The 72,089-nt window shown below is 42.0% G+C and overlaps 2 protein-coding genes and 1 pseudogene across 2 annotated transcripts; 2 read left to right on the forward strand and 1 right to left on the reverse strand.

The window, feature by feature from the left end:
* Nucleotides 1-21,728: 21,728 nt before the first annotated feature.
* LOC147861790 (patellin-3-like) lies at nucleotides 21,729-22,887 on the reverse strand (annotated as a pseudogene).
* Nucleotides 22,888-26,688: 3,801 nt separating this feature from the next.
* CRB (chloroplast RNA binding protein) lies at nucleotides 26,689-31,779 on the forward strand. The gene is made up of 11 exons (XM_087322328.1): nucleotides 26,689-26,837; nucleotides 27,920-28,086; nucleotides 28,297-28,458; nucleotides 28,546-28,632; nucleotides 28,708-28,798; nucleotides 29,139-29,193; nucleotides 30,104-30,164; nucleotides 30,254-30,475; nucleotides 30,779-30,895; nucleotides 30,998-31,087; nucleotides 31,266-31,779. The coding sequence occupies exons 2-11, from the start codon at nucleotides 27,943-27,945 to the stop codon at nucleotides 31,449-31,451; spliced, it is 1,215 nt and encodes a 404-aa protein (XP_087178454.1). The 5' UTR covers nucleotides 26,689-26,837; nucleotides 27,920-27,942; the 3' UTR covers nucleotides 31,452-31,779.
* A 7,653-nt stretch (nucleotides 31,780-39,432) lies between these two features.
* EIF2 (eukaryotic translation initiation factor 2) lies at nucleotides 39,433-43,157 on the forward strand. The gene is made up of 9 exons (XM_087322570.1): nucleotides 39,433-39,570; nucleotides 39,876-39,915; nucleotides 40,039-40,161; nucleotides 40,639-40,898; nucleotides 41,777-41,856; nucleotides 41,924-42,153; nucleotides 42,257-42,378; nucleotides 42,456-42,569; nucleotides 42,673-43,157. The coding sequence occupies exons 4-9, from the start codon at nucleotides 40,680-40,682 to the stop codon at nucleotides 42,760-42,762; spliced, it is 855 nt and encodes a 284-aa protein (XP_087178696.1). The 5' UTR covers nucleotides 39,433-39,570; nucleotides 39,876-39,915; nucleotides 40,039-40,161; nucleotides 40,639-40,679; the 3' UTR covers nucleotides 42,763-43,157.
* Nucleotides 43,158-72,089: the final 28,932 nt, after the last annotated feature.

Here is a 72,089-nt window from a genome sequence, read left to right on the forward strand (position 1 = left end):
GGCGGCAAAGGAGTCGAAAGATGAGGGGATCGGAGCTAGTAGAGGCGATGGCGGTAGCCATCGACCGGCTGGTAATCGCTCGTGAGGGGATGGGTACCCTCGATAGAGCCATTGAATCGATCGTCGGTACCATAGGCCGGTTCGGAGGGAAAGACGCCACAAGTTATTTGGAGGCTTACCGGGCCGAAACGATCATGAGGGATATCCCGGTGGATAGGTGGCTATCCGGATTCCCTCGGGTGGTGACGCCGAGCATACACACGGAGGTGCTCGAGGTGCTGGCCAGATGCCAGACTTGGGAGGAGTTTGAGCTGCAGCTCCTCGAGAAGTACGGGTTTGACGACTCGCTTCGGCTATCGAGGCGGGATTTCATGGCGTGGGTGGAAAGCCCCGGAAAAGGGAGGAACACGTCGGCGCTCCTCCAGGAATTCGAAAAATGGTTCGCGCAGCTGTCGACGCTGGACCGGACCGTGCTCGAAACGAGTCGAGTAGTATTGTTTGTCAAGTCGATGGACGCGCTCGACAGGGAAAAGGTGGGTCCCCTATTGGAAACGGAAAAAGGGCTCACGGTGTCAGGAACAATACTAAGACAGAGAAGGAATTAATACTAAAAGAAGTATTAGTACTAAGAGAGGTGAAGAACTCTCGAGAGAAGGAAAGAGTGAGTGAGAGGGAGGGAGAGAGAGATCGAGAGAGAGAGAGAGAGAGAGTGATGATAAGAAAAGATATATATTATGTGAAGAAAATGTATAGTAGCTAGGAGGCTTAAGACTAGCGTTGAACCGATTTGGTTCGAAATAATGCCCCCCCCTTTAAAACGACGAGTGTAACGAGTCGTTTTTGATTGAGGACCCGGTTTGTCTGGATATTGACGATGGAAGTCTTCAAGAAGAGCACGAGCATTGGTGACATTCTCTATCGGTTCCCAAGTACGCTCACTTGGACTATATCCTAGCCAGTCGACTAGATAGTAGAGCTTGTTGCGAACAAGCTTGGAATCAAGGATGGCGGCAACCTCGTACTCAGGTCCATCTTCAAGCTCGATCGGGGGTGGAGGTTGTGTAATACGTCCTGGGATGGTGCTTTCTTCATAGGGTTCAAGGAGAGAACTATGAAACACCGGATGTATCCGAAGTTGTGGAGGTAGATCAAGATGAAAAGAAACATCATTAATCTTTCCGATAATACAAAAAGGACCTAATCGCCGATAATCCAACTTCTCGCATGGGCGAGTAGTCTTGATGTGTCGTCGGAGTAGCCATACCCGATCTCCAATGTTAAAACTAGATGGGAGTCGATGACGATCCGCATAAACCTTGTGTGTTTGTCGAGCTTGTTGGAGATGAGTAGATAAATCCGCTTGTATCTTGCGTAACCTCTTCAAACGATCCTCTGCGCAAGGATTTGTGGACAACTCTGGGGTTTCAAGTACACACCACCGGGGGTGACATCCTGTATAAGCATAAAATGGCGTAACTTTCGTGGATGCGTGGATAGAGTTGTTATAGGCAAATTCGGCGAAAACACGTTCGCGTTCACAAGTGGAAGGATTGCGCATTCCACTTGTAGAATCTTCTTAAAACGAAGCAAATACACCCTCTCTACAAAAATTGGATGCACTAGTATCACATGTTCCTCAACTTGATGAGAATTTGCAAATATAAAAATACATGATAGATCTACGAGTGGAGATCATTAGAAATCATGCAAGTTTAGACATGTTGATAAGTTAATGTAGGCATAATAAAGTTCAACTATGGCTCAATATGTCACTACTGTGCGACAAGGGAAACACTAACTTAAAGACTTATATTAATTAGGTAAGTTTTACAAAAATATTAGGTGTACTTGTATCCATACTAATAAAATGAGATATAATTTATACTTTGACCCATACGTGCATGTATGTAATTGTGGAAAATGTAGGATAGTGCACATTAGGATAAGTGATTGGAATAACTAACTTATTAAAGTATTCAATACTTGTATTTAAAGTTGATCTAATCTATTCCTTAGTTTGTTCATATGGGATCAAACCATATGTTTATAATTGTGGACAATGTAAGGCAGTGAACTTTAGGATAATGTCGTGGAAATAACAAACCTATTAGGCTTTCATACCTGTATTTAAAATTGATCTACTCTATTGCTTAGGTGATTCACACAAGATCAAACTCCGAACGATAACGCAACTGGAACCATTATCAACACACTACACAATCTAAGCAGCAATGGAATAGAAACATAATAGTTTTAACAATAGAAGACAAAGATCCATAATAACAACATGGACAGTCATGGCAACAATTATAGGGCCATGTTCTGTTAAGGTTAGCTTGGACCAAAATCAGCCTCCATTTAAACTAGTTCATGTTTCTCCATAAGTTTGGTAGTCAGCTATGCACGCGGTGAAACCAATGTCATAAATCTACTAATCAAGTATATAAAAATAAAATTGAAACATATAGAAGATTATAAAGAATAGAATCCACTAGGTAAAACCCAAATTTTGTATTAATAAAGTGAAATCTTAACAAATCGTCAGTGTCATATTCTTCATAGAGTCTATTACATAGCAATCAATTCATCAACGTCATTTTCTTCATCATCTTGTGTAGAACTGTCTTCGGCTATACGTGCATTGGTTTCCCCTGTTAGCCGAGCCAACGAAATATCTTCTATAAGCTCATCATCAAGCTCTATTAGCTCCCCCGGTTTGCCGGCTAACGGAGGAATAGGCTCTCGCGAAGCAGGTTGAAACCTTTCTGTATTGGCGAGGTTCTTTGCACCGACCTCCTCACTCTGGTCTGGGCACTCCCACAAAGCCTTAATCCGCATATTAATAAATATAACTTGGTCCTCGTCCTTCTCCAATGCAACTGTATTTCTAAACAGCTTCAATGCACATGCTGACATAGTTCCAGTGATGTAAGTAACAAGAAGATTTAGTTGTCAAACGAAAAAAAAGGGATTGGTTATCTCAAGATCGTTACCCTAGTTCGAGGAATACCTGTGCCAGAAAAGAGATCTAATATCCAGTCTCCTTCGACAGAAAACATCTCGATCAAGCGCATCATAAGTCGTTGAGGTTTTTGGTATGGGTTGACAAGTCCCCGTTCTGTCGTGGTGACATGTCGCAATTTCCGTGTCACTGCTGGATATACCAACAGATTTGAACCTCCCACTTCATTAGAATGCTCTTTGATTCTCTGTTTCTTAATTTCATCGAAGTAGCCAACCGTTATGTATTCAATGGCATTAACGAACCGAAAAGTTGGCCCTCTATTTACATTGGTCTTGATCCTATAAAAAATAATTCATCGAGTTAAGAATAGATTCAACAACCTTAAGAAATGCAATATAGTGAAAGACACCTATAAATAATCCTTACCATGCAAGGTTCTCGATGCCATGGCAACGAGATCTCAAAGCTTGAGCTACCGAGTACCCTTGGTCCATACTATGAAAGACAACTATTCGCCACAAGGATGCGGTCGTTAGCTCAGTGAAATCCTTGACCATCTTCTCCAATTGTTTAAACCTAAACGGTTCATCGTCGTATGATGACCCAGCCATTCGAAATCCGTAAGGAATATCCGCAATCATTAGCGTATATTCCTTCTTTGGCACCTTCTGGATCAAGTCGATGACATCACCGCAAACCACATTGTAGTAAAGATCTCTCGTAATATCTTTTTTGTGGCTAAATTTTTTAAAGGAGCCATCTTCCTCCATTTCGTACGCCTTGACTAAGCGACGATCCTTTTCTTTTCTGGCTCGCTCGAGATGTGCAAGGAAGGATGTAGGGAAATCGTGTATATCCTTAACTTCTCCTTGTTTCTTGCCTCGACACGGTTTCTAATAGAAGCAATAGGACATCAGGTATTATTATACAAGCTCTACATATGATGAAAGGGTAATGAAAAAACATGAATACTAACCCAATCCTTGAATGCAATAAAATACTCTGATAACGCCTTATACGAAGACGTTAGAGGATAATCCTCGGTCACTTGTTCCCAAGTTATACATCCAAGTTGTTTCATCATAACTTCTTGGATCTTCATGTACACCTTATGACTGTAAAATTAGAAATCAAGATTAGAACTTTGAATTACACCAGATAGACTACAATTTCAGTATTTGAAAGACTTACTTATTGAACTCAGTGACCATTTCTTCAAGGCTTAAATCTTTCGCCACAACCCTTGACAAAACCGACACAAGAAGCTGCTCGTCCTTAATACCTTGCATCGCTCTCCATAGAGACAGCTTCATGTCGTCTGCCGCTTCTTCAATTGTCAAGTCAATTTTCTTGTCGGCTTGTGACTTTAACTCTAGTTGAGGGTCAACCCTACATTTCTTTTGTCGTTGACCCTTTACCTCCTTATTCTCCCACATTGAGAAGATTTGATCTTGTAGGTCCCATACTTCTCCATCTCTAAACGCCAATTGAAACCAAGACTCATACTTTCGAAGACCATCGGACCTAACATTATCATCTACCACAATGCCGACTTCATGCAGACATTGACGTCGAAGGCCTGGATGTAACTTCACACCAAACTTTTGTTTCACGTCTAAATACTCGTGGTGGAAGAACCGTATACGCTCAATGGACGACATTTTCTGCCTATAGTCATTATCATTATTATGGTCCCATGCCAACAGCTTAGCCTCTTCGGTTGTGAGCCCAACATAAATTTTGCACTCGGCATACTTGAAGAAGAAAGTTGTTGGATGTTCTCTCACAAGTTGCCGACGTGCCTCTACTGAATGCGATCCACCAATGACAAAATAATTATATTGATCATGCTTTCTAATATCAAAATCTTCAATGGTTTCACATTCTTCAGGATCTACCATAACAATAAAGGGCACCACAGTGGCATGAGAATTAATTTTCATTTTTTTCTTGAGATTTTGAACATGCATGCGGTGTGGCTCTCTAATCTCAAGTGGACATCGACCTGTTTTTTCATCAATAGGGGGCCGATGGATGTGTGTTATAGGCAAATTAAACACTTGCCCTTTCCTGACCAGTTTCCGTTGCATTAACTCTCTCCTTATCTTATTCTGCTCGGATGACAAAACACCCGAGGCCAGCTCAGCTCCTAGCGTCCCCTTATTATCCTCCTCTTCGTTTTCACTTGTTGAATCCGTATCCGACATTTTGGTTGTCTTCTTCTTTGGTGGTCTTGACTGGACTTTGGATACCCTTTTTGTGGCCTTGAATGGGGAGGGCACTTCATCTCTTAGAGTTACATGGCCTTGTATATAAGGCCTCAAGGTAACAATAAGGTTTTGTGAGCTATCAAGTGCTTTTTTGAACGCTTCTGGCCCACAAGATTCCTTTACTAAAAGGTCTTCTGAAAGGAACACTTTACGTACCCCCTTGGAGCACTCTATCATTACCAGTATGTTGGCCGAATTTGCATCTTCGTAGTCAAATCGTAGAATACGGCCATACATAAATGGGGTTTCCTTTCCAAGCTGCCCCTCACCCTTCTTCTTTGATGTATACAATACGACTTTTTTCTTTGAGTCGACATATTGCATACACCATTCCTTGTCCGTTAGCGGCGACAAGTTTCTTTTGCCTAACATCACTATGTGGCTGAGATTTTGTCTCTTCGTTAAAGAGAAGCTTTTTTCCTCTCTTCATGGTCTCAGGAGCTACCTTGGTCTGGGCTTCGATTGGAGAACCTTGTATGCGAAGCTTTATTTTCTTCACGGGTCGGTCCGACAGGTTCTCAAACGACCTATTTAAGAAAGTATATGCAAAAACATACATTAGGTAGTCACGTAGATTAAGGTTGTATATGAACATGAAGAACAGTTCCCACTAGCAGTCCTATATTCAAAAATCTATTATAGGCAGGGCTATTCAACCTAGAAAATATATATCGTAATAAGTAAACAGGGTTATATATTCTTTTAAATAGTAGGTATGACTTATATAGATTCCAAACCTATATTGAGGAGAATTTGCTATCGTAAAGGCAATTTGTGGATCATTTTCTACTATTTTAAGCTAAAGTAGGTCATAAAACACCTATAATTAGAGCATGTTTTTTTTTTAAAGTAAGGAAAGTCAACATAAAAAAGACTAATTTTGCCAGACAATTTGATATCTTTTCCACCCCATAATTATTTGTTACCCTAAAAACACAATTTTTCTCTCTCAGAGCCTTCTTTTATACGGCGTATCGAGTTCCTGTTTAAATCCTAAACTTTAAACGGGAACTCGTTACCCCGTTCGAGTTCCTCTGCTTTCTTTGCTTTTTAAACGGGAACTCGATACGGCGTATCGAGTTCGTGTTTAAAACCGTATCGAGTTCCTGTTTAAAATCCATACTTTAAACACGAACTCGATACGCCGTATCGAGTTCCTCTGCTTTCTTTGCTTTTTAAACAAGAACTCGATATGCCGTATCGAGTTCCCGTTTAATGTTTAGGTTTTAAAAAGGAACTCGATACGCCGTATCGAGTTCCCGTTTAAAAAGCAAAAACAAATTATGAACTCGATACGCCGTATCGAGTTCATGTATAAAGTTTGTATTGTATACATGAACTCGATACGGCGTATCGAGTTCTTGAGAAACGAAACATATTTACAAAAATGTCCACAGTGTCAGAGGCCTACCTGGAGTCCTCGCGCTCGATTCTCTTTGAAGACATGGTTGATCGTGTGGAAGTGGAGGCGGAGATCGCGCTTTCGTGCTTTTTGCTCTGTGTGCTTTGTGTGCTTTGTGTGCTTTGTGTGCTCTCTACGTTCTGTGTGCTCTGTACGCTCTGTACGCTCTTGTGAGTGAAATATGACGAGGTCTTCCTATTTATAGGGCTTGACCACATTGGTTAAAGTAACCATAGTCACCTTAACCAAGGTTGGTAACTTTGAGGATAGTTAGTTGGTAACCATAGTCACATTAACTAGAGTAACTTATGATTGTATTAATGATTACAAAGTCAAACTAACATATTGATCAATCTTTTATAGTCATAACAACCTACAATGACTTCAAAGGTTATGAAGGAGACAATGATAGAGGTTCATGAATGTACCAATGATTGATTACTAAAAGCAACAATTTTTATGACTCTCAAATGCTATGTATTAAAGATGCTGGCATGAATTAACCAATGATTGATAAGTCTAATATTTAAAATGGTGAGCATTAAAGAACCAATGAGTGAGACGTTCTATATCAAAATGGGTGCCATTAATTAGCCAATGATTTTAACATTAATCCAACATATTCATGGCTTGTTAATGATTAGTTTTATATTTTACTTGATTTAACTTCATATAGATCTAGTTTATATAATAATTGATATTTTAAGTACAATTACTTTATTAAAAATAATTTTTTGATGTATTGTATTAATAGAACATTACATAATATAGACATTCTATTGATTTGGCTTTTGTTTAGAGAGAAGTTTATGTTTAGAGAGGAGTATATGTTTAGAGAGGAGCTTATTAGTTTTTTTCCTTACCCTAAGCACATAACTTAGAGAGCCCTATCTAGATCTTAAGCCATGAGTGAAGATTCACCGTTCTCGATTGAAGAATATTGTTTGTCATCAGACCCATCGTTTTCTACTGAAGAATATTGTTTGTCATCAGACCCATCGTTTTCTACTGAAGAGTATTGTTTGTCAACAGAGTCACCATATTCGATTGAAGAATATTGTCTGTCGACCGACTCACCATATTCTATCGAAGAATATTGTCTGAGCTCATCTACAGGGAATGTAAATAATGACACATGTGAAGAGTTCTCTATTGAAGAATACGATATTAATAAAGATACCGAGAATCAAGGAAGTGCCCAGGAAACATTGAATAACATTGGCGATGGTCACAACAGAGAATTAGACTGTCACAAGGTTACACCAACCTCTATGCAGGAAGAGAAATCTGGGAGCCCTATGCATATTAGAAGAATCCCACGAAGAATTCGTCTGGCTAGATTTAGCTTGGTGACATCAGATAAACAGATTGGATTTGATGTCAAAAAAATATGTTGTGCCCGTGGTTGTATGTCTATGATTGGAAAATCAAAGTTGCGAGAATTAAGGCGATACTATTTTTCGATGACCGGTGATGAGCAAGACACTTACCTCGGGTCACATATGCAACTAGTATCTGACAAATGTATGGGGATCAAAGTATCATTCGAGTATTATATCTTCCATGCGCAACAGATATGTAGAGTTGCATTCAAAATTGTGTTATGTGTTAGTAACATGCGGCTACATAGAGTACAACAACGTCTACTTAGCGGGGATCAGATGCTCAATTGTAAAGAGGTTCCAAGTATGAAAGGTGCAATTGGAAGACATGCTATTGGCTGGATGAAAACTTACTTTCAGTTAAATTGTGAAGTAATGCCCACTACAGGTAGGATGCATCTTTCTGATAATTATACACGTCGGGAAGTTTATGATGTCTATCGATCTGATATGCTGGGCTCACGTAATAAGTCTATCACCTATAGCCAATTCACAAGATTATGGAGAGCTCGGTTTTCAAATGTTATTATTCCTCGTAAAGTATGTATGGGGTATTGCTCCATTTGTGCAAATCTTAAAAGTTTGGCTAAAGGTGCAAAGACATCAATGGAAAAGGATACGAGTAAGAAGTTACTACAAGAGCATCGTGAGGCACAATCCTTAGAACGAAGGAAGGCGATGCATCATAGAGAGAAGTGTTTGAAGAGGCCCGAACAATACATGTGCTTAATGATAGATGGCATGGACCAGAAGAAGACATGCTTGCCGCATATGCGGAGGCTCCCCAAAGATGTCAATGATGAGTGCCTTGTTCAAATGCACTTGGTGGGATGCTTGGCTTATAATAGGTCTGTTCGACCTCACGTCTTCATTACTTACCCCAATGTTCACAATGACCCTAACCTAACAGTTACAGTGATTCACCGAGTTTTGATGTCTTGGGGACAACCTTTCCCCCCTGTTCTATACATTCAATTGGACAATACTGCTAGAGAGAACAAAAATTCAACTGTATTTGGCTATCTAAGTATGTTGGTCAACCTAGAATTGTTTAGGAAAGTGAAAGTCAATTTCCTTTTGGTTGGCCACACACATGACCATATAGATCAGATGTTTAGCACATTCTCCAAACAGTTGTCTCGACATGATGCTTTCACTTTACCTAAACTATTTGATGTCATTTGTGATGCTTATACACCACGCCCAAAAGTGTTACACTTGAAGGAGGTATATGACTTTAAGAGATATATATTAGATGGGGGTGGTGGGAATGTTAAAGTGCTTGCTCAGTTAAACAATATAAGTTTCAATCACATTTTTATGATAAAGAAAAATGGAATAAGTGGTTCTACACTTTTGTATGCTAAACAATATTCATCTTCTACAACATGGGAACCTGAAGGTGGTTGCCAGTTATTACTTTGTATGCCGAGTACAATTGTCCATGGAGCTAAGCAAATGCCAATTGAGAAGAAAGGACAGTTGCAGAGCGACTTGGTATTAGAACAAAAACGGTCATGGCTCCAAGCCTTAGAAGAAAAAAGAAAGCATATTGAGGCCGCCAAGAAATATGCCGCACAACAAGACACGTCATGGTGGGATGTATTTTATAGTGATCAGAAAGAAATTATAGACAATTGTGTATCTGTTGATAATTGGAATTTGGAAACGCCATTCACATGGTCACTACAACATGATCGCGTAAATAGAAGTCCGGAGCAACTAGTAAATGCGATTAATGACAGCTTGGTCCATCCACAACAAAGAGACATTTATGTGGGACCAAGGATGACCAAAGCAGCCGAAGCTAGATGGCAAGGAAATTTGCAAGAGCTCACCGCGGGGATGTTGATTGCAACGCCGGCTGATGAGAACTCACATGGCCACCAATTTTGGGTTGGTAAAATTCTAGAAGTGCTAATGCATGAAATAGAAAACACGATCAAGTCTATAAATGTTCATTGGTACAACACTAGAAGTGCAAATGCTTTTACAGGTAAGTATACATTGGAGATGATTGAATGCCAAACAAGAAGGGGAGGTAGGAAGAGGAAGCGAAACATTCGTAACACCTCGACCCTTGATATCTCTGATGTGGATATCATCGTGTACGACTTCACACTTACAAAAGCCGGACGATTAAGGAAGTCAACAATAGATATAATAAAAGAAAAATTACTTGGTCTACAAGGTGGCTCGAGTCAAAGGCAAACGAGATCTGCTACATATAATCTAGAGTCAAACCATTTGGTTTATGACGAAGATAATGCATTGATTGGTACATCCGAGGATGATGAGGAGGAATCGTCATTGTATATTAGTTATAGTAGTGATTCTCCGTAAAGGAGTGATCATGAATGTATATTTGGCTATTAAGTGTAACTACATTCCGCTTGTAACAAATCGAGTAATATAAAATCATGTGTTTTGAATTCTTATGATTTCTAAAAAATCGTTTCTTATACAATAACATTGGTTGTAAAGTTTGTGATATAAATTGAGAATGTATCTTTTTGAAATTCGTCTTTTTTTAGTTACTTCTAAATCACGAAAATAGTGGATTTTTAACCTTTTTCATAGTATGTTTGAACATGTATGATACTGGTATCAATGTGTTTTGTAAAATCATTGAAAAACCCCTAAAATTTCCCTTATCCTTCCATTTATGCGCGATCCTTCCACTTGTGAACGCGAACGTGTTCGAAATGGAGAATATCTGCCCAGTCATCCTGATGATAGCTGAGAAAGCACCGCAGATACTGCTCCAGCGTTTGATTGGTTCGTTCGGCTTGGCCGTCGGTTTGTGGGTGGTAGCCGGAGGAGAGGTTACAAGTGACCTTGAGCATGTTAAAAAGGTGCTTCCAGAATTTTGACACGAACTGGGGTCCACGGTCGCTGATGATACTATCGGGAAGTCCATGATGCCGACATACTTCACGCGTGACAATTTCGGCAGTGTCTTCACTGGAGATCTCCTTAGTACATGGCAAGAAATGAGCCATCTTCGTATATCGATCGACCACCGTTAGAATCGCATTGAACCCCTTAGAGACTGGAAGATCTGTGATGAAGTCTAGAGCAATGGATTGCCACAGCTTGCTTGGAATTGGTAATGGTTCTAATAAACCATATGGATGATGCCTTGGCATTTTCGCTCTGCAACATGTATCACAAGTCCGAACAAAATCCTCGACAAATTGTCGCATACAGGGCCACCAGAATGATCGTTGTACTAAATGTAGTGTTTTAGTACTACCAAAATGCCCAACTGTATATGTGTCATGACAGTTTTGTACTACTTGAAGGCGGCAAGAACCATTAGGAACATACAAAAGTTCTTTAAAGAAGAGTAATCCATCATGGTATTTGAATTGCCGATAGTCCGTACCTGGTGGTTGCGACTGTGAACACGACGCTCGAGAGGGATCAATTTGTGCTAGTATAGCTTGGGTGAACGCATCTGTCTTCAAGTCTTCGCGTATGGTATCGATAACGCGGGAATCCATGGGCATGTCAAAGATCTTTGTTGCTTGTAGTCGTGCCGGTCCCAAGATGACTTGTTTTTGGTTATCGAAAGCTGGCTCGCCGAGACGGGGTGCTAGATACGAACGCCGCGATAATGCATCTGACTTCCCTTGGTGCTTCCCCGAACGATATGTAATTTTGAAGTCGAAACGCCTGAGGAAGTGGGCCCACCGAGCTTGACGTTGATTCAACACATGAGCATCCTGAAAGTAGGCAAGGTTCTTGTGGTCACTAAATACGGTGACCGGATGAGAGGATCCCTCCAGAAAATGCCTCCATTGCATAAAAGAATCCACTATTGCCAATAGCTCCTTATCATGAATTTCATAGTTGATTTCGGCGGCGTCAAACTTGCGTGAGTGAAAAGCCACAGGATGTAGCTTCTCATCAATCCCCTGTTGTGACAGAATGCTCCCCAATGCAAAATCCGATGCGTCAGCTTCGATAATAAATGGTTTTTCCGGATCGACATGAGCTAGAATTGGAGCCGATGTAAATGCCTTTTTAAGACTCTCGAAAGCCACGTCCATTTCTTCAGACCAAATGAACAGTTGTCCCTTCCTGGTAAGTTGTGTGAGAGGTAGAACGATCTTTGAGTAATCTTGTATGAACTTCTGGTAAAAATTGGCAAAGCCTAGGAAGCATTGCACATCCCGCACCGAACGTGGAGTCTGCCATTCTACCACCGTTTTGACCTTAGCTGGGTCCATGGAGATGCCTTCTGACGAAATGATGTAGCCGAGAAATTCCACTTGGTTGCACCCGAAACTACATTTTTCCAGCTTTGCATACAGACCATGTTCTCGAAGTCGTTTTAGTACTAATAGTACATGAGAATCATGTTCTTCTTGGGTCTTTGAATAAACCAGTAGATCATCCAAATAGATGATCAAACAATCATCCAATAGATCTCAGAATATATCATTAGCCATGTGTTGGAAGACTGTCAATGCATTAGTGAGGCCGAACGACATGACCGTATACTCGAAGTGCCCATATCTGGTGCGAAACGCGGTCTTCCATTCATCTCCTGGTCGGATCCGTACGAGGTTATATGCTCCCCGTAAGTCGATCTTCGTGAAGAACCTGGCACCATTGATCCGTTCTAAAAGACTTGAGATAAGGGGAAGAGCATACCTATTCCTGATTGTAACCTTATTCAGGCCACGGTAATCTACAACAAGACGAAGCGATCCATCCTTTTTCTTGACGAAGAAAATGGGCGCGCCGGCTGGAGATTTCGAATGCCGGATGAAACCATTTTCCAAATTCTCCTCTATATAGGCCCGAAGGACTTCCAACTCGGTTGGTGACAAATTGTAGATCGGTCCCCATGGCGGCTCTTTTCCCGGTTGTAAATCGATGGGGCAATCGTACGGTCGATGATGAGGAAGTGTGTTGGCTTGTACTTTATCGAACACATCGGCGTAATGACGATACTTCTCGGGAAGTTGAACGGTAGATCCTTCTTTAGTGATGCTGGAGGGGTTTACTGATATTGCAAAGAGGAACATTTCCTCCTTGTGCCCTTCTTTACGCAACTAACGTAGCGAAATGGTTGCCATCTTCTGAGTTGACCCTTGGGTTTGTCGACACCGGATTTCTCTTGTTCTCCAATCTATGTCTGGGTTATGTAACTCGAACCACGGTAATCCTAAAACTATGGGATGTTATGGGATACTAATAATATTAAATGATACTACACATGCTAAGTTATCTAGGACAATATTAATGGGCTCTAACTCTTCTATGATATTTCCGGAAGCAATAGGACGTCCATCAATGACTACTACAGAGGCTGGACACTGGAGTTTTCTTAGGGATATCTTATGAGCTTGAGCAAATTTCTTATCCATAAAGCAAGAGTTAGCTCCGGAATCTAGGAGTGCTAGGACATGTACTAGAGGGGTACTTTTAGTACTAACTATTACTTGGGTTACGAACACATCACTAACTTGCTTAGAGGGAATGGAACCACTAATGGGCTGCACAGATCTAGGGCTGTCCAACCAAACGGCTCCTATTTTGGCTGGACTTAGTCGTTTAACTCTTCTTCTAACTGACTAAGGACATCAAATCTGTTTGCTAGATCTGGGCTATTAGTACTATTAGGACTATCAGATATCCCTAGTGAAATAGGCTCGGGTTTAGTACAATTAGAACTAGCGACTATTTGGTTTACCTGTCTTCTTGGCCTATGGGGGCAATTTATTGCAATATGTCTTGGTCCACTGCAGTAAAGACATAGTCGATTTGTACGGCGTCGCTGCTTTTCTTCTTCGGATAATGGCCCTCGACGACGTGTAGTGTCAATCTCCATCGGAGTCGGAGTATTCGCTGGAGGCGCATTATATGACTCCCTCGGAAAAGGTCTTGCTACCACTGAGGCATAGGTGGGTTCTGATCTTGCCCTCGGCATCTGTAGTTGTCGTTCCAAACGTCGCTCAAAGAGGCAGTTGTCACATCTCACCGCGCAACTGATTGCTTCTGTTAAGGACTTTGGCTCTTCGGGGAAGGTCAAGAGTAAATCCTTGACGTCGTTGCGTAAACCATAACGGAATTGCTCCATCAACGCTTGATCATCCCAAGGGATATCGGCGGCGAGTAGGCGAAAATCTGCAGCATATGCGGAGGTTGGACGGTCACCTTGGCGTAATCGCCGAATTTTGTTGATTGCGGTCCTGATGCTGTCAGTATCTCTGAAACATGCTTTAAACTCACCTAGAAACTCTTCAAAATTGTTGAGTAACGAGGATTCCTTTTCTAATAGTGGAGCGAACCATGCCAACGCTGAGCCACTTAACAAAGTGCCTACTAAACCCACTCGTGATGCATCGGTGGGATACCGGGAAGGATGCATTTGAATAACTAATCGTACTTGGTTAAGGAACCCTCTAAACTGTGATCGCGTTCCATCGAACTTCGTGGGAAGGCCAATCTTGGGTTCTTTATGAATCCCTTGTGTTCCGGGCCCTTGTTGTTGCATCGCTACGATAGTTGCTTCGAGTTGTTGCACGCGTAACGCAAGTTCCCCATGTTGTTGTTGTGTTTGCTGCTTTTCTAAGGAGATTTGCTGAAGATCCCCCAGCAACCGTTGGTTTTCTTGTTCCAAAGCATGGAACTTCTCTTTCAAGCATTGAAATTCCGAGAAAACGGATTGATATTCTTCAGCGCTAACAGTGGCCATGGGATGAAAAAAAAGAGGAATAAGAGATTAGTAGGAAATGAGAGAGACAGAAGGTAGGGAAATCGGTTCAAACTGTCAGGAACAGTACTAAGACAGAGAAGGAATTAGTACTAAAAGAAGTATTAGTACTAAGAGAGGTGAAGAACTCTCGAGAGAAGGAAAGAGTGAGTGAGAGGGAGGGAGAGAGAGATTGAGAGAGAGAGAGAGAGAGTGATGATAAGAAAAGATATATATTATGTGAAGAAAATGATCAGTAGATAGGAGGCTTAAGACTGGCGTTGAACCGATTTGGTTCGAAATAATGCCTTGTGCCTCCTTTTATAGTGTTCTAAGGAATACTCCTGAAGTTTCTAGGACGTGCATCTGTTCGTGACGGCTTGCGAAAGCTGTCAGATGCACTCCACAATCCTACATTGGGACGGATTCACGAATTCGGATATGTCGGTTGATGCGAATACCAGTCGGTCTACATCTGGATATGTCATGACTTATGCAGGGGGAGTTGTTTCATGGCAGTCAAGGTTGTAGAAGACGGTTGCATTATCAACCACGGAGGCGGAGTACATGGCAGTTGTAGAAGCCAGCAAGGAGATAATTTGGATGAAGGACTTCATCAAAGAGCTAGGAATCCAACATGAGGAATACCGGCTCTACTACGACAGTCAAAAGTGCCATCCACCTTGCAAAGAACGTGGCCTACTATTCCCGGACGAAACATATCCAGCGGAGGTACCATTGGATCCGGGAGAGAGTAGAAGATCAAGAGTTCGTGCTGACGAAGATCCACACGGAGGAGAACGGGTCGGCCATGCTGACCAAGGTCCTGACAACCGACAAGTTGGACGCGTGCTGAAAGCGGATCAAGCTGACAAGATATCCCATGCCGGAGTAAAGGGGAAGATTGTTGGGAAATCGGTCTCTCTGGATGGGATTCGGTGATGAATAAAGAGGACCCGATGAGAACCGGAAGAGATCCAGAAACCGGAGGAGACCCGGTGAGAACCGGAACAGAAGACATATCTGTAAATATGTTCTGAGTAAGCCTATTGAGGCTATATTTCTAAATAGCCCTGAGTTCATATAAGTATAAATATGACTTAGGGCAATCACTTTGAAAAAACAAAAAGGTTGTTGTTATTGTCATATTGTTGTACAGAGAGCGACATAGAGAGAGAGAGAGTAGCTACGAGCACTCTCTGTTGTAACCGCCATCTGGCGAAGATCGCAAGCACGAGGTCATTGCCTCTGTGCCTCCACTTTGTATTTCTTCTCTTCATAGTGATAGTTTGGAATCTGTGGGCTCCCATGGTTTTTCCCTATTAGGGTTTTCCACGTAAACATCTTGTGTTCACTCGTTAGTTCCCATTTCTGTGTTCTCCATTCTCATTGAAGTGTTCAAGACTCGGTTGTGGCCGAGCGATATTCCGCGCTATTCCTAATAGTTGCCACCATCGTGTTGGGAGACAGGTCCCTCCGGATGGGAAGGGAGAAGAACAGTGCTGATGAACAAACTCGGCCGAGGCCGATAGGCCGAGGCCGAAACCGGATGAGGAGTACCCGGCTACAGAGAGCCGGATGGTGCAGACCCGGTGAGAACCGGATGAGGAGTACCCGGCTACGGAGAGCCGAATGGTGCAGACCCGGTGAGAACCGGATGAGGAGTACCCGGCTACGGAGAGCCGGATGGTGCAAACCCGGTGAGAACCGGATGAGGAGTACCCGGCTACGGAGAGCAGGATGGTGCAGACCCGGTGAGAACCGGATGAGAAGTACCTGGCTACGGAGAGCCGGATGGTGCAGACCCGGTGAGGAATGCTCACCGGATGAAGAGACATATTCATAAATATGTTTCTGAGAGTCCATCGAGGCTATATTTGTAAATAGCCGGAAAGTCATATTAGTATAAATATGACTTAGGGCAAACTTTTAGTTGGTTGTTGTCATTCTTGTTGGTGTAATAACAGAGAGGAAGAGAGAAAGAGGTCGTTGCCTCTGTTGTAACCGCCGCCTATGGCGAGGATCGTGAGCACGAGGTCGTTGCCTCCGTGAACTCATTGTTGTACATTCTAACATAGAGATAGTTTGCAGCCTGTGGGTTGTCGTGGTTTTTCCCTTAGTTTGGGTTTTCCACGTAAACATCCTGCGTACTCTTTTCTTCTTCGTGTCGTGCTTTATTTCCCGTTTTCTGTGTATGATTCTAAGCTCGGTTGTGGCCGAGCGTTGCGTATAGGGAGCGTGTAGTTCCCGTCAAGACATCGTGTGCATGATACTTCCTACTATCGATGCATAGGGTTCTTTCCATTAAGCTCTTTCTCCTTGTCCGTAGAAGGAGAGTCTTTGTCCGATACTCGGATCAACGTCGGAAGCAGTGTTGGTGTTGGCTTGGAATTTTCCATGTTGAAGCATCTCAGCACCTTTCGGATGTAGTCAGACTGGGAGAGTTGAAGAGTATTTGTCTTCCAATTTCACTCTATCCTCATGCTCAGTATATGTCAACCTTGTCCAAGTTCCTTCATCGCAAACTTGTCGTGAATGCTCCACTTTAGCTTTCCGATTTCCGTTTGATTACTCTCTGCAATCAGCATGTGGTCGACATAAAGGATATGATAGATCAAAAGCCGATCGAAGTCTGAAGGGTAATTTTTTCGGATGTGCCAACCCTTCACGAAGGCCCAACACACAACACAAGGTTGGCCTTACGGGTAGCTGAAACCTCTAGCACCGACTCGGCTTTGGATCGTCCGACTTCGATACCCGATGCGACTAGTCCAGTCATACCTCGACAATCCGAAAGATTGTCGCAACCTCCGGAGAGATACTCTCCTTGAATCTTCTTCACAAACGCTGGAGAACCGACGTCATACGAAGAAGCATTGACTTCAGTCGATTCAGCCACCTGGCATCTGGCCATGGAGTCGGAAATGAATTCCATTCACGCAAACAAAACTTGGGACTTGGTCGAATTAATGAAGAATCGACGCGCTCTCCCATGCAAGTGGGTCTATCGAGTTAAAGAGACTTCTGATTCGGCCACCCCAAAATTCAAGGCCAGACTAGTAGCTAAGGGTTTTCGACAAGAATATGGCGTCGATTTCAATGAAATCTTCTCACCAGTGGTGAAAATGACAACCCTTTGATTCATGCTCAGCGTAGTGGCATCCGAGAACTTGGAACCAATCCAATTAGATGTCAAAACGGTATTCCTCCACGGTGACCTAGAGGAGGAAATTTATATGGAGTAGCCGAAAGGCTTCGTGGTACCAAGCCATGAACATCTAGTCTGTCGACTCAGGAAGAGTCTATACGGCCTTAAATAGGCACCGTGACAGTGGTATAAGAAGTTTGACGACTTCATCCAGTCAGTCGGCTTCTCGAAGAGCGATGAGGACCACTGTCTCTTCACGAAAATAGCTCAAGATGGGTCACCCATTTTCCTCATCATCTACGTGGATGACATGCTACTCTCCGGTCGGCATGCCGGAGAGCTCATTGAACTCGTTTGGCAACTGCAGTTGAAGTTTGCCATGAAGGACCTCGGTCCGGCAAGACACATTCTCAGCATGAAGATTAGTCGAAATCAAAATCGAAGACAATTGTTTATGTCCCAATCCGACTATATTACACGTGTCCTTGAACATTTCAACATGCAGTTCGGAGGGGGACATTATGAAGTCAGTACCTTATGCACCAACAGTTAGCTCGATGTACACGATGGTCACGACACGGCCTAACATTGCTCATGCCGTTGGAGTCGTCAAGAGATTCATGCACAATCCCGGTCGATCGCACTGGAACGCAGTGAAGCATGTGTTCAGATATCTGGTGGGCACAAAAGACCTTGGCATCCTAAGACAACCCGACATCTGGTTCGGAGGGGAACATTATGAAGTTGGTATCGTATGCACCGGTAGTCGACTCCTTGATGTACACGATGGTCACACACGGCCTGACATTGCTCAAGCCATTAGAGTCGTCAGTAGATTCATGCACAATCCTTGTCGATCGCACTGGAACGCAGTCAAGCATGTGTTCACATATCTGGTGGGCACAAAAGACCTTGGCATCCTATTCGATCCAAATGATACTTCAGGCATAGTCGAATACACCGACTCGGACTTTGCCAGTTGTGTGGACAGTCGAAAATCAACAACCGAATATTGCTTCAAATTTGGCAATGGAGCGATCTCGTGGAAATCGAAACTCCCACAGTGCATTGCTACATCAACAACCGAGGCCAAATGCGTAGCCACGTCAAACACGGCGAAAGAAGCCTTATGGCTCGGTCGGCTAACATGCACTTTTCGACAAGTCGAATCTAACTCGGCACCAATTATCTATAGCGACAGTCAAGGCGTTGTTGCTTTGTCGAAAAATCCAATTCATCACAACGCCTCCAAGCATATCGATGTTCGATATCACTTTGCTCGGAATTGCGTCATTTCAAGGAAAATCGGCCTCGAGAAGATACCTACAACTGATAATGTCGCAGATGGAATGACCGAGTGTCTTTCAGCGGATTGATTCCGATCCCTACAACACCAGATGGGCATAAGAATCAGTCTGATTAAGTCAGACGCTCAGGACGTTTTTCGAACAATCGACTTCGACAGCGCGAAGCTTAGTCTTAGCTTTCCCAATCTTGGCCAGTTCGGCCTTTTGTTTTTCAAAGTTCACCGACTCGAACGAAATTTCGATCTGTGTTGAATGCGGGTCTCTAATGGACGTATTCACATTATCTCCTTTTTGTACACACTAGGTTTAGGTTATTTATGTAAATAGTGAGAAGGGTAGTTGCCCTAAGTTAGTCAGTATATAAACTGACTTTGTAACCTAGTTTTGTAGTGGTTGAAAATATAGTTCATCTTGTGCCCAATGCCTCTCTCTTGCATTCTAAGTGACTCATTGTTCTCTGTCTTTGTTGCCATCAATCTACCTTGATTGTATCTGTTTATGATCTTCTCTTCAGAAGAGTGTTGATTTGTTCCGCACTAGACGATCGTGTCCCAAAAGCAAGAAACCGGGAGAAGTAAAAGACATCCATGATTTCCCAACATCGTTTCTTGCTCACCTCGAAAGGGCCGGGAAGGAAAAGGGTTGTCGCTTAGTAAAAGCATACAATGTGGATGATGACGGGACCTTTAAAAAATTTAGCCACAAGAAAGACATCACACACGATTTATATTACAATGTATATTGTGTTGATGTGGCCGACATGAAGGAGAAATTGCCAAGAAAAGACTACACGTTGTTGATTTCCTACATACCATATGGTTTTCGAATGGCATGATCAATGTACAATGAGGAACCTTTCATATTCAAGCAACTAGAGAAAATGGTGAAGGATTTTGCAGAAATGACAACGACATCCTTGTGGAGAATTGTCATTTTTCATAGTATGGACCAAGGCTACTCTGTTGCACAAGCGTTGAGATCTCGTTGTCATGGCATCGAGAACCTAGCATGGTATGGATACATGTCGACTACTTGAATTTATATTTTGCAAAAGGTTGAGTCATGCTTTACATTTTAATCGGGTGTCTCATGGATATATAACATTTAGAGGACCAACATTTAGATTTGTGAATGTGATTGAATATATAACTGTAGGATATTTTGATGAGATTAAAAAACAACGAATCAAGGACCATTCAAATGAGGTCAAAGGTTTGAATCTGTTGGTGTATCCAACAGTTACACGAAAATTGCGACACGTGACCACAACTGAACGTGGTTTTGTCAACATATGCGCCTTTTAGAAATGTTCTCCAATGAAGGAGATTGGATATTGGATTTATTCTCAGGCACTAGTAAAGTGTTATGTAATGTATACTATGGTTTACAAAATTAAAATAACCTTGTAAATTGGTTAAAGCAATTATTGTTATATTTTCATGATAGGTACTACATTAGCATGTGCTTTGAAGCTTCTTCGCAATACGGTTGCACTAGAGAAAGACGATGAACAAGTCAAATTCATTAACATGAGGATTAAATCCTTATGGGAATGTCCTGACCAAGATGAGGAAGTAGGGACCAAACACGTCCCTAATACCGAGCGATTTCAAACAGCCTCCCGTGAGCCGGTTCCTCCATTAGCTAATGAACCCAGGGAACTGATTGATCTCGATGATGACCTTCGAGAGGACCCTACGATTGACAGTCTGTCTAGTGTCGATACCACTAAAGCAATGGTTGAGGAAAGTCTCAAAGAGATGAAGATGATAATGATGTAGACACCTTAATAGTTATGTAAAACTTTTAAAGTCGTCAAAGTAACATTGACATTTTAATCTAAGCGTTCGATGTTTAAATTTTATTTTTTTAAATATGTCTATCGATGTTTATATTGTAGGATTAATTGTTTATATTGTTTCTCTTGTGTTGCTACTATAGACGTTATAACTTAAGCTACATGTTATCATTCACATCGTGTAACATTAAATCTCAATGTTATTGTCATTTTAATCTAAGGTTTACTTTTGATAGTTGAATATGTTCTACCAATCGGACTCACCTTACTTTTGGGTGTGACCATAATGACTGTCCAAGTGTATCCATTATATAATAAGTGTGTATGGGTGTCCTCTTTTATTGATATGCTTCTTTCTTACTAACATTGGGTTAAGTTATTATATCCGGCAACATTCACTAAGTATTTGACGGCACCCAACATAATCAATAACTATAGTTATACCTTCCATTTCTTCTCCCTACAGCTCCTCACATTGGTTAAAGCTGGAGATCAAATGTTATCTAGACCATGTTCATTGTCCAATACTTAACTACATTTTATGTCTTGAGATCATGATTTCCCCAATATTGAGATATTATATGCATATTTCATAATACATTTTGAAAGTTTAACTTTTGTCAAACTCATAAACAATTGTCATATTCTTAATTTTAACTAGATTTAGTATTTGGAGATCAAGAACTTTAAAAAGGTTCAAAAAAATACTTGTTTAGGATTTTGAAACTTATTAAATATATGTCAAATCTAGCAAATTCTATATGGGTTGCCAAACATGTGATACTGGTGTAAAAAGTTTCTTTATATTGCATAAATTTGCACATTTATAAAAGGAATCTAAAAGTGGAATGTGCGATCCTTCCACTTCTGAACGCGAACATGTGACACCATTTTTTACAAACTAGGGCGCTTTAACAAACAATAACGACATTAAGCAAGCAGACAAAAAAATTGAATGAACAACTCACTTGCTTTGCAACAAGCTCAGGATAATCATCTTGCAAAAGGGTAAGGGCATCTCTAATGATGTTCCTTCTTTTGATGAACCCAAGATGGTCATTGAGATTTGTAATTTGTACCACGACATTTACACCGGAAGGTTTGAAATCGAGTTTCCTAATACCATTCTCAAGAACTTGGATTCACCACCGGAGAAATCTCTTGAATTCTTCTTCGTCTTCTATTACCTTCTAATAGAGCTCCTTGTCTCGGGAAACACCAAAGTGGTTAGCAAATAGGGTGACCTTCATTATCCACACCATGCATATATGCCACATGATCGAATTCGGTGCAAATCTCTTCTTCGATAAGCTTGTCGGCATGGAATTGTTTCCTCCATGCGAGCATGTCTTCAAGCATTGTCATCGCGGCATCAACCTTGACGTCTCGAGCATGGAGGAAACAATTCCATGCCTTGTTCTTCTTCTTCGTCTTCTATTACCTTCTAATAGAGCTCCTTGTCTCGGGAAACACCAAAGTGGTTAGCAAATAGGGTGACCTTCATTATCCACACCATGCATATATGCCACATGATCGAATTCGGTGCAAATATCTTCTTCGATAAGCTTGTCGGCATGGAATTGTTTCCTCCATGCGAGCATGTCTTCAAGCATTGTCATCGCGGCATCAACCTTGACGTCTCGAGCATGCAAGAACTTTAAGAGGATAATGTTGGTCCTTTTGTCACCCTTGGAATGGAGTAGAGGAACTCCCCAGAGAGTGAGATCCTCTAGTGCCGATAAATCATCATTATCATCATGTTTTTCAATAGGATCCCCTATGAAGGAATTTTTTTTTAAATGAATTAAGGGACTATAGATCACTTCCCCACAAGAATCAATTATCCTTGAATCGTAACTAGTGATTAACAATAAGGATACCAATTGTTACCATACCAATGTCCCATGGTTCTCCATGCCAACATCATATAACCATGAAGACACTATGTATTATATCTATTTCCGACACCCAAGCTTTTAGTGTTATGTCCGACAAGATCAACCATAAGTAGGTTGCTATAAATTTTGAAGAATGCTAGGGCTTTATGATATAAATATGTGTTTGAGGGGGGATATTGAATAAAACATACAAGCACACATTGGGATTAAAAATATAGACCTATTATCGCCAAGACTTTAATCATACCACTAAGATATACTAGATGATTATAACAAATAAATTAGTACATATCTCTGTACTAGAGAACTTTACAATTGTTATGCCATGTGTCATGCATGCACTAAACAAACAATAGTATATAAATACCTCACATTGAAGAGGTGAAAATCATCAAGTGAGATATAGTATAATGATATTGTAGCTAAACATTAATATGAAGCACATTGTATCTATTTGATGTCAAAATCCAATGGTAATCCCCATTGGGAATACCATTCAAAAAACAAACGACAAACTATTTGTCACCCGTAAGTCTCGATTTTTGGATTTGGAACCAAACATGATGCACATAATCCTCAAGAAAGATAAATGGCTTGCTCAACAAGTGAGCAAGTGTTGTGCTTTTTTAGGCGAGAGAGAGAGAGAGAGATAAATGGCTTGCTCAACAAGTGAGCAAATGTTCTGCTTTTTTAGGCTCAGAAGGCGGATACAATAATTGTTCTTGAAAACATCAATGAAACCTTCCTAGTTGTGGAGGAAGTTCTTTGCAATCCTCAAGCCTCGCCACCTAACTCACAATTGACATTGTCGTGACATGGGTTAGACTAGGAATTATGTTAAACAAGGAACAAAAGTAACAATAGTATCCCAATTTTCTTTTTCTTTTTCTCAAAACGATTTATTATCCAGCAATTGTCGAGGAGTTATTAGAAGAGGAATTCCGAACCATTAGAGTGTTTAACACTTCCTTTTAAATTCATCGATCGTACAAGGGGTCGAACCTACAATCTCTCGTTTTGTAGACCAAACGAGCCTTATCCATTAGGCCATGGGATCATGTTGTTTACAAAATAAGAAGAATGAACAAGTTACAAACAAGTAGAAATTTTTATTTTATAATATGATTAGTCCAGTAAGTGTCTAGGAGATACTATTATAGGAAGACTGAAACATTACAATTTTGTAACCACTTCCTTAATATTTAATCACGCCGAAAAAGAACCTAACAAACAATTAACATTTTTATACGCATATGTTGAAGTTAGCAATACTACGTGGGGTCTAAACTAGAATGTTTAGTTTCATAGACCATTGCCTTTATCCATTGGGCCATAGGACCGTGTTATTTATACAATAAGAAGAATTACATTAAACGAAGATATAGATTAAGTTATAACAAGACTGAATATTTTATTTTATAATATGATTAATTTTGATATTATATTATATAAGGCATTATTTGTCCCTTTTTTTGTACAATGAATTGTATTGTTTCCATCTCGACAATTTCATGGAACAACATAATTATAGTTTTCTTTTTCTTTTTCTTTTTCTTTTTCTTAGAACGGTTTATTGTCCAACAATTGTTGAGGAGATACTACTATAGGAATACTGAAACATTACAAATTTGTAACCACTTACGTAAATATTTAATCACTCATAGGAGGAATCTAACAAACAATTAACATTTTCATGTGCATCCTTTTAAGTTCATCGATCATACTAGGGGTTCAATGTAAAATCTCTGGTTTCGTAGACCAAAGCCTTATCCATTGGGCCATATGATTGTGTTCTTTATACAATAAAAAGAATTGAGATTAAAAGAGGTTATAGATTAGTTGGAAGGACTCAGGAGTATCAAATCTTAATTTATAAAAATTAGATAACAAGAATCCTCTATCTATACGACCAAGAATGCAAAAGGTAGGTCATGAATGTGTGCCACCTTGCACCTCTCAATGGAGTAGATGCATACAAGTCACCTTGTGACCACTCCTTTAACATTAAACTAACCATGGAATATACTAACACACATAAACTACTAGATGTTCATGCCTTGTATCACATTGTTCATGGCATTATTCTACCATTGGTTCCACCACATCACAACAACATGGTTTTTATGTGCTCAATAGTGAACTTATCGAGGAGATGAATGATTACCTCATTGTGAAATCTGAACCTTGGTTGCTCAACACAAACAAAACGCATTATGGAATTTTTGTATAGAAATTGTGGGACAACTATGGTGTATCAATCTTGATGCAAGTTTTAGCTTCAACCGAATTGGTGTTGTAGTAAAATCATGGTAGTTATACACGACTCCTCGTTGTATTATCAAATTGTTGGGTCTGATGAAGCCAACATCCCACTTTTTGAATGGTTGCTAATCTACTACAAGATGCAAGGGATTGAAATAATATTTGGTTGGGTGTTCAAGCCTTTAACAATCATCACATATCTTTATGTACACATATTCTCGTCACCCTAACCCCCAACTCCATTGAGTGGTCATACATCCTCTCACGTTACCCTATACCCTTATGCTCTCCCCTCCCACAACCCCCTCACATTATGTTACGTACATGACCTATCTCATGATCAATGACGGTTATGTAGTTAACAAAGTCTAGCGAATGAGAAGAATAACTCTTGAGAAGTGATAAGTCGTTAGCTTTTATACCTCATTACAACTTGGATGCATTTGTCATTGTCCCCTTTCTCATGTGGAGACACAAAACCTTTCTTTCTCAAGTTTTACAATCTCTCTTCTGTCTATTACTAGCCAACTCTTAGGTTCATTCAAATAAATAAATAATGTCGAAATGTCTGATGGTCTCTTCACACAATCAATCCATTGTTAACATTAATTCAATGTAGAATGAAAATGTCATATGCCTGGAAACTTCTATAATATCGATACGAGATGTGGAACAAGACTATAATCCAAAACATAGTGAATTAGATAGAATTTGAGCAAGATGCTGGAAGGCAAGAAAATGGATGGGTTTAACGTGTGAATAAAGCATCATAAAGACAAAATGGCGGATGTTGGGTTGGGTTGCCCAGTATCTCCAAAATGTTTTGCAAATTCACAATTTAAGTAAGAAACTCTCCCCTTTCCTTCGAGAAGTTTTCTACATTATTTCAAGAGGAAGAGAAGTAGATGGCAAATGAGGAAGAAATTCCACGTTCGTTACTAAACGGGATAGAGAGAGGGGCATTTAATCATGTACTATAATTTCTCGTCGACTTTTTGTTGGCATAATATGAAGCATTTGCTTCTCCATTCAATACTCAGTGTGTGACATATGTCCGTGCACACTCTCATTTTCTCATGTACACATTACGTAGCTTACGAAATGTCGACCGGGAATCTTAATCATATTATTCTCATAGTTAAGAATAACAAACATCAGATTTATACATTACGTAGCTTACGAAATGCCGATTGGGAATCTTTTAATCATACTATTCTCATATCTAAGAATAACAACATCAATTTTTATCAATTTTGAGAATGGTTAATCATACGCTTTCTAGATTATGTTTTTGACAAAGCTTAGGAGGGTATCCATGTTCTTCTAAGGGAATTGAATGGAAGGTTATGTATGGTGCATCTTAGTAGAAGCTATAAAACAGAGGAACTAACTATATAAAAGCATACAGAAATAATAGAGTTATACTTATGTATACATATACATATACATACATACATACATACATATATGTATATAGATAGGTACATGTATATGATGAATGTGGGCGTTTTATCCATTTGGAGAGAGAGAGAGAGAGAGAGAGAGATGAGGTTATTCATCCCAACCACAGAAAGGCAGCAAAAAGCACAAAAAGAAGCTTCTTTATCATCACCGTCTATCTCAGAGGTCTTCTTCAGGAAGAAGAAGAGGAAGAGGAAGGAGATTCATACAGAGAGAACCTCATCAGCTCAGAAAGGTTAGATTCCCTTGTTGCTTAAAACCTAGCCTAAGAATGCTTTCCACAAGCTTAACTTAATGCTATATACATATAGCACCATTTCTTCATTGGTTCTATTTTTGACACCATGATCCTGTCCATCTGTGTTTGTCACATTTGTGTATTTGATTGCTCGATTTAATGCTTAAAGCTCCTTCATTTCTTGTTGGGTTCTTATGTATTGGATTTCCTTAACATCATGCATTTTCACGGGAGTGCCTTCTGATCGTCATATTTATGCTTTAGAACCCGTTAATTTTGTGTATTCTGATTATCTTATTTATGCTTTAAAATCCCGCATTTTGTTTCCATCGTTTTGTATTTTATCTGGAGATAGATAAACCTCTGTACTCTTAAGTTCTGATCAGTTCAATTATCTGGGTGCTTTAAGGTCCGTTTTCTCATGTTCTTTACGTGAGGCTCTTTGTATGAATATGGTTCATTCTGTTATGTGTTAATGAAAACTTAAAGTGATTGTTTCAATCCAAGATTTCTCTAGCAGAATGTAGTATGCTGAATCAAGTTAATTATGTAAATGCACATGGAGGTCCCATTTGATACAGCAGATTGATAAGATAATTATGTAATACATACTCTCACTATATATACATATATGTATACTCTCACTGTATTTGGATATATAACTAGAGGGTACCGCATAATCGCATTTTCCATTAAATATTTTTTCACGGTCTGTATCTGTTCATTTTAATCGTATGGATTTTCATATGTCCATTTCCTTGTGTCTTGACATGGTATTCTTGTATCATTAGAAATGTTTGAGGGAAATATGGAACATTCTATTACAATTTACAAGATTTGAATGTGCGTTTTCCCCCATAGTTTAGAAGAACGTAGTATGTTGAATGAAGCTAATTGTATGAATGCACATGAGGATCCCTATCTATATATTATACTGTATACATATATCCGGCCATGGTGTTTTTATTCTGGATTTTTATGTGTCAAATTGCTTGAATATAAATGCATGATGTTGATACTTCTTCGGGTGTGAAATCATGCATCTAATTATTTGCTCAAATGTTCTGATTGTTTTGCAGGTTCATCACCCTAACTTAGCAAGATGAATGTGAACGCCATTGCACCATCATCACTAGATCTTGCAGCTAGGAATCCAATGATTTGTGCTTCTTTGAAGAGTTCTTTCAATGGACTGCACAACATTGACAACCATCGCACATGCAGACAATCAACAGACTTGTTTTGGGTGTGGTATCTAAGGCCTTATTGAATGGGAATTGATGTTGCATCAAGTGTCGCTTTAGTTTTTGTTCCCAGTTTAAATGTCAGAAAGTATCAGTGCATCCATTATAAGGAACATGTTTTGTACTCTCATCCATTGTCAAGATTGTAATTACAACATGTCTGTGTATTTTTTGGTCATGTTGCTAACTTCCTCTGAACTATAAAATTCCAGGCCCAAGGCAAAGGACAAAGTATCAAAGTACAGCAGAAAAGTGGAATCAGATGCTCTTTGGTTGCATCGGCCTCTGTAGAGAAGAAGAAAATCTTGATGATGGGAGGTACTCGCTTTATCGGTATATACCTCGCTCGACTGCTAACCGAAGCTGGTCATGAGGTGGGTTTGCACGTTAATTAGGGATTTTCTGTATGTAATCCGAGTGGTCAAGTATGGGTTTCAAGTTGCTATGGTTCGTTGTTCTAGGTAACCCTTTTTACAAGGGGTAAAGCTCCTATCACACAACAACTGGCAGAGGAATCAGACGAGGAGTATAAAAAGTTTGCCTCTTCAGTAAGTAATTCTTATACTGCTAATCCATTGGATGCAGTGAAACAGCTTTGCTGATCACGCAATGCATGAATATAGGTTAAACACTTGAAAGGTGATCGACAAGATTTTGAAGCTCTTAAGAAACAACTGACAGGGACCGATTTTGATGTTGTGTATGATATCAATGGTAGGGGCCTCTCTATTTCTCTTTGATATAAAACTTTCTTCTTTAAGGTAAACTATGTCTACAATCTATACAGAGTCATTTAGGGACTTTGTGCTAACCGTTAGTGAGGCATGGTTCAAAAGCTGAAAGTTATACTCGTACTCATATCCTGGGTCGTTGATTATGTTTTGGGATGTTCTTATGATTATTTTTCTATTCTTCCCCTTCTTCTTTTTCTTTATTTATCTTTGGCTTTTGATGCCTAGAATTTGGTAAAAGGGGCAAGGGAGACTAGTGGAAATCAGTCTAAAATTAATTAGCATGTTAATATCTTTCTCAATAATCCTCTGTGTGTTTTCAGGAAGAGAAGGGGTTGAAGTTGAGCCCATTTTGGATGCCTTGCCCAACCTTCAGCAGTAAGTTTATGAGCAATCATTTTTTCTTTGATTCTACCCATAACTATTATGTGGTAAATCATGCTAAAGCATATCCGCATCATGTTTCATACTCTGCATGCGTTGAGCCCAAATGGGATCTAAAAGGATAAGCAAAACTGAAGTTCTAATATGTATCTTAAGTAAGGCATAATTAGTGAAAACTAATGGAACTTGGGGTTGTTAACGTTTGCATAAAATACATGAGAGTGCATACACAATTACTTCAATAGAGCATACATACAATTGAGAGAACAAGAAACATGGATATATTGGTAGTGGGGCACTCAAGCATTATTACAATGGTAGTGTTTGATATGACAACAGCTATAGCTTATGTGCTCCTAACTGAGCAGATACAGGTACAACTCAGTGCGTGAATGATAAAACTCGAGAATGCCTAATGAGGAAAACATCATTAAGAATGAAATTACTGAAGGGTCGTTAAATAATTTCTCTCTTTCTATTTGACTCTTTAGTAATTCTCTCTTTCTATTTGACCATTCAGCAATTTCTCTCTTTCTATTTGACTCTTTAATAATTCTCTCCGTCTATTTGACTCTTTAGTAATTCTCTCTTTCTCTTTTATTCGTCCCACCAAACTTTCTGTGTTAGATCACCCCAGGATGGATATTATCAGATGGCAGCAATTTTAGTTATAATCATCAGGAACCAAACCTCGAGTGTTGGTTCATTATGATTCACATTTCATGCCATTTAGTTTTAAGGAAGCTAGCCTAGTATGACCTTTTTCTTTTGTTACTTGCACTGACGAGAATTAACATAAGCATTTGTTATGTTTGTCAGATCTTTTAGGCCATTGTGGTCTTTGAGAGACTTCAATATATCTTCTTTCCACTCTTACTAATCCTTGCTATTCTTGTGCTTCCAGGTACATATTTTGTTCATCTGCAGGAGTCTACCTGAAATCTGACCTTCTTCCTCACTTTGAGGTTGCAAAAAAAACTTCTTGCTTTAGTGTGCTATGTTTACTATATTAAATTCGATATCATATCATGATTGATATATATAAAATGTGCAGGTAGATGCGGTTGATCCCAAAAGTAGGCACAAAGGGAAGCTTGATACTGAATCATTGCTTGAAAAGAAGGGTGTGAATTGGACATCCATTAGGCCTGTATACATATATGGACCACTTAATTATAACCCTGTTGAGGAGTGGTTCTTCCATCGCCTAAAGGCCGGACGTCCCATTCCAGTGCCAAGCTCAGGACTTCAGATAACTCAATTGGGTCATGTCAAGGTTGTCTATTTGTTTTTGTTTGTGCACATGAATAGTACAGTACCTAGGATCAACCATGAAACTGGTGTTTGTATGGTTTAAGCATATATTTGAAAGAAAAAACACCAATTAGCATAATTAAGTTTTAGGGGTATCCTGGTAACTCTTTTACAACCAAGGGATATTCTGGTAATCTTTACAAACCAAAGATTATCCTGGTTAATCAATATAAAGCTGGGGGTATATTGAACTATTGTTTCCCAATATATAAATTTTTCATGTTCCCCAAGTATACTCTAATGCCAGACATATTGATTTGTTCAGGATCTTGCAACAGCATTCATAAAAGTGCTTGGTAACAGCAAAGCTAGTAAGCAGGTGTACAATATATCTGGGGAAAAATATGTCACATTTGATGGCATTGCTAAAGCATGTGCTAAGGTACACTGGATGTCTTTTTCTTCAAAAAATGAAAGAGGATTTTCCAATTATTGTGGTAATGTGCTAGAAATACTTTTCATTTTTTTTGTTGTTTCTCACTAGGCTGGTGGCTTTCCCGAACCTGAGCTGATACACTACAAACCCAAGGAGTTCGATTTCGGAAAGAGTAAATCCTTCCCTTTAAGGGACCAGGTATGTCTTGATTTCTTGCTCAAATAGTCGCATGGCGTTTTGAATTTAACAATCTATCTATTCTTATACCATTGTTTTTTTACATTCATCCTTTTTTCTTATATGTATAATCAATGTATTCTTGCATCATTTTTTTCACATGCTTTATTTTTCCTATGTCTTTGTTGTATTCTTGCAGCATTTCTTCACGTCTATTGAGAAAGCTAAGACAGAGTTGGGATGGGAACCTAAATTTGGATTGGTGGAAGGGTTAACCGACTCGTATAATCTTGACTTTGGTCGAGGAACATTTAGAAAAGCAGCTGATTTCACCGCTGATGACATTATATTGGAAAAGCTCGGAAAGGTAACTGTGGCTTTGTAAGAAGAGGGTCTTCACTTGGTTATTTCTTGCTCTAGCAAGTAGGCCATGGTTGATAAGGTGGAATTTCACATATGTTTATCTTATCATACACAACTACCTACCTCCATTGTGTTCATTGTATTAGTTATAGTACTTCCCATATTGCGCTTGTACAAACACCGATGAAATAACAAACATGTTTCATCCTTACTTGATGTTGAGCCTTCATGGAAATGCTGCTTCTCAATGATAGTTTGTAATCCCAAATGGTGTGGTTTATTGATGTGTACATTTTTTCCATGTAAATTTCATCTAAGTTTGTAATCCCAAATGGTGTGGTTCATCAATAGTGTCCATTTTTTTCCATGTAAATTTCAATCAAAGTGTGTAATCGCAAATGGTATTGATAAGTGTCCATTTTTTAACATGTAAATTTCAATCTAAGTTTGTAATTGCAAATGGTGTGGTTTATTGATAGTGTTCATTTTTGTCCATGTAAATTTCATCCAAGTTTGTCCTTTTCTTTGTATGAGATGCATGTCCTCTAAATGAGTTTCCACTAAAATGAGATTTGCACTAATTCTTGAGAGGTAGGAAATGATATCTTAGTCTCTCACGTTGATAGGCATCAGTTTTTCTGTAGCCTACAACAACGCATATATGACAACTTGACATGGTTTGGGTTCACACAAAGGGGACACAAAAGTAGTGTGAATGTGGAATTACAAATACTTTTATTAATGCTTCAATATAAGCAAGTGATAATGAAAGTTACGTGGAGGGAGATGCTGGGAAATCATGTAAGAGATTTTGAAACGTATATAAGCTACCAGATGTGAGTGCCAAGGACCATACGCATGCAAATTGTCTTTGTTGCAATAGAAGGCATATCACCCATCTAGAGTAGTATTAACGTGTCTCATAACCAAATGTAGGAATCATGTTCAAGGATGAATTGATAGGGGGTGGTTCTGTCATGAGGCCATTTGAGGTTCGTGTAAAGTGATCTATGTCCTCGCCTAGTATCAACTATTAGACTTAGTGGTGGCAGCACACCTCAAAGTGCTGCTTTGGGCAATGCACATTGGCTTCCATATAAGTGGTTTACGACTAAGGTTGTCATAGTATTGGTCAGATTAGATGGTGAAATCTTGCAAGAATTGCTCGAGCCATGATGGAGTAACAATCGCCTAGTATAATCAGATTAGATATTGAAATCTTTCAAGAATTGCTTGAGCCGTGATGGAGCTCATATTCCCAACCATTAACCTGGAAATGCTCGTTGTTTAATTATGAGAAAAGTATTGCCCCCAAATGCTAGTGAAATCTTTCACGAATTGCTTGAGCCGTGATGGAGCTCATATTCCCAACCATTAACCTGGAAATGTTCGTTGTTTAATTATGAGAAAAGTATTGCCCCCAAATGAGAGTAAGTATCTGGGACATTTGACTGTATACCCATTCAGCAAACAATTTAATGAACATATATTTAGCTTTAGGTTGCATAACCTCTTGATTGTAGATGGTTTACGGTTAGATCATTGTCATATATAGGAGGATGGACACAGTACTTAAAAAGACATGTGTACCCCAAATGTTCAAGTCATGAAAATGACGAATGACAAATTATGAATACAGGTGGACTGCCAGTCTAGGGTTTTCCATAAATTGCACAATCTAAACACACGAAACAAACGCATCTCACGGAGACACTCATATGAAATAAAAATCCAGAAATCTCTCATTATTTTCAGCGACTTACTTTGTAAAAAGTCTGCAAATGAGAATTACTATATACATGCAAAATTGATTCACTATTATTCATGTTTTCAAGTTCTCATAGCATACGGAATTCAAATTGACTCTAAACTCACTGTATTTCACACATAATACATTTTCAAAACCACTAGGCGCAGAGCTGTCGCATAATAAAAACAAAAATCTGGCCATATATCGTCCTATCTCACAAGATAATTCTCGTTCTATCTCAAACCATAATAGTGGTAGCCGCTTGAAGTTACCACGGAAGCATGCAAACGTATCTTTAACAGGCAGAAAAGGACAGATAGCATCCTTAATTAATCAAACTTAGAGAGAAAAGGACAGAAATTCCAAAAGCCCGTGTGCCCTCAGATCTCATAGCTCTAATAAGCTTCATCGGTGGCGTAATGGCAAACTACCTCATTCTTCTCCATTCTCATGTGAGGGTGAAGGGACGATGATGATGATGATGATGATGATGATGATGATGATGATGATCGCGGTGATGGAGTGATGTGAAAACGGATCTGTGCAGGAATGAGCAGTGTGTGAAAAGAGAAGGGAGAAGAATGAGATCTTGTTTACCGCCACACTTGGACCTTCCGATCATCCAGCTTCGTTATGTTTTCCATCATAGGGCACACAAAAGGAGAAGGCGGAAAATACAACATTACCCTAAACCCTAACTACAAGGTTCACTACGTAACACACAAAACACCAAAACCCTAAACAGGCAGAGATGCAAAGAAACCCATAGCCACAAATCTGATGCTAGACCTTTAAGATCGTATAAACCCTAACTACAAGGTTCACCATGGAATACCCAAAACCCAAACAGGCAGAGAGGCAAAGAAATCCATATCTACAAATCTGATTCTCAACCTTTTAAGATCACAAGTATATATACATATACATACATATATATATATACACATATTATAGATATGAACCAGAGGAGGCGATTAGCAAACAGAGGAGCGGACATGCAAGAAAGATCGACACGATTTCTAGGGTTTCTTTCCACAGCTGCTTCTACACACACGGATTGGATGCCTTTCACACTTTAGGAGGATCAGATCAGGCGGCCTCTGGGACACCCACCATCCATCCCGATTCGGCCCCATCCTCATCCCCTATAAACTGACTCCGCCACTGGACATCCATCTTATTGATTCTTACCCTCGTCCGGCTTCATCTTCAAGTGTTTTCTTCAAACTCTAAAACCGGAATCGGCCACGTTTCGTAATAACAAAAAAAAACACTCGCATACTATAACATTTGTATTGGTGCGGATCATGTGATAGAAAAAAACATTATACGGTTTTCGTTGATAACTTCTCACTTCAGACCATTACCATTGATATGTGTCTCGTGAAAACCGATATGGATGGGCTTCGGGTTGGTTCAAATTCGAACAATAGGTGGTCACCATCAAGATTCTATGTTCGTTATCTAGCCATTGTGGCTACTAGCTTAGTTTTCTTCCTTGATGCGCTTGTCTCCATCCAAAATTTGTAGGCTCTCATATAGCCACTTGGATTCAATTCATAGCCATATAAAAGGCTTCAAGAAACAACATATTTCGTTATTGTATGGTAAGCTTCTATATGTCTTCTTGTGTGCAATATCCGTTTCTTCCTGCCCTAACTTTTGGGCTTACTCAAGTCATGTTTTGTAGTACAACATTATATAATAGCTATATATAAATCGTGATGGTTATTAACGTCTTTTGACTTAATATTAAAGTTGTTGTTGTTGTTGACGGCTTCTACCCCGACCAGTACGTCCATCATAGAAGATGTATGGTTTGTCGACTCAAACCACATGACATCTCACCAATAATGGTTTCGAGACCTGAGAGAGCTCGAATGACCCGGCTATGTGGAAACAGGGGATGACACAATTCATCCCATTCAGCATGTCGGCTATGTGGAACAACGCGTTAATAATCTACCTTTGTGAAATGACTTTATGATATTCGCATTACATCTAAACACGATCCTCAAGTTGGAACGTAGGTTCCTTTGGTGAATAATGTATTAATATAAATACTATTGAGCTTTACTAATCTATTTCATACGTGGGCTATTGATCACTACAATCTACTCCTCCTATTAGGTTTCCTTACAACCAAATTGATATGAATATAAATTCTATTGCCATTTTATAAACTATCTTTTACTTCAATTGTCTATTCAATTTGATTCAACCTTTTGTCTTCATATTGATTTCGTGATCATATGCTCATTGATCTTCCTTGATTCGCTTCTCTCTCAGTCAAGAACCCCAACAATTCCATATCAACACAGACATGATTCAAAGTGAAATATGAACTTCACATGAACAGAATTTGTGTGAAAGCTCTAGTGATTCCCTTGGAGTTTAACTAGATGATCCTCGAGAACTATATTCATAAAATGACAAAATGTCCAAACATATTCCGCAACGAGGGTGATGACTTGTATTCGTGAAGCGAAAAGTATACCTCGTGGAAGAATGCATAAAATATTATTAGAAAGAAGCTTTAAAAAACACAAGAAATTAACCCAATCATGTCATTGGTGACTAAGTGAGATATTTCTCTAATGTTAAATTCATGTGCTTCGTTCGACCATCACCATGTGAATGATAGATTACAATAGCTATTGAACAACTTGAGTAAATGCTTCCAATACTTCAAAATGAGTTGTGCATGTGATATGGGAAACCATGATGCTTGAATACTTACCGCATAACCAAATCAAGTAATGAATATAAGAATGACATCAAAACCATTTAAAGCTACGTGATTCGTAATGAAATCAAAGAAAATATATCTCCATGGACTATGTAGAATTATCAGTGGTTGTAACCATCCATACGGACGATGCCGCAACATTTTGAACCCACAACATACATCACAAGTGTGAATACAATCCTAGAAAATATTACAAAAGTTGAAGCCACAAGTAGTTCCCAATTTCATGACTAGCATGATACTAGACATGATTTATTATATTACATGGTGAGTCTAATGTTAAAAGAGTGGTCGAATGGTGGCATATATCCATAAAGAGGTGCCAGATAGCACCCATTCATGGTCTACCTTGTTTGTGTTCTTGGTTGTATAAATTTGGGGTTCCCACCTTGGTTGTCCTCAAGGAGTTCTACCAGAAGTTATTGGGTCAATATCATGTTTGTTGTCACACTAATAGCCAACTCCAATGTCTCGTGGACTCCAAGAAGTATAGCCACGGACATACCATAATAATGTTTCGATACACGAAAACGAGAAGAGCCCGCCCTCAAAAACTCATAAAATACTACTTTCATAGAGTAAACCACGTCAACTGAATTGAACATAATAGTTACGAGAATCATAGTACCTTGAACAACAAGCACAATATTGAATGATATGAATTAAGAAATCTTAGGCAAAGGCAACTTCCATTTATCTCTAGTTTGTGGCAATATAGTTCCAAATGCAAAATCAAACACATTCACTTCAATGATGAAAGGCTTGACTACGTTGACATGACTCAAAATCGACAGAAGTAAAAGCTTATCATCAATATATCTTGGATGAAAGAGCTATCCACATTTTTGGCTAGGTTTTCTTGAGCACATGGATCCAATGCTACTCATGTTGCAATAGTTAGAGTTGAATCCACATCCATTATCTCATCATCTATTGTTTTTTCATTTATGTAGTAGTCATTTGCAAGCCGTCGTAATTAGAGAACATTATACATACCCTGATGTTGATTTACGTTTACCAACACACCTCAATAAGGTGGATTATGAAAAACTTACTTCAACAATTACACTTACTCTAAAGCTCAAACCTTGGTCCGTTGTCCCTTACATGTACCACATGATTTCATTTGATTGCTTCTCGATGCTTATTGTGAAGGTTTAACATCAATCTAATGACCACTTCAATTCCAAATACAATGTTAGGTCATGTGCCCACTATGGATCACATCAACTTTCCCTTGCATTTCAACTCAAGGCAAAAACTCATCATGAATGAATAAATCAAGTTACCCGAGTTGATGAAATTCATGTATTTTACCATATTATCATCAAGGGTGAACATCTACCCTTCTGTTCGTATGCAAGTGACTAGCCAAACACTTGTCTCTAAGGTCTTTGATGAAGCACTTACTATTATTGAATCATATTTGTATCCATTACTTATTTGTCCAATTGATATTAAGTTATTTGTGATAGTGGGAACATGCAATATATTCTTTATGAATTTTCGATATATTGTGTTATTTAATGAGACATCTCCAATGTGATGAATGGATGCACGGTAATATCACTTCGCAACATGTTGTCGGGTTGCTCAAATATTTGTTGTTGTAAAACTAAGTGTGTGCATGTGAATGTTGAGTGGGACCATCATGGATTTCAACCATGTAGAAAGATGACATTGTTGATAAAGGGCTGCGTAAGATAATGGCATGGAATTATCGTCTTTTTATAAATGTCTTTCGCATAAATACCTTTGTTGCATTACATATTTGTTCGTGGCAACTCATTGAGTAATTCATTCGTGGAAAACCTTCACATAAGTTTGCACTTGCAAAATTTTATTAGGGAAAACCTCACTTAATTTTTTGCATTCAAGGAAATTATTTAGGGAAAATTTTGTTAAAGAGGTTGCACATAAAATCGTGCAAACTTGTCATGTAGAAGACTTTATGTAATCATTATGTGTAGAGTCTTTGCTCAAAGTTCTCGCAAAATCCTTTTGTGCAATTCACCTTGAAATTAATTTTTTTGTGCCAAAATTTATGAGGTGATTTGTTCTCCAACCCAAATCAATGAATCTAATTTTCAAATTTTCAAAGTAATATAGATTAAAATATTACGAGGAGTTATACTTCCTCACCGATTACAATATGCTTAGAGAGAGAAATATATCAAGGTAGTATCAATTACACGATTGATAAACCATTTTACATAGGGCGTGAGAGATCAAGATTTAGAAGAAATTAGGCTTAAAAGAGAGTGTAAAAAAGGGCAAGATATCCTTAGGTCTCGACTGTCAACCCATGACAAGCCCATGATAGACATTCACATCGCCTTTTGTTGTCATAGGCCTTCAATGTACCCTCATAATTTTCTTTTTCCCTAAAAATATGTCATCAAACAAAAATTGGGAGTTTGATCCCTAAAGCTGCCATGAAGAAGAAGCATCGATCATTTCCACTTGATGAGGGAGAAGAAAAAACCCTCTCACACACAACAACAAAGAAGAAGAAAAATCGAGCCAAACAACACTTAACTGCGCCAATGGCTAAGACGAGCCTTCGAGCTTTCGCCATAATTATTCACGTCGCAATGTGATTATAACCCATATTGACAAAGAGGAAGCTAAGTTATGATAGTATAAAGACAGTTGACACATTTTTGCCATTAAGGAAGTGTGCATCATTCACTTGGAAAGCTCAATTTTGCCATTTGATTTGATGATGAGTTCAGCGTGGTTATTGTGAGGAACCCAAGAAGAATGAAAACTTATCTATGATAGGCACAATAGCACCCATGATGGTCCTCCTATTGTGAGAAGAATTTGGATACGTGTTTGGGTTATCTTTTTATGCTACACCTCACTAAGATAGAGAGTGAGGGGACAATGAGAAAACAAATTATTTGGAACGGTGGTTGTGCTTGAGATGTATCAGCCAACAAACACAATGGTCACATATATGCACAACAATAGAGGAGCTAACCCTCCAAGTCTGAAAGCTAGTTACAACCTTCCTTATAATATTCAAGATTCATTGGAAGTTTCACATTGGTCGAGCCGAGTTGGGCTCTCATCTCAGGATGCCCTATTTATAACAATATTCCAATTTGTCGACAGGAAGGCGTGGCAAGGAGAACATGAATGAGTACAATTTTGAACACAAACACAAACACATACACATACACACACAAACAACTTTCCAATTATGCTACTTGTTAAGCTCGTCCTTTTTTTTCTAAGCGTACCTTAGCATGAAGGTGATTTTCATCCACTTGCTACACAAGACACAGACACACATGACAATCGCCACGATCAAGAGAAGAAAGAAGAAAAATGGTGAAGAGGTAGGTACTTGCAGGACTCAAGGAGGAGGAGCCCATTCATTCAGTCATAATTTCATTTGAAGGAAGAAGCTACAGATTGTTTTGGGGCGCTTTCACACTGCAGCCCGGACGTAGAGATGCCGTGGAAAGAAAAGTAAAGAAAGCACAGAAGAAGCCCTAACTCTCTCTCTCTCTCTCTCTCTCTCTTCGTCTGCAAGCTCTCGCCATCGCCCGTTGGCCACAGTCGCAGACAACAGACGATCGTTTCCCTGTCCTCGCTGCTCTACTAACCGACATTTGAAGTTTCGGATTCGAGGTGAGGCCTTTATACAGAAACAAAAGTTTTTTGAACAGAAAACCATTATGATTAGGGTTTTCAACGGAAGTATTCGCTGTGAGGACTTTGAACACAAACCATTAAATTAAGTTTTTTTTTTTTTTTTTCGGAACGGAAATTGTCCACGTAAGTATTTTCGGGTGAAGGACTTCTGTTTTGAATAGAATCTCCATGCTTTAGATTCTTAGGTCTCTGTAATGAACGTACAGAAATGCATACTGGATTCCTAAAATAGCAAATAAGAAAGAGAGTGTCTTATGCCTGTGTGCTTTTTCCTATTACAGGCTGTGAAAATCGCAGAAAACATTGAGTCGAATCATTAAGGTAAAGAATTCTAGTGCTTTCTGTTTCCTCCGATTTCGGAGCTAGATCCTCGATCATTGAATCATAAAAGGCCCATGAACCATTTCTACAACTTTGCGGGTGTCATCATGATTCCGCTCACAGGTTGTTGAACTTTAACGAATTGAAGCTGACACTATCAAGTTCAAGAATCTGAATAGAAACTATCAAGGGCAAGATTCTGAGCAAAAACCATTAGCACGGGATCGTGGAGTCGTAATCATTTAGGTAAGATTTAAAGCAAATTTTGTTGATATATTTGTTTTGAGCATAAACGGATTTTAAGATTTCCAGTGAAAACTAGTAAAGGTTAAATTTTCAACAGAAACTATTTAGATAAGATGTTGAGAGCTTAAGATAAGACTTTAAGCTGAAACTGTTGAGTAGTTTTTGAGCTGAAACTGGTCTTTTAGTTTCTAGCAAAAGACTCCTAAACTAAGGTTCTCAGCAGAAACTATTAATCCAATATTTAGCTGCAGAAAGTATTAACTGTTCACTTAGATCTATGAGATAGTTTCACATTTCATGACCTCATAGATTTTTGGGTTACATATGCATCTTTGCTTAATGAACACTCAGAAGGGTGTGAAAAATCCTCAATCACAAACTAATTTACTTAGATACCTGTAATGGATCCACAAACTTTATGTCGGTACACACTTGTACACATCTCTTTTCAACTTTCTGTGATGATTACACTTACAGGAGGTGAAAAATATCTGAAGGTTTTGAGGAGAAATTAGACCATGGCGATAGGGAGCTCTATCTTGCAGCTGGCGTCTGGTCCTACTGGAAGTTCGGCCAAGCTTCACCCTACTGTGCTTTTCAACATCTGTGATTCTTACATCAGGCGAAATGATCAAACAGAGAGGGTTATTGGAACTTTGTTAGGTTCTGTGTCTTCTGATGGAGTTGTGGACATTCGCAACTCGTACGCTGTGCCTCACAATGAGTCTTCTGAACAGGTATTATCCATTGCAAAAGAAGAACTTTTTTTCTTGTTAATTTTTGTTCAAGTTATTTGGCATGGGGTTGTATCTGAGCAGTCTTTTGGATGAAAGAGTGCATAGTGTATCACATATACGTTGTTTTTTGAACAGAAAGGTGTGTTCTGAGCATCTTGGTTGAATGTATGAACTTGGTTGGGTATACAGAATTGAAGTGTGCACAGGCTAACCTGTGGTGATCTATCTTGATGTATTGGAGTACATCGCAATTGGCTATTGACCAATAGAAATCATTTTGTGTAATGCCATGTCCCTACTTGCAATGAGCATAAAACATTGCAGATTATTTGTGTTTATTAGCAGTAAGGTTCAGGAAAACACTATAATGGGTACTGAATAGATATTATATTCTATGTATATTAAGATTAATGGCACTGGAAAGTTTGAGATTTATGTAGAACACTCAGATGATTCAATGATGTTTTGAGCACGAGAACAGTTCTGTTATGAGATCTCCTTGGTTCTATTAGTCAAAGGTTTAGAATACAGAGGTATAGTGAACAGAAGGTTGTGTGGCAATCTTTTTGGTGGTGGTTGTTGAGAAGTCTTTGGGATTAAAGAGTAGTCTCGGAAACATTGAGAATTCAGGAGGGAGGGTGTTAGTCACTATAAAGACAATCTCAACGCTAAGTATTTGCAAGGGAAGTGAAAATTGAATGTCACACTGCAGTGATCCTTTGTGGGAAGGTTGTTTGATGATCTCCATACCTTTTTATTCTAATTGATGAGTCTCTGCTGCCATGAGGTGGGATAGGAAGTATAGAAGATTCAGGTGGGTGGACGGGAGTATATAACACCAATGGGTATTGACTTGATATGTACTTGTATAATGACAGGTTGCAGTGGACATTGAATATCACAAATCAATGTTTGACCTGCATCAACGAGTGAACCCAAAGGAGGTGATAGTTGGCTGGTAAGTGCAGTTGTCTATGGATTACAAGTAAACATGGTGATATCTTACTTGGAATTTTTAACCATAGGTACTCTACAAGTGCAAGAGTGAGTGGTAGTGATGCATTGATTCAAGATTTCTATGCCCGGGAGACCCAGAATCCTGTGTATTTGACTGTGGACACCACATTTCAAGACGAGGCTGCAAGTATTAAAGCATATGTTTCTACTATCCTTACACTCGGTGAACGCCAACTTGCTGCCCAATTTCATGAAGTTCAACTTGACCTTCGGATGGTAGAAGCGGAGAGAGTTGGATGTAATGATGAATAATAATATATAATTAATACTTTAAGTTTTGGCCCTTCTTGTCTTGTATTTGTATTGTAACCCTATTTTTTGTTATACTTGTTGGGTGGCAGTTGATGTCTTGAAGAAAACAATTGTGGAAAAGCTTCCTGATGATTTAGAGGCATTAGAGATGACCATGGGAAGGTTGCATAGCATGGTTGAAACAGTATTTAAATACGTCGATGATGTTGTGGTAAGGATTAATTTTCTTTATGGTGTAAAATGTGTTTTTTTTACATGGTAATTTATGAGATATGGTCATTTTAACAGGAGGGGCGGACTCCTCCAGACAATACTGTGGGAAGGTATCTCTCAGATACAATAGCTTCGATACCTAAGATTTCTCCAGAAGCATTTGATAAACTTTTCAATGACAGTATTCAGGTGACTAAACTCAAATCAAACCCTTTAGAAATTTGTCTCAAAATTGATTCTTTGTTCATCTTGAAATTTTTTGTTATTGACTTTGATTCCTTCTTTTATTCAGGATCTGCTTCTGGTGCTTTATCTGGCCAATTTAACCAGAACACAACTATCACTAGCGAAGAAGCTGAATTCGGCAGCTCAAGTCTTCTAAGGATGACTTGGAACCAACCACTTTTGTATGCTACATTTTGGATGTGTGCTCACTTGCAATGTTCTAAGCACTATCATCTATGCTCATTGTTTTAGGGGTTAAAAAAGGAGCTTAGAGTATATCCAGATAACATCATGAATCTGATCCATGCAGCAATGTTGATGTGGATTTCAAATACAGTTGAGGTTTGCAAATTTATAGTGCAAGAACAATCTGTAATGCACACTTTTTATCACTTTTTGACGGCTTAGCTTTCTTTTTATACTTTCATGGTCTGAGATTTTTCAAGAAGATCTGTAATGTATTTCCGGGTTTGATTGCATTAGCTTGAATTTTGACCTAATCCTCATATATTATATACATAATGTATGACCTTGGAAGATAACTTTCTCTTTCACACTGGTCTTCATTTCTATGTTATGGTGTAGAACTTGCAATTTGTGAAAATTATCACCTCCATGTCTACATGTCGTTCCAAATAAAAAATTATATATTTAAAAATGAATGATTATTGTGTAAATGTATGTAGTTCAAAGTCTAGCAACTCCCCTTATTATCAATATGTTTTCTGGAAGAATGGTTGATATTTCTTATCTGATCTCAAGTTGTCGAAGTCTGTTTGAATCCAAGGCTTTTTTCCAACTCGAAATATGTCACTCATTATTTGCTGGAGTATCGTGTATCCCAGTGCTAGTTTCTCCCCTGATTATATTTTCATCTTCATCATTGCATTCATTCCCTTTTTTAAATGGAACAATGAGAAAGGCTGTGCTTCGTCTTGTACAAACTGATACATCATGCGAATGATTATAGCTATTTTTACTTCTACTGAACATGGTATTGCCAAATATATGTTCACTTGTGCTAATGTTGGTGTGGTTTTGTCTAAGAAACATTGTCTTATGTAAAGAATAAAATGTCTTTGAGAAACATATTTAGATATTGAAGGTGGTTCATCAATGCATGAAAACATGGGTGAGAATGCAAAAGAGTCCCACCTGTTAGATGCTAAAGCACGATGTGAAAGCATTGCCTCTACACCATATATCTCATTACTAACCATGTAGTTTAACATATTGCTTGTGGAGTCATGAACTTATTAAAATTGGCAAGTTTAACCATGTAAATGTTGGGGCATGTTTTTAATGCTTGTAATTTGCAATCTTCTCAAGTGTCAAAGTGAGCAATTGGCTTTAGGTTCATACTTTTCATGCACATTGGTTGTTTGCTTCAAATCATATGGTTTCACAAATTAAGGGTTAAAAGTGATAGCATTTAGTTAAGGCAATGCTAATAAGCCATTGAGAAGACCCATTGGTTATACTTATATGATGTAATCTTGATCTATAAACCTTCTTGACATTGGCATTTGTCTATCAATATGTTCTCTTTGAGAAAATAATACATTATTCGTACTTGAGGGTGACTTGTCCTTGTTGAGAAAATTCAAACATCATGTTTTCTTAAGTGTTAAAAACTTGTAATTTGTTTGGTATACCCTCCAACATTTTTGGCATTCGCTCGCAATGATGCTTTTAGAAGGAACTCTTAACATGAAGATGAGTGAAAAGATGCATGTACGAATACTAGGAAAAATGACTTGCCCCTGAGAGAAACCTCATGTACCTTGCAAAAAGTCACAATCAACATGGTCATAAACTTAATCAAAATCAATCATACAATTGTCAACATTTGTTTAGATTTGGTTATTATTGCAGCAAAGTCCCAAAATTTATAAACATTATCCAAGTTACTACTTTCTCGAATGGAACATGTTTAGGTTGGATGTGTAACTGTAGGTAATATAGTTCAAAGGCATATTATTTGATGGCAACTGAAGGACCCTATGCCTTGGGTATAAGGTAAATTAGTCCTTTTATAAAGTGTGGAGGCAGACAACAGTAGTCACAGAGAATTTGTTTGAAGGTTGTGCATAAGTTCACCTTCATCAAGTTCAAATATTTGAGGAAGAACGCTAGAGTTAGACCATCCATACCTGGGGAACTAGGTGTTGGGGAAACTTGTCCCTTCGTATGGGAAGAGCATAAGCCAGATCGGCTGAGAGACTGACCATCAGTCGGCCCGTTCGGATCTAGTTCCAGATACATGCAATGTGAGCGGACTAGGAGTTGGCTGTCCGGTTGGGAACTAGATAGGAAGTTGAAATTAGAATGGTAGCCGGTCGATCGACCGAAGGCCAATCTTATGAGAGCTGGCCAGTAGCCGAATCGGACGAAAGTCGATTGGCCTGTAGCCAATCCGGATTGTGTGACCGATTCGGCCGAATCAGATTCATTTGGTTTGGGCTACATTTGTAAATAGCCTATACTTGTGTATTAGTATAAATAAACTAGGGCTAACATATGTATTGTGTGGTCATGATTGTGTATTGAGAGTGATGCACAGAGAGTGAGAGCGTGGGAAACTGTCTGTAAGAAGAAAGACGAGCTCAAGGTTGTTGCCTAGAGTGTCTTGTATACCTCTTTACATAGTTATTTGGCTTGGAGTCTGTGGGCTCTTGTGGTTTTTCCCCATTCAGGGATTCCAGGTTAATATCTCGTGTCTGTGCATTTTTTGTTTTCAGTTATTGTCTTTCTCATTTGTACTTGATAACCGGTTGTGGCCGATCCCATATACTCATCAAACCGGTATTAGAGCAAGGTTCATAACCTCCAAGGTATAGAAATATAGATGAATCCCTCAAAGGGATGTTCAAGCTAACTGGCACCAACTACTTAGTCTGGAAGTCGAAGATGAGAGACATGCTCGTGTGCAAAGACCTACGGCTGCCGGTGTAGTATGACAATGAAAAACCAGACAATATTGATGCATCAACATGGGAAGTCATGCATCTAAAGGAAACTGCATACATAAGGTGTTTTATAGACATGAGTCTGTACAACAACTTCAATGAAGAAACAAAAGCCGACGTCCTTTGGAAGAAGATCGGGTTCATTCAGAAAACAAGAACGCCGTAAACAAAGTCTCTGTCTTCAAGAAGATAGTGAGATCGAGATATCATGATGGCTCAAGCATGGTTGAGCACATGAATGCCTTCTAAGGATTAATCAATCAGACCACCTCTCTAGAAGTACCTCTGGCCGACGAGGTACTGGCATTACTGCTGTTGGGATCCCTTCCAGACAACTGGGAGATGCTCATGGTGACCTTGGGTTATGCAAGACTGCAAGGGAAGCATTTGTCCCTGGAGATGGTGAAGGCGAACTTGCTGAATGAAGAAGCTCACCGGAAGGGCAGAGAGTCCACCTCTGATCAGAAGGCCTTAGTCATAGAAGGTGACTCCAACAGAGGAAGGGGAAGGCAGATGAGTCCGCATAATAGGGGTAGGTCTAGACCGAGGTTGAAGTCGAAGGGAAAGCTCACGTGCTTCTATTGTGGGAGGCCGGGACACTTCCAGAAGAATTGTTGGCATTACTGGAAGGACAAAGGGGGAGCCGATGGTATCGAACCGAAGAAGATTTCGGACAACAAGACCACCTCATCCATCGCCGCGAGTGAGGAGCTACTGTTCATCAGTGAACATAATGAAATAAACCTCATTGATGATGAATCATCATGCATGGTCGATTTCGGTCCGCCGTTTCACCTGACCCCCAAGAGAGATTGCTTTTCATCCTACACGGTCAGAGATTACGACTACATGAAGATGGGAAACGACGGCGCATGCAAGATTGTCGGGAATCGGAAATGTATGTTTATTGACCTCAACAGGCTATAGAATGATGGTGAAAGATGCGCAACATGTTCGAGATATCAAATTGAATCTGATATCGGCCGGACGGCTCGATGACGAAGGTTACAACGATAGCTTCTGAAATGGCACATGGAGATTCTGCAAAGGAAGCTTGATAGTGGCTCGAGCTTACAAGCAATATACATTATATGTGATGCATGCATGAATGTGTTGGAACGAGGCAAATGTGACCGTAGCCGACACAACCAGCGAGCTTTGGCAGAAGAGGATGTGCCACATGAGACAAAAGGGTATGTTGATGCTAGCCGGAAAAGAATTCCTACCGGAGGTGAAGAATGTGCATCTAGACAAATGTGCGAACTGCTTGGTCGGCAAGCAGAACATGGTTGCCTTTCGCCCTAGGCCTCCAACGAGGAGGAATGTTGAGAACCAAACTCAACTTCCCTAGTGTGTGAATACACCTTAGGAATAACCAAGTGTGTGAACATCCCACCACTTTGTATCATAATTAATGTGTCATAGAAGTTAAGTCCTATGACACATAGTTACTAGGTAGAAGTCTCCACCCCCTTCCCAAGAGGTGGTTGTAGTGAGAGAACATAGAGAGAAGGTCACTACATAAGCACATTCTCCTCTTCTTTGTAATTGGTAACTTGGTTGTTTTTCCTTGTTAATACAGTTTTCCTGTATACCTTCTCTCTCTCTCTCTCTCTCTATCATACACATACACACATCTCTTCCACTACACTGAATCACACCTGATTCTTTACGTGGTGTTAGAGTGATTGGTAGCTTGATCCAAGCCCATCCGTGTGTGTTGTGCTTACGTCGATGTTCACGAAGAACCGACTGATCGCTGTAGCAGCAACCCTGCACAATTCGTATCATAAAGAGGAAGAAATCACAACTTGACCATCATGAACACTAAGATGGGCAACTCTCTCCCCAACAAAATGTTGGATAGAAACAACTTCGAATCATGGGAGTACAAGATGCACCAATACCTTGTCGGCCAAGGCTATTGGAGTAGGGAGCCCAAGAAATGCAACCCAACCCAACATGGGAGCAAGAGACAAGCTGTGTGTTGTACTGCCTTGCATCGTGCATTCATGATCATATGCTTGGCTATATTCAAGAGGCCAAAACGCCAAACGAGGCGTGGGGAAACCTCAAAAAGATATTTACGGCCAACACAATCACACGAAAACTTCAACTCTGTCAAGAGTTGAACAATATCCAACAAAGGGATATGTCAATCGACAGTTAAACCTTGAAGATCAAGAAGTTGTGCGACTCCCTCGGGTCAATCAATGTCATCATTGACGAAGATGAAATGATGCAGTTATGCCTCGGTGTCCTAACACTGCGGTTTGGCACAATAAGGTAAGTTGTCCTCACAAGGGAGAATCCTCCCTCGTTCTTCGGTCTCCATTCGATGCTACTCGTCGAAGAAAATCACATCCAAATGAGGAACAATGTACAAGAAGGACACAATCGTGAAAGAAGAGGCTGATTCAGCCAAGGCCGACACAACCAAGGGCAATCCCATGAGCACAACTTGGATTTGAACTCGGATGGAGGAAGGGGACACATTCGTGAAAGAAGAGGCTGATTCAGCCAAGGCCGACACAACCAAGGGCAATCCCATGAGCACAACTTGGATTTGAACTCGGATGGAGGAAGGGGACACAGTCGTGAAAGAAGAGGCTGATTCAGCCAAGGCCGACACAACCAAGGGTAATCCCACGAGCACAACTTCTACTACCAGCAAGACGTCTCGAACACGTGAGGAGGAGCGTCTAGCAGAAGGGGCAGCTATCATGCCGGACCAAGACGACAAAACAACTCCGTCTAGTACGAATATTGTGGCAAATTCGATCACTATGAGGCAAAGTATCAGAAGAAGAAAAGTGAGTCGGCTTCCACAAGCTGACAACTTACAAACTTTGCCTCAAATTTCAACTACAATGATTGTGGTAGAATGCTCGTGATGCGGCATAGAGCAAATTCAATGATGGTTTCCAGGCCGAGCAATATGTCCAACACAGAAGACGTATGGGTTGTTTACTCGGGCACCTCGAACCATATGACGTCTCACCAAGAATGGTTTCAAAACCTCAGAGAGCCTAAATGACTCGCCTATGTGGAAATAGGGGATGACGCAATTCACCCCATTCAACATGTCGATAATGTCCCATTCAGGAAAGGTGGTGAACCAACCTACATGAAGAACGTCTTGCATATTCCAACTATAGCAAAGAATCTGGTCTTCACAGCCAGATTGTGGAACAAGGCATGCAAGTTAGGTTCAATCACGGAGGTTGTTGTTACCGACTTAGGGTAACATGGTGCCGAATACTCTTTCCTTCTGTTAGGATTCTATCCCTCCTAATGGGAGGAGTCGGTTGACGATTGGGAGAATCGGCAATCAGAATCTTGCGAATGGTCGGATCGACCAACGAGTCGATCTGATAGTCAATTAGATGGATGGAATTAAGAGTCGACCAGTCAGGTCGACCATATCGATCATAGAGTCGATTTGTGGGTCGACTGTATTGGAAGGATGATCCAAGTGAAAGACTAGGATGACGAGTTAGACTGACTGATAAGCTGACATGGGAGTCGGTTAGTCGAATCGATTGGATTGTTGACTTGTGGGTCGAACAGTCGAGTCGATTAGTCGACTGATTAACTGCTATTATTATTATTATTATTTAATAATAAATTATCCCCATCTATAAATATGTGGAGCTACGACAAACTTTTATATATGTGTGCGTAGATGAAGTAGTTGAACTGTGTAGTGCAATGTAGAACTACAAAGAGAGAAGGTAGGAGACAGGAGCAGAAGGAAGTGAGTGAGTGACGACAGAGTTCAGTGGAACTTGCCAAAAACCTAAGTGGGTATTCTTTGATTTGCAGAGACTTGCAACCTTTCTTTTGTACTTCTGTATATAGTAAAAATCTGTTGCCCTGTGGTTTTTCCCTGTTTAGGGTTTTCCATGTAAAATGCGTGTACTATTATGGTTGCTCTCTATTTTGTATACTTTTAGTCTATCTTTCTCGTCTATCTACGTCGTAATCTTAGAAAACTGGTATCAGAGCTTGAGGTGCAAGAATGGAAGGAGGTGTGAGTGGTTTCCCAAGAATGATAGTCTTGAACTCACACAATTATTCTAATTGGAAGATCTCACGATAGTCAAAGACTTGTACAAGCCCATAGACAGGAGTGAAATACCCATAGGGTTGTTGGAGTCCGAGTGGAAACTCCCGAGCAGGAAGGTAGTGGCCACCATCTGATAGTGTGTAGACGTGAGTGTTCTACAACATGTGACTAACAACACAAATGTCTACGAAATGTGGCATAAACTGTCAGGGTTGTACGAAAGGAAAAACCTCAAGAAAGCCTCTCTCATGAGAAAGAGCATAAGATTGAAGTACAGAGATGGAGAAAGCATAATTGTCCACATCAACACTTTCATGGGGTTAGTAAATCAACTTGTGGCAGCCAAGTTTCCTCTACATGATGCTCTATAGGCCCTACTGCTTCTGTGTACCATGCTGGACAGCTGGGAGAATTTTGTGGTGTCTCTCAGTACCTTGTGCCAAGAAGAAAACTTGTCCTTACAAGTGGTAAAGCCAAGTATCCTAAATGAGGAGACAGAAGGAAGGACAAGGATGTCCTATCCTAGTCGGAGGCAAATGTGGCACAACACTCAACAGAGGAAGAAGCAAACAGAGAAGTTCACAAAAGAGAGAAGTCTCATGTCAGGTCCAAGTCCAGAGGAAATCTCGCATGCTTCTATTGCAGAAAAACTGGACACTTCCAGAAGGACTATCGACAACTTAAGAAAGACAAAGGTGTTTCAAATGATGTCAAACCCAGAAAGATTTTTGAAGAAAAGGGTACTTAAGCCGTGACTACAAGTGAAGAAGAGATCATGTTCATTTGCGAGCAAGCGAGTGTAAACCTCGCAAATGAAGAGTGCACGTGGGTGATTGAATCTAGTGCATCATTCCGTTTAACTCCCTCAAGAGAATGTTTCTAACCTTACACTGTCGGTGACTATGGTTATGTAAAGATGGGAGATAATGGAGCATGCAAGATAGCCGGCATCAGAAGTGTATGTCTGACAACATCGACTAGTTGTAGACTTAAAAAGAGTATGTGTGCGGAAGCGTGTGCGATAGGCACCGAGTACACAGTTGATTATTCGGAACTCGATAGTTAGGTAAACACAGAGAATAGATACACCGTGAGAGAGAGACAGAGAGAGCAGACAACAACTAGGGTTTCTTCTTCTCTCTGTCTTTTTGTCATTGCTGAACAACAGGTCGCTCTAATACCAGTTGAAGGATGATGTTCAGATAGATATGCGGAAGTATGAGGACCTGCTTGTGGATGTGTACATCAAACAACACAGATATGCAACAAGGAAGAGAATAGTAGACCGACATATACTCGAGCTTAAATGGAACTTCTTAATTTTTTCTGTAACTCTCTCTCTACAAGACTCAAGAAGAATAATATTACAATGTTAGGGTTGAGCATGTATATACTCAAGCCCTAACTTCAAGACGTGTTCACACTAGGATACAAGGTGGAAGGAGTCAGCCTTAAGGCTACGATCGAAGACCATAAGCAAGTTCTCCGAGAAGAACATGAGCAACACCAACAACTGTAGAAAGAGCATAACTCGTTGTTGGTTGATTTTAACTGACATCAATAGTTACAATTGGTCGACCTCCAAATTCACAATCGGCTACAATGTAAGGAAATCGAGATGTATTGACGCGAGCTCGCCTGTTCCAAACACGACAGACTCCCAAAAATATGATTACCTAGTAACCTAGATATGTAGGTCTCTACTGGCCTATTGGCTCACGTGGATCCGACTCTATGATCCGATCCAAACTTAGCCGATTGGTCTTCACGTGATCTGGCTATCAGCTTATTCAGCCAATCCGGCCGACGTTGAGCTTGTCCACTCAACTATAGCCAAGGAGGGGAGGTTGTTACAAAGTGTGGTCAAATATTCATCTCTTTCATAGGAGATATTTCCCTTGATTCAGGGAGTGATTGAAGAGGTACATTAAAACCCCTGTCACTTCCACACTCAACCCCACTACCCTCTATGAATGCATGTGCACTAAAGTACAGATCACATTTATTTCTCACGAACTCCCTTGTGCACTTTAGCACACTTACATTTCCCTCTATTTCTATTTGCATTTTCCCGTAAGTGCATGTGCAATGTTGCACATCCATGTTTTATTCTCTCCACCTGGTTTTCTTACCATAGCCGAAAATCCTCATGACAACGGATGGAGACTAAAGTGATTAACAATGGAGCGACATTTTCTAGGATTCGGAGTCAAGATGGGAAGAGGTCGGTATAGTTCCTTACTGTTCGACCAAAGCATGAAAGAAATAAGGAGCATCTACGTGATGATCCACTACAAGATGTGGAGGATTTCGTAGAGGATTTCTAGGACGGGCCCTTACAAAAAGGGGTTGTGATGGCCCGTGGGAGTTAAGAAGCCCATTCATAGTTTTGAATATAAAAGTAAAGTATATGTTGCGTCAGTAGATGACGCAACTATAGTTGAAGATTTTAAAGGAAAGAAATTCCGAAAAATAGAAAAAGAATTACAAGGTAGAGGTATGTTAGATTCAAAACAAAAGTTAGTGAATATAAATTTTGAAGAATATAGTTTTAAAGATACAGTAGGTGAGTTGGAGTATTTGATGACGGAAGAGAATTAAGTTGAAGTTGCGATAAACTCTATCGAGATGTTCAAAACCATAAGGGAGTATGTTCAAAATGAAGAAGCTCGAATAAACACAAAGTACAAAATAGTGGAGAAGAAGGTCCAACCATTAGCAACACCACTTCTAGAAGATAGTGAAAAGGTGATGAAGGCAGTGTCGACCGAGCCAATTCTTCGGGATCCGAATAAATTAGTGCACAAATCCATGGAAGAAACAATTAAAGAACATGAGGAGGAAGATTTGTTTGAAGAAGATTTGAATGAAGTGGTGTGAACTCGCCCACAGGTGTCCAAGTTTAGAGGGGGTGGGTGTCATGAAGTTGAGGCTTCATGATATCGAAACAATGTTAAAAATCTTGACAAGTAAAATTTCCATCTGAAGCTTGCGACGAGGAGCATGTCCGATTTTTTTATTCGTGAATTGGAGTTTGGAAGCCCAAGATATAGCCTTCGGAAGAATCAATGCTACTCAAGACAAAAATGAAATTATATCAAAAAGGAGGATTCGATATTAAATAAGGGCGATTTTGTAATTTCTCAAATGTACAATTAGGAAATAGAATATGTAAATATTTATGAATAATTTTTTTTATTTTAAAAGTAAATAAAGAAAAGAAAAGAAAAGAAAAAAGAGATGCAACCGCCCATGCATGAGGCGGTTTGTAAACCGCCTCAAGGAGGGTGGAATGACGGTTGACCCCTGTATAAAAGCCACTCCCATCGTGGCTGAATGGGGAGAGGAAGGAGGGGAGGAGGAAAGAAGAAGAGGAAGAAGAGAGGAAAGAAGCTCGTGTGAAGAGAAGGCGTAGGATGCATAGGTCACTCAAGAAGATGGTGAAAAGGAAACAAGAGAAAAAAATTGGTGAAGTGGTTTTTGTTAAATACCTCTTCCCAAATAAAGGTTGTGAGTTCCCAATACCAGCATTCCATTTTGGCCTTTGCTTGTTGGCTCTGCAGATTTTTGTTTTCCCATTCGTTGTTTCGGTCATTGTGCTGTAAGCCCTCCATTTCGCGCTGGTAGCCCGTGTGCTCCTGATCGGAGGCTCGCTAGTGTGTGTGTGTGTGTGTATGTGTGTAGGAAGCTTGTAGCTCTGTTGCCTTCACGTCCGGTTGTAATATTCTATATTCTCTAATTAATCGTTAGTTTTTGTTGAGTCTCTATTCATGTTTGGATAATTCCACGCCGTTCCTGTTTGCTGTGTGTTTGTCACGTCCGGGGCTTGTGATCTTATCTCTGTTCTCTTTCCGTTTGAGTGTGCATGATTGGTGTGAGAGCCCGCGAGCTCATTGTTCACTATCCGGTGCAGCTCTGGAACCGAGTACGCGTGTTGAGCCCTTAAGCTCACCGTCAAGCATCCGAAGACTTGTCCGGACCGGATCGGGTACCTGTATGGACCGCTCCCCGACAAAGTTACCCGGAGACTATCTTCCCTTACTAGCTCCTTGGGTTGAGACCTCGGTGGTTCCGTCCCGTTCTGACACGTCCATGTGGATTTCCGCGACAACAGTGTGGGGGCGACACGGTTCTGACAGATTGTCGAAAGCCTCCTATATTTGACTATCACCAGGCCAGACTTAAGCTATCTGGTCAGACTGATCAGTCAGTTTATGTCACAACCATCCATCGAATACCTTTAGTGCGCGCAAAGGATCTTGAAATATGCGAGCCACATGAAGGATAGGGTGATGTTATATCAAATCGGTGTAGCCGAATAGTTGGTCGGCGACATGGATGTTGATTGGGTCGGAAGCGTAGGTGATTGTTGAATGACATCTGGATATGCCTTCTCCTTAGGGAGTGCAACGATCGCCTGGTGTAGCAAGAAGCAGCTGACAGTAACATTGTCAAGCACTGAGGCCGAGTATAGAGTGGTTGTTGCTACGTGCGAAGCTATATGGCTTAAAAGGCTATTGAAGGATCTGTAGGTGGAGGTGTCTGATCTAACAGTGATCCACTACGACAAGCTCAACAATATTTAACTAGCAAATAACCCCCATCTTCCACACCCGGACAAAGCACATTGAGGTACATTATCATTTTGTCCATGAGCAAGTTCTCTTTGGTGAAGTGGAACTGGTGTATGTTCTGACTGATGGCCGACATCTTCACCAAAACTCTAGGCCTAGACAAGTTATGATACTTTTCGAGTATGCTTGAACACGTTCGCGTTCAGAAGTGGAAGGATAACACATTCCATTTTTAGATTCCTTTCAAAATTGTGCAAACTTATGCAATATATAGAAACTTGTTACACCAATGTCACATGTTCGTCAACCCATATAGAATTTGCTAAATTATTAATATTTAACAAGTTTCAAAGTAAAAAACATGTATTTTTTTTAACATTGTTAAAGTTGATGATCTCCAAATACGAAACAGAGGAGTAAAGCATGGACCGGTTTTCTCTAGCAAGAGCCCAATTTTGGCGCATACCGGTGGATGCGCAGTTAGGTGGGGGTGGATGTCGTGAAGAAAACCGTCCCTAGGCGGAAACCTAGTTTAGCATGTGTAAACCGGCCCTTACACGCGAGCACACTTTTCGTTGTATAGTAAGTAGGTAAGTACAAGTCGGCTGAGGTGAAATCCTTGGTAGCACGCATTCAAGAGGGAGAGAATCGAATTGTATCTCTGTCCGAAAGGACAGAGAATTAATATAATTTAATGGATGATAACGGTCTCCCTCCTTGGGCTATAAAAGAGAGGGAGAGGAATGAAAAATGGATCACGTGTTAGAGAGGACGAAGTGTTGTCGGACTGGGACCGAGCCATTCTCCTCTGCCACTCTCCATAGCCATTGGGCGCAGGTTTTCAGGAGGTTGACTCCGCTCCGTGGAACGCCCGTGTGCTTCCGGCAGAGTCTCCATCTCGCTCTTCTATGTGGCAGTGAACAGACGTCGGCGCTCACCTTGCCGGCCTGTTAGTTGTAACCGTCTTGATATATATATATATTTATTTATTTATATACATACGTGTTCATATACTCGGATTTCTAGTCGTCTCGTTTGCTGTGTTGTTGGACTGTGATTCCTGTGTGCTCCCGCGTCTGTGTGCGTGTAAGCGCGTCTGTTGCCTTTCCGTTCTCCTCTTTCTCAGCTATTTCTAGGTCCAAGACCCCGGTGGTCCCGCCTCATTCTCCACGCACACGCGTAACAACGCGACATATTTGGTGAACCCGACGTGAACAGGCGACAGAGGAATAGAAAGATGAGGGGGTCGGACCTCGCGGAAGCCATGGCTTCGGCTGTGGATCGGATAGTGAGTGCGCGCGAAGGCGCAGGCGCCCTCGATAGGGCTATTGAAGCAGTCGTCGGCACGATAGGCTGGTTCGGTGGGAAAGACGCCACGAGCTATTTGGAGGCCTACCGGGCCGAGATGGTAATGAGAGACATTCCAGAAGAAAGGCGACTGACCGGATTCCCTCGGGTGGCGATGTCGGGCATCCATGCGGAGGTGCTCGAGGTACGAGCTAAGAGCCGGACCTGGGAAGAGTTTGAAGGTCGGCTCCTCGAAAAATACAGGCTTGATGACGCGCTTCGGCTCTCGAAAAGGGACTTCATGGAATGGGTAGAGACCCCCGAAAAGGGGAGAAACGCGTTGGTGCTCCTCCGGACCCAAGTTTACGGAATCCGGCTGGCATAGGGCATCGGTTCACCGACATAACGCTACAGGAGCTCAAGGTCGGTGGGGGTGGCTTTCTACTGCCGGCGGAGGAGAACAAGTTTCGGAGAATGCTCGGAAGGCATGGGAAAGCCTTCACGTTCTCGCCGGGGGAGATCGGGTACGTGGACCCGACAATCGTCGAACCGATGGTGATCTTCACGGTACCGCATGTACCGTGGAATCTCAAACTGATTCCGGTGTCGAGAGCTCACATCCCGAAGTTGATGGAGCTTCTAAAGCTAAAGGTGGAGATGGGCATCCTCGAACCGTCGAGTGCCCTGTATTCGAATCAGTGGTTTACGGTGCCGAAGAAGAATGGCACACTGCGCTTCATTCAGGACCTGCAACCGGTCAACAAGGTGACCATTCGGAACGCAGGGAACGGACCAACCATAGACGAGTTCACGGAGGCCTTCGTCGGAAGGTCGATTTACTCTGTCGGTGATCTGTACTCGGGGTACGATCAGTTCCAACTAGCCGTGGAGAGCAGAGACATTACGACGATGCGGACTCCTCTCGGCCTAGTGCGGATGTGTCAGGAATAGTACTAAAGCAGAGATGGAATTAGTACTAAGAAGAGTAGTACTATTAGTACTAAGAGGACGGGACTGCGTAAGATTCCCGAGAGAGAGGAAGTGAGAAGAGTAGAGAGAGAGATAGGATGATGACAACAACTCTTATATTATATGAAAGATAAGTACAAATCGGCTAAGAGGCTTAAGACTGGTGTTGAACCAATTTGGTTCAACATAATGCCTAGTGCCCTCTTTTATAGTGTTCTCAGGAATAATCCTGAAGCTTCTAGAATGTTCCAGAGAGATCTGGAATATACATCAATTTTCTATGATAAAACATAAATGAAAATAATATTCGTTTGTTACAGAACAACCAATACACTTTTGATGTAGATCCAGAAATAACAAAGGTTGAGATGAAGAAGTGGGTTGAACTTTTCTTCAACGTCGAAGTGAGAGGCATTAATAGTCTTTGATTACCTGGCACAAAGAAGAAACAAAAAAAGACAAATAGGATGGGATTTGCAAATTCTTGTACTACAAAAACATTAGAAAATAATGAGGTTAAGCATAATAGCTATAACCGATTTTTGTTAGGTACCGTTCGTTTGTCTATTTCTGAGACGATAGGTGGTACATCCTTTAGTAAGATCATAGGGACTCAATTCCACCCTCACTCTATCCCCAGGCAATATTCTTATATAGTTACGTCAGATCTTTCCCGATATGTGAGTCGATACGTGGCACCCATTATCTGAATACACTCTAAACATCGCATTAGGAAGTGATTCTCTATATTCAAACACCGCACTTTTCATCCTAATCCCAACAGCTTTTTTACTGATTCTCTATATTCAAACGGCCGCTCAAAACAACTGATGTTGGTTGGCATAAGGCAGCGTTTGTAAATGAGCAAAGAAACTTAGAATAAGTATTCGTTGTGGGATAGGGAAGAACAGACCAGTTTTTTGAGGCACGGCGGGCGGTTATACGCAGCACAGTTCCGGTAGCGAAACGCCGTCGTTCTTTTCGAGTAGAGATTGGACCCTAGTTCGTTTTTGACGAAGGAGAAAAAGAATATATTATTTATGTAATTCGAGAATCTCTTCAAATAATGGATTAGTACATCTCTCGTTTGCATTTGCCTTATTGAAGGGGAAGAAATTCCCTTCTCTGAATAGGATCCACGCATTGGGTCTATTAAATATCCAATAGTATTGAAACGTTTCCATGAATGAAGGGAGTTAGAGCCCGAAACGGCAGATAAAAGATACTTGGATAATGCAAGAACGTATAATACTGAAAGAACGATTCCATTGTGTTTCATATTGATTGGACGAGTCGGAGATTCCCAATTCCAAAAATTGCTCACGTAACGAGAGATTATCCAATCGGTCTTCCAGTTTTTTAATATATCTTTGTCTCAACCTACCTAAAGCTCTCTCATAACCGAAAAGATATCCTTTTTTATCATACGATCTATTTTCACTATACTTAATCCTATTCAATTCGAAATCCCATCCCATAAACATACTTCTGATCTGAACGAGAGTTGTTGCAAGTTGTGGGGATAAGCTCTACCCCCTCCAGATTAACCCAAGTTTGAAAGAAGGGTAGCCTAAAGATCCCATGGGTAATCGATTAAATGGAAGGATATAGCACCGTAAAGATTCATCATTGAAGATATGGGTTGATACAAGGAATCCCCTGAATTGCGATCGCGTTCCATCAAATTTCACAGGAAGTCCAATCTTCGGCTCTTTATGAAATCCTTGGGGACTTGATCCTTGTTGTTGCAATGCCGCTTTGAGTTGTTGCACCCGTAACGCTAACTCCCCATGTTGTTGCTACGTTTGTTGCTTTTCTAGAGCGATTTGTTGCAGATCCCCTATCAGCCGTTGGTTTTCTTGTTCCAGGGCAACAAACTTTTCTTTTAGGCACTGTAACTCAAAGAAAACGGATTGATATTCTTGGGCGCTAACAGTAGCCATAGTAGAGGGAAAAGGGTAGGAGGATGAGGGAGAACAACAAGCAGGCTGGAGGAAAGAGAAAATTGGTTCAAACTGTCAGGAATAGTACTAAAGCAGAGATGGAATTAGTACTAAGAAGAGTAGTACTATTAGTACTAAGAGGACGGGACTGCGTAAGATTCCCGAGAGAGAGGAAGTGAGAAGAGTAGAGAGAGAGATAGGATGATGACAACAGCTCTTATATTATATGAAAGATAAGTACAAATCGGCTAAGAGGCTTAAGACTGGTGTTGAACCAATTTGGTTCAACATAATGCCTAGTGCCCTCTTTTATAGTGTTCTCAGGAATAATCCTGAAGCTTCTAGAATGTTCCAGAGAGATCTGGAATATACATCAATTTTCTATGATAAAGCATAAATGAAAATAATTTCCTACGTATTACAATTCATAGTCTAATGGTAAGAGCTCGACCCATGTAGCATAAGGTCATGGGTTCGAGTCTTGCCATATCATGACAGGATGTGTACCCTACCACAAGGAGGGACAAACTCGGTGGCTCACATGGTGAACGCGATGAACAAAGTGCTCAGGGATTGTATCCCGGACATCACCATGCCATTCTTAAACGACATCCCGATCAGGGGATGCCCGGTGGAGGAAAAGGACGAGACAATCGGACCGGACGAATGTCGGAATTTCGTGGCGACTCACATCAATGATTGCGAGAAGGTGCTACAGAGACTAGAAGGCGCGAGGCTTAGCTTCTCCGGGGAAAAATCGGCCTTCGGGCAATCAGAGATCATGGTCGTCGGGCACCTATGCGAACCATACGGTCGGAAACCGTCTCCGGCCAAGGTGGAAGCCATCTCCACGATGTAGCATAACTGCAATTCGGTTACAGAGGTTCGGAGATTCTTGGGAGCATGCGCGTTCTACCATATCTGGATCCCGCATTACGCCCACGTTGCGGAGCCGCTGTATGGGTTGCTGAAGAAAGGGCGTAAATTCGAGTGGGGAGACGAGCATACAGAGTCAATCTGAAAGATGAAGGAAGCACTTGCCACGGCACCGGTGCTCCGAAAGGCTGTCTACCGCAAAGACGCTCCGATTTACGTAACCATAGTCACGAGTCCGACCGGGATCAGATGGGTGATCAACCAAGAGGATGACGTTGGCATGAGGTTCCCCATCCGGTTCGGCGCGAAGGTCCTCAGTGAGCGACAGCGAGGATACGCCCAGGTTAAACGTGAACTCTGGGGTATCGTTTCGGCGGTGAAGGCCGATAAAGACTACCTGATCAGGATAGCGGTAATAATAGAGACAGACTGCCTTCCGATTCTCCGCATGGTTTCCGGATGCGCGACGCCGGACCTGGCAATGCTCAGGTGGATAGCGTACATCAAGTCCCTGAATCCGGATATACAACACATTTCCGAAAAAGACAATGCCATGGCCGACATGCTCTCAAGGGGGAGGTTCAAAAACGAGGACGGCATGGTTTCGGAGGACGAGGAAGTCGGCGTAGATTTCTTCGAGGCGACATACATGACAACCAGAAAGGGGAGTACTCTAACGCTTAACGAATTCGACAAGAGCAAGTATGACGGGGAGTGGCTCCAGATCGGCGGGCTCCTGAAAACAATGACACCGGACGCGGCGTGGACAAAGGAAGAGACCAATCGGATCCGAAAGAAAGCGTACCGATTCTTCCTTCGGGACGGGTACATATGGAAGCACCCGAAGAAGAGGGACGACATCCTGCTCCGAGTGGTCGCGAAGAAGGAGGAACAGGAGGAATTGTTGGAGGCCTACCACGAGAGTCCCTGGGCCGGACAACGCAGAACGTGGGCCACGTTCGAGAAGCTAAAGGGGAAGTATTGGTGGCCAAGACTGTACCGGGACGTGCATCGGTTCGTGACGACTTGCGAAAGCTGTCAGATGCATACAAAAAGGAGATGAATCAGAGGGACGTGTCCAAAGCACGTCAAATCGCAAGTTTCAAGAGAGTGGTCGCCAACATTGTCCAAAAGCGCGTCGTCGAGCTTCAAGAAGGGAAGACAACATGGTCCGGATTCGAGAAAGCAATACTAGCGGAGTTCGCAACAGAAGATTTGTTGAGGATGACTCGACATGCTTTGATGAAGTGGATAGAAAAGAAAAATAAGAAGATGAGCTCCTCGAGGGTGTACGACAAGTTCGACCAAATGTTTAGTCGTCTCCCCAACATGGACCAAGTGCTACTTGAGGAGGACAAGACTTTGTACTTCTTGAAAGCCGTGGACATGAAGGATAGACGAGAGTTGGGGACTCTCCTCGAAGATGATACCCAAGCGAACGGTCTTGTGGCAGACTAGGTTGCGGTGAAGCAAGCATGCAACAAGATTGACATGCGTCATCGATGGCTCCATGATATTGACTTGGTAAGACCAAGCATAGAAAAAGCAAAACCATCTAAAGAAGTTGAGACGCCTAAACAACGCATCCAAAATGAAAAGAAGATTGATGATGACTCGAGGGCGATGACAGCCATTTCAAAGGAGGTCGAATGTTTTGGAACATACGTTGTGTTCGAAACAACGTATGATGGAACAAGCCAAATCAAAGCTTGCATCAATGGAGATAAAGAGTGTGAGGCTAGTGTAATTGAGGATCTAGCCGCTAAAGACGACATAGAGGAGGTGACTATGAACAAGACCACAAACGTCGACAACGACCATGGCCGGATTTTCTCCACACATGCTCTAGAGACTTGGGCAGTTGCGTCAAAGAACCAACGTGAGACCCAAGACACGGAAGGTGTCGGCAAGGAGCCGAAGGTCGAAACGAATACATGCGACGAAGAGAGAAGCATGATCGAAGCTTGTTTGATCAAGAGGTTCAATGGGTACGAGGCCCATGAGGTTGAAGAGATAGCCACGAAAAATGACATCGAGTTGGAGATAGCTACGAACGAGTGGATGGTGGATGGTCATGTGGAGACTTTCCCAACACCTCATCTAGAGACTTGGGCAATTGCGTCTGAGAACCAACGTGAGACCCAAGAGATGGATGGTGGCGAAAAAGAGAAGGACCAAGATAATACCGCCAATGACGACGGCCAATTTTTCTCCACACTTGTTCCAAAGACTTGGGCAATTGCGTTCGAGAACCGATGTAAGACCCAAGAGACGGAAGGTGGCGGCTGGAAATCAAAGGAGCGAAACGATGATGAGGAGGATGACCACAGACGAAGGAATCCCTCCACACTGGTTCTGGAGACTTCGGCAGTTGTGCCCGAGAGCGAACATAAGACCGGAGAGATGGAAGGTGGTGGCGAGGAGATGAGGGTCGAAGCCAACGCATACGAAGGAATGGTGGACAACAAGGACACAAAAAACAAAGCTATAATAGAGTTCCATGAAGATCCAGATAGAGGCAAGAAAAGAAGAACCGGAATACAATTCGGATGGAAGATGACGCGGTTTGTATTCTGACTCGAATGGAAGCTGACCCGAACGAGAGTTGATCAACCAGGGCCGACCCAACCGAAAACCGGATGTAAACTGACCCGGACGAAAGTCGATCGTCTGAGTCCGATTCGACTGAATGCGAATCTGGATGAAGGCCGACCAAGCCAGAAGCTGGTTGGTCGAGACAGACAGAAGATGAATCGGCCTAGACGGAGGTCAAAGCAGGGTTTAGGGTTTAGGGTAGAAGAAGGCCAAGACCCGGACATGGTCCGATGTGGTGAAGGGCCTAGAACCGGAAGACGAATCGGGAGCGACCGATTCAAACAAGAGCTGGAACGAATCGGAGACAACCGATTCGGTTCAACAGACGGATTCAGAAGAACCGGATCAATTCAAGGCCAAGAGGACGAGAAGGCAGCGAAAGTCGACGTCAACACGAAGGAATCGGCGAATCGCCAAGCGCCGAAGTCACAATAGCAAGGGAGCTGAATTGGACATGTTGAGCAGACAAGCCGACCGAGGAGGTCGAGGTGCGCAGAATCAGAAGGGTCGCGGCAAATGGGACCGGACTGGACGAGGAGCGGGAGCGAGGCGGAGTGACGCCAGAAGGAGCCGGGTGGAAGAACCGCATGCAATGGAGATTGACACTACGACCAACCTCAAGTTGAGCTTGAGGGGGAGTGTTGAGCGGCAAGCTCAACCAGATCCGGATCGGCATCCAGAAGGATGAGCCGGATCAGTGAGCAAGTGAGCAAGTGAGCAAGTGAGCCGGTGAGATAGGGAGCCGGTTAGCTGGATCAAGCAGTGACCGGAAGCTTAGTAGCAACCTAGACTACTAGGTAGTTAATGTCTCGTACTTAGTGTCAGACGCTCATGTGAGCATTGAAGTACATTGTACTTCTATCAGTCCTCTTAGGACTTGTATAAATAGTGTTGTTGAGCTCGTTGTATATATAGAGAATTTTACAGAGTTGTTGATAATAGATTTAAGTTGTTTCTGCTCTTTCTATGTCTCTTTTGCGTACCTTCTGTGTGTTAATCTCTCTCTCTCTCTCTCTCTCTCTCTGTGTTGCTATCCGACTAAGCGGGTTGTCTAACGCTTCCGCACCTTCGTTTTTACAGTTGTGCCATATGAGCCAGAAGGGAATGCGAAGACTTGCCGAAGATAACCTCATTCCAGAGGTGAAAGACGTGCATCTTAAGAAGTGTATCGATTGTTTGGCTGGCAAGAGAAACCGAACCTCCTTTCAGACAAGACCACCGATCAGACAGAATGCACTGCTGGAACTTGTGCATATCGATGTATGCCAAGCGGACATGAAGTCACATGTCGGATCGCAGTACATCATGACGTTCATAGATGACCACAACCGGAAGTTGTGGGTTTCACCATTGAAGATGTTGAAAAAAAACCAGTGCTCGGCCACAACCGAGGAATAGGATTAACTCACAGAAAACAGGAAATACAAAATGCACAAAGATAATAGAGAGAAGAGTACACAGGATGTTTTACGTGGAAAACCCTAAATGGGAAAAAACCACGGGAGTGCAAGACTCCAAACCAAAACTATGCACAGAGCAATATACAATGGCGAGCTGCAAGGCGACTACCTTGAGCTTGCTATCCTCGCCACAGGCGGCGGTATGACACAGAGGCAACGACCTCTTCGTATCTCTCTCTCTCTCTCTCTCGGCTGCTCTCACTTCGCATAAAAATGAGCAACAACAATAAACTGTTTGCCCTAAGTCATATTTATACACATATGACTTTCGGGCTATTTACAAATATAGCCTCAAGGGCTCTTGGCAAACATATTCACAAATATGTCCCCGCATCCGGATCTCTCTCCGGGTACATACATCATCCGGCTCCGTAGCCGGGTCTTCGTCATCCGGCTCCGTAGCCGGGTCTTCGTCATCCGGCTCCGTAGCCGGGTCTTCATCATCCGGCTCCGTAGCTGCAACCAGGCTTGCCGTCATTCATCTCCGGACATCCCATCCGGAGGGACCGCAAATCCCAACAAACTCCCCCTTCACTTCGGCATGGGATGTCTCTCCAATCCGATCCTCTTCCGGCATGCTTCCAGCTTGTCGGGTGTAAGTACCTTAGTCAGCATATCCGACCCGTTCTCGTCCGTGTGGATCTTCGTCAGCACGAACTCCTTGTCTTCTATCCTTTCCCGGATCCAGTGGTATCTACGCTGGATGTGCTTCGTCCGGGAGTGATAGGCCGCATTCTTCGCAAGGTGGATGGCACTCTGACTGTCGCAGTAGAGTCGGTACTCCTCCTGCCGGATACCGAGCTCTCTAATGAAGTCCTTCATCCATATTATTTCCTTGCCGGCTTCAACAGCCGCCATGTACTCCGCCTCCGTGGTTGACAGTGCAACCGTCTTCTGCAGCCTCGACTGCCACGAAACAGCTCCCCCTGCATACGTCATCACATACCCTGATGTGGACCGGCTGGTATCTGCATCAGCCGACATATCTGAATCGGTAAAGCCGTCGAGTTCGGGCTTACCGGAGCCGAATCGGAGGCATACGTTTGTCGTGCCCTTCAGGTATCGGAGTATCCACTTGACCGCGTTCCAGTGTTCTTTGCCGGGATTGCTCATGTACCGGCTCACCACTCCGACTGCATATCCTATGTCCGGTCTTGTACACACCATTGCGTACATCAAGCTTCCGACGGCAGAGGCATATGGTACTTTCATCATGTCCTCTTTCTCAGCCTTTGTCTTGGGGCTTTGCTTGCTGGACAGCTTGCAGTTTGCCGGGAGGGTTGACCCGACCGGTCTTGCTTCCGACATGTTGAACCGGTAAAGCACCTTTGTCACGTACTTCTCCTGTGACAGCCACAACTGCTTCTTCTTCCGGTCCCGGATGATGTGCATCCCTAGTATTTGCCTCGCCGGACCCAGGTCCTTCATTGAGAAGGTTCGGTGAAGCGCTTTCTTCAGCGTCCGTATCTTGACCTGGTCCCGTCCGACGATCAACATGTCGTCCACGTATAGGAGGAGTATTAGAAAGTCTCCTCCTTCGAACTTCTTCACAAACACGCAGTGATCGGACTGCGTTTTGTGGTACCCTTCGTCGGTCATGAAGGAGTCGAACTTCCGGTACCATTGCCGGGGAGCCTGCTTCAGTCCGTAAAGGCTCTTCTTCAACCGGCATACCAGGTGCCCCTTCCCTTTCTTCTCGAATCCTTCCGGTTGCTGCATGTAGATTTCTTCTTCGAGGTCACCGTGAAGGAATGCCGTCTTCACGTCCATCTGTTCTACTTCAAGGTCCATGCTTGCCGCTATGCTCAGCACCGTCCGGATGGAGGTCATCTTCACTACCGGGGCAAATATCTCGTCGAAGTCGACGCCCTTCTTCTGCTGAAACCCCTTCACCACGATCCTGGCTTTGTATCTCGGGGGGTTTCCGGCATCTCCCGGTTTCAGCTTGAACACCCACTTGTTACGGAGTGCCCGTTTTCCTTTCGGCAGCTCCACAAGTTCATATGTGTGGTTCTCATGCAGGGAATCCATCTCGTCCTGCATGGCACTCAACCACCTGCGGCTCTGGGTGTCATGCTTTGCTTCTTCAAAGCTCTCCAGCTCCCCCTCGTCGGTTAGCAGCACGTGCTTTGGTTCCGGAAATCTCCGGGGGGCCCTTCTCTCTCTTAGAGGATATCTCCGTTCCGGAGCTTCGGTAACCGGTTCTTCCGATTCTTCTTCATCCGAATCCATTTCGGGATCGGGGCCGGTTCCGGTATCATTTTCATCTTCTTCGGCCGGTTCTGTTTCTTCACCGTCTTCGGCCGGATCCTCGAGTGCTAACCGGTCCCTTGCCGGTCGGGACTGCTCCTCGTAGAGTTGATCCTCACCGGTCGACTTGGAGCTCTTCATCTTCTTCTCCGACTCCAAGTCGGCGAGTGTCTTGTCCTCCATGAAGATGATGTCTCGACTCCTGAATATCTTCTTGTCGACCGGGTCCCATACTCGGTAGCCGAACTCGTCGTCGCCGTAACCGAGGAATATGCATGGCCGGGTCTTTGGATCTAGCTTTCCTCTCCGGTCCTTTGCCACATGCACGTAAGCGAGACACCCGAACACCTTCAGATGCCGGTAGGACACTTCCTTACCGGTCCACACTTTCTGCGGCGTGTCTCCGTCCAAAGGTACTGAGGGCGATCTGTTTATCACGTATGTCGCCGTCGACATTGCCTCAGCCCAAAACCCCTTGGGTAATTCCGCATGCGCCAGCATACTCCGGACCCTCTCCATTATGGTCCGGTTCATCCTCTCGGCCAGCCCGTTCAGTTCCGGCGTCTTCGGCACAGTAAACTCGAGCCGGATTCCCTTCGAGCGACAGTACTCCTGGAACTGCCCCCGGTATTCCCCTCCGTTATCCGCTCGTATCGCTTTCAGCTTCTTGCCGGATTCCCTTTCCACTCTCGCGTGGAGTTCTTTAAAGACGGACAATACTTGGTCCTTTGTCTTCAACGGTGCTGTCCACAGCTTCCGGCTGTGATCATCAATGAATGTCACGAAGTACTGGGCTCCGCCGTGTGACTTCGTTTCTACCTGACACACATCAGTATGCACCAACTCCAATGGTGCGCTACGTCTCGTCGGTGGCCTTGAGTGGAAGGAGGTTCGGTTCTGCTTACCGGCCAGGCAATCGGTGCACTTCTCCAGGTGCACATGCTTCACTGGAATAAGGTTGTCTTTTGCAAGCCTCTTCATCCCCTTCTCACTCATGTGGCACAGTCTCTTGTGCCACAGCTCACCGGCAGTGTCGGCAGCCACGTTTAGCTCCTCCGGACATAGCCGGGAATTCATCAGGTACAGTGTGTTGACCTTCCGGGCCCGAGCCACTATCAGGCTCCCCTTGCTGAACTTCATGACACCGTTCCGGATGCTACCCGTGTAGCCTTCATCATCTAGCCTCCCGGCCGAGATCAGGTTCAATCGAACCTCCGGAACGTGTCGGACATCCTTCAGCAGCATTTTGCATCCGGTCGGGGTTGTCAACCACACGTCTCCTATGCTGGCAATCCGGCACGTACCTCCATTTCCCATCCGGACACAGCCGTGCTCACCGGCTGTGTAGGATGAGAAGTATTTCTTCTCCGGGGTCAGGTGGAACGACGCTCCGGAATCGACCACCCAGGTCATCTCTTCACCGGCAATGTTCAGCTCCCTCTCTTCGGTAATGAGCATTATCTCTTCTTCACTTGCCGCGAGTGCCGTCGTTCCTTTCCGGTCCTGCCCTCGCCGATCCGGACCTCTCCGGTCCGTGGCTCCCCGGTATGCACCGTTTCTCTCCGGTGACTTCTTCGAATCGATGTCGTCGGCTCCGTTGTCTTTTCGGTAATGCCGACAATTCTTCCGGAAGTGCCCCGGCTTCCCACAGTGGAAGCATGTGGGCCTTCCTCTTGACTGCGACCGGGTCCCCGACTTCTCCCGTCTTTGAGGACTCCGGTTCCATTGTCTTCCCCGATCCGATTCGGTAAGCAGCGCCTTCGAGTCGGAGGCCGGTTCTTTATCTCTCCGACGCGCTTCTTCATTTAGAATACTTGTCTTTACCGTTTGTAGAGACAAGTTATCTTCGGTGCAGGAGGTGCTGAGAGTCACCACCAAGTTCTCCCAGCTTTCCGGCAATGTACACATCAGAATGATGGCTTGCATTGCATCCTCCAACGGGAACTTGATCGCCGCAAGCTGGTTCACGAATCCCATGAACGTGCTCACGTGTTCCACCATATTCTCGCCGTCCCGGTACTTGAGGTTCACTATCTTCCTCATCAGGGAGGTCCGGTTCAACGCATTCTTCCTCTCGTAGAGGCCCGCCAGCTTCTTCCACATCTCATATGCGTTGGTGTCGTTCGCCACATGTTGTAGGACGCTTACATCGACATATTGCCGGATCGTCGCTACGGCTTTCCGGTTCAGGAGCTTCCACTCCGACTCTATTACCCCCTTGGGTATCTCGGCATTGTCGATCGGTTCATACAGGTCTCGGACGATGAGAAGGTCTTCCATCTTTATCTTCCAGTCGGCGTAGTTCTGTGAGTTCAACACCATCATGCCCGGAGGCCCACTACCGCCGCCTTCCATTTTCTGTGTTACCGTGCTCTGATACCACTTTGTTGAAAAAAAACCAGTGCTCGGCCACAACCGAGGAATAGGATTAACTCACAGAAAACAGGAAATACAAAATGCACAAAAATAATAGAGAGAAGAGTACACAGGATGTTTTACGTGGAAAACCCTAAATGGGAAAAAACCACGGGAGTGCAAGACTCCAAACCAAAACTATGCACAGAGCAATATACAATGGCGAGCTGCAAGGCGACGACCTTGAGCTTGCTATCCTCGCCACAGGCGGCGGTATTACACAGAGGCAACGACCTCTTCGTATCTCTCTCTCTCTCTCTCTCGGCTGCTCTCACTTCGCATAAAAATGAGCAACAACAATAAACTGTTTGCCCTAAGTCATATTTATACACATATGACTTTCGGGCTATTTACAAATATAGCCTCAAGGGCTCTTGGCAAACATATTCACAAATATGTCCCCGCATCCGGATCTCTCTCCGGGTACATACATCATCCGGCTCCGTAGCCGGGTCTTCGTCATCCGGCTCCGTAGCCGGGTCTTCGTCATCCGGCTCCGTAGCCGGGTCTTCGTCATCCGGCTCCGTAGCCGGGTCTTCATCATCCGGCTCCGTAGCTGCAACCAGGCTTGCCGTCATTCATCTCCGGACATCCCATCCGGAGGGACCGCAAATCCCAACAGAAGATGAAGGACCAGGTACTATCCGTCTTCAAGGAACTCCACGCGAGAGTGGAAAGAGAAACTAGCCGGAAGCTGAAGGAGGTGAATACCAAGGGTAGTTTGAGGAGTATTTCCGATCGATGGGAATCCGGCTCGAATTCACCGTGCCGAAGACGCCGGAGCTGAACAGGTTGGCCGAAAGGATGACTTGGACGGTGATGGAGAGAGTCTGAAGCATGTTAGCACATGCTAAGTTGTCCAAGATGTTTTGGGCTGAGGCACTGATGACAACAACCTATGTGATAAACAGATCACCCTCAGCACCCTTGGACGGAGACACACCACAGAGAGTATGGATCGGTAAAGACGTGTCTTACTAGCATCTGAAGGTGTTCGGTTGTCTCACTTATGTGCATGTGGCAAAGGACAAGAGAGCAAAGTTGGATCCGAAGTCTCGGCCATGCATATTCATTGGATATGGCGATGATGCGTTCGGCTACCAGGTGTGGGACTTGGTCGACAAGAAGGTATTCCGGAGTCGAGACATTGTCTTCATGGAAGACAAGACAATAGCCGATTGGCAGTCGGAGAAGAAGACAATGGATTCCAGGTCGACCAACAGAGATCGGTCAAAAGACACAAGGACCCATCCGGCCGGAAGCTGAATGACACTCGAAGAACCGGTCAGAGTCAGACAAGAAACCAAATAGACCGAAGAAGAAGATCTGTACACCAAAACCGGACAAGACCCCGAGTCGGATTCAGATGAAGAACAAACAGAGGAACCGATGGTCGAAAATCAAGGACGGAGATATCCTTTCAGAGAGAGAAGGGCTCCCCGGAGATGTCCGGATATAGAACATGTGTTGCTGACCGACGAAGGGGAGCCGGAAAGCTTCGAGGAAGCAAAGAAAGACACCCACAACCGCAAGTGATTAAGTGCCATGCAAGACGAGATGGATTCCTTGCATGAGAACCACACATATGAATTGACGGAACTGCCGAAAGGAAAGAGAGTGCTCCGGAAGAAGTGGGTGTACAAGCTAAAACCAGGAGACGCCGGAACAAAGCTAATGGACAATGGTGAAGGGCTTCCAGCAGAAAAAGGGAGTGGATTTCGACAAGATCTTTGCCCTAGTAGTCAAGATGACATCCATTGAGAATGTGTTGATCATAGCAGCAAGCATGGACTTCGAGATTAAGCATATGACAATTCTTTATTCAATTGACAATCATTAAACATTCAGACTGTATGACGTAGTTTGCAAAGTTGGTTGAAATGTTGAGAAAATCATGATCTTCGGACATAAAATGTACTTAAATTACAGACTATGAACATGGTCTATACAACAATTGATCTCCAGGTTTAACCATCTTGTGGAGGTATAGGGGGAAGAAATGGAAGTGATAGCTATAGTTAGTGATTATGTGTTATGCACTCTAATACTTACTGAATGTGATTACAATGTTTTTTATAAAATACAAAATTCATTACATTGCTATAAGTTCATCATTCTCTTCATCTTCCTTTTGAGAACTGTCCTCAGAATTCTGTGCATCGGCATCCACTCCAATTAGGTTGGCTACGTGGGGTCTGTCGAGAGACAAGCTCAACATTGGGTGCATAACCCAGTACATAGACTGGGTGCGAAAAACCGTACGCAAAATATGGTCATAGCGGTATGTAAACCGAGAGGCCGTTAGAATGTTATTCCTCGTAAGGAATAATTTTGGGGGTAAGTGTAGGATGCACATTTATGAGCGGTCAGGTACTGTAAGTACTTGTGTCAGTCCAATAGTCATGGCTTGTATAAAAGGTGCTCACTAAGCACGAAGTATGTACAGACAACATACAGAGATTTTTTTTTTAATATAGTTTTGGTTTTCTACTCTCTCTCTCTCTCTCTCTCTCTCTCTCTCTCCCCCTCTCTCTCTCTGTGATTTCTGCGTTTTACGGAATTGTCGTACTTCCGAACCGTGTACTTCGTGTCTTTTGCATACACTTCTGCACACATATTCTTTTGCATGGTATCGGAGCACTAGGGTTGAGACTCCTCTGTAGTTGAAAGGAAAGCTTGTGATAAAGACAGAGTTAAGTTATTGTTTTCGGAAAGGATAAGACAACAATATGGACAGAGGAATGGGAAGCTCGCTACCGATTGAGAAGCTCGATAGGAGCAACTACGCATCTTGGTCATACAAGATGCACCAGTATCTGCTTGGTCATGGTTACTGGAGTTATGTTGACAGAGCTAATGATGTAGCACCCGAATCGACACACAAAGATTTTTTGGCTTGGGAACAAGCGGCAAGCAGAGTTCTTTACTGCTTCGCGCCCTGTGTGAGCGACCAACTCTTGAGCTACATTCAGGATGCTAAGATGCCAAAGGATGCTTAGGCGAATCTCAAGAGGATTTTCCCGCTAGCACAACGGCCAGGAAGTTGCAGCTTAGGCAGGAGCTCAACAATGTCCGACAGAAAGATATGTTTGTGGCCAATTACACAGCCCGAATCAAGGAGATTTGCGACTCTCTCGCCTCCGTCAACGTGAACGTCGAGGATGAAGAAATGGTGCAGGTTTGTTTTGGTGGGTTAACATCAAAGTTTGGAGCGTTCCAGACGACGGTTTGCACAAGGGAGATTACACCTTTGTTCTTCGAGCTTCAGTTGATGTTGCTCGTGGAGCAAAATCACGCGGGTGCGTCAACGAGTACACATGCTGACGGTAGGATGCTGTACACGGAGGAAGATAGGCCCCGTAGTTATGGCAAACGAGGCGAATCAACGCGCAATGGAGGCGGCCGAAAAGAGCAGAACGTGCGGTGTCGTGCCTTTCGGCTCCGGATCGTTGCGTGAGTCGGGTGGGAACCACTGGGGTTTTGGACTAGGAAGAGGAGAGTTTTAAGGCTAATAAGAATATAAATATGTTGTAAGAAAGAGTTATAGCAAACTCGTGAATCCCACGAGTGTATTGTATTAGATTAATCAATATGAATATAAGAATATAAACTTCGGTTGAAAGAGAATGATATAGAATTCTCGTGAATCCCACGAGTATAGTTTATTAATTGGTGTTTTTTAGAAACATATCTAGTTTCCAAATATTTTTCACACACAATTACATTGTGCTCCCCATCCTTATGTAGTGATAAGGAAGTCTTAGTAATCCATGCTTTTTCTCTAACTATAGACCCCATGCTTTTCCTATAGATAGACTATATGCTTTATCTAAAGTGATCATGCTTTTTTCTAACTTGTGCGTTTTTTATCATGCACGCTAGATTTTTATGTGTAGCTTTTTCTTTTGTTATGCGTTTTTCTAATGTTTATCCTAGCGTGAATTTACCTTTCTATGTGGGACATCTATGCTTTAACACTAATGAAATGCTAGTGTAATGGTAAGACATTACATTATTAACATGGAGGTGCAAGGTTCGAATCTTGCCCTATGCATGTTCCATTTATTTTGCTATTTT

The sequence above is a fragment of the Azolla caroliniana genome, unplaced genomic scaffold (genome assembly GCF_043228905.1).
Source record: "Azolla caroliniana isolate FFs.n. ecotype wild unplaced genomic scaffold, voAzoCaro1.0.p SCAF_7, whole genome shotgun sequence".
Lineage (NCBI taxonomy): Eukaryota > Viridiplantae > Streptophyta > Polypodiopsida > Salviniales > Salviniaceae > Azolla > Azolla caroliniana.

What these genes read in the sequence shown, in the direction of transcription:
- CRB (XM_087322328.1), top strand. Translation starts at nt 27,943, where the DNA reads ATGAATGTGAACGCCATTGCACCATCATCACTAGATCTTGCAGCTAGG. An exon ending in TAACCGAAGCTGGTCATGAG is followed by an intron (nt 28,459 to 28,545) that starts GTGGGTTTGCAC and finishes TCGTTGTTCTAG; the next exon opens with GTAACCCTTTTTACAAGGGG. An exon ending in CCTTCCCTTTAAGGGACCAG is followed by an intron (nt 31,088 to 31,265) that starts GTATGTCTTGAT and finishes GTATTCTTGCAG; the next exon opens with CATTTCTTCACGTCTATTGA.
- EIF2 (XM_087322570.1), top strand. Translation starts at nt 40,680, where the DNA reads ATGGCGATAGGGAGCTCTATCTTGCAGCTGGCGTCTGGTCCTACTGGA. An exon ending in AGAAGCGGAGAGAGTTGGAT is followed by an intron (nt 42,154 to 42,256) that starts GTAATGATGAAT and finishes GTTGGGTGGCAG; the next exon opens with TTGATGTCTTGAAGAAAACA. An exon ending in AATACGTCGATGATGTTGTG is followed by an intron (nt 42,379 to 42,455) that starts GTAAGGATTAAT and finishes TCATTTTAACAG; the next exon opens with GAGGGGCGGACTCCTCCAGA.